Here is a 72,089-nt window from a genome sequence, read left to right as displayed (position 1 = left end):
TCACAGCCAAACTGTGAGAAAAAATGGTGTACTCTTCTTGCCCTGCTTTGCCTCCCACTCATGTCTCATCTCCTTACAATCTGGCTTCCAGACTTACCACATGACTAAAACTGTTCTCTCCCAGGATACCAATAATCTCTTCACTGTTGGATCTGATGGTCTTTTCTAGTTCTCATTCTTCTTGACCGATCTGAAGTTTGGGGAATTGTTGTCCATCTAGATACTTCTTTCTCTTCCTTCAGCTCCTGTGATGCTGCTCTTGTGTGGTCCTTCCTTTGCTTGTCGGACAGCTTTTTCTCAGTCTCTTCTGCTAGATCATCATTTTTCACCTTCCCCTAACTGTGAGTGTCTCCCCAGAACTCTATCCTGGTATATCTTTTCCCCCTTCTCTCTACACTGTGTGCTCCCATCAGAATGTGCCTTAGACATCTCAAACTCAACATTTCCAAAAGAGAACTCATTATTTTCTTCCTTAAACTCATCTCTCCTCCAAACTTTTCTATTTCTAATGAGATTGTCTTTCTTTCCCTGATTCTTCCAGATTTATACATGGTAGTTTTGTGGAAAGACCCTGTGGAGACAAAGAACCCTGTGTCACATCTTACCTCTGACTTGTGTACCTGTATTATCTTGGGCAATTTGCTAACTCTCCCTGGGCCTCATTTTTTTTCATCTGTAAAACTGGGAAGTAATTCTTTTACTAATTCACAGGGCTTTTAACAAAGAGCTTTTAACAACTTCTAGAAATGAAAGTGATGATTATTATAGACACTTTAATTTCAGTATTTATTTTGGGGAATATTTTATCTCCACTGGGATAAAATTCAGTGTTATACAAATTCATAATTTAAGGCTTTCATCACTATGATTGTTATTATTGTTACTCCTTTATTGCCATACCTGATGCTGCCTTGTAAAATGTTCCTGTTGTGTCAGTGAGGACATTACCCTGATATGAATGGGTCTCCTTAAGAGACAGGGATAAAATAAGCTCAAGGTAGAATAGATTTGAACCTAAAAGTAGTGTTTCCTAATTAGGTGGCAGTCTTTAGTGACTCTGTATGCACAATCTTATAATTACAAAACTAACTTGTATCCATCAGAGATGCTCCCACTGACTTTGTTCCTGTTGAGTTGTTTCAGTCATGTCTGACTCTTTGTGACCCATTTGGGGTTTTCTTGGCAAAGATAACTAGAGTAGTTTTCCATTTCCTTCTCCAGTTCATTCTATAGATGAAGAAACTGAGGCAAACAGGGTTAAGTGAATTGCCCAGGGTCACACAGCTAGAAAGTGTCTGAGGCCAGATTTGAATTCATAAAGATGAGTCTTCCTGATTTTAGGCCCAGTTTTCCATCCACCTTGCCAGTTAGCTATCTGACCAATTTTCACACTGGCTAATGACTGCTAATAGTACCACAAGGCTGTTTGGGAAAGAAATAAGGATCAATAAAGATAAGAACTGAAGTTAAGAAGAACTGGACCCATATCTAGCAAGTTCTAAGGAAGCAGCTACTCCATACTTAGACAGGGATGGGTCAGTAAGAGAACACTCTATGACATAACAGAAAGAGTATTGAATAGAGGGTCAACAGACCTGCATTTTTAATCTCACTTTTACTGTTTCCTGGCAGTGTTATCATGGGCAAATTGCTCAAACTCTCCAGACCTCAGTCTTCTCATCTGTAATGAAACTTGTAATATCCTCCCTAATTCTAAATCCCATGATCCTTATTTGTGGGATTCAGAAAAGGGTGAGAAAATATGTAGATTCTAGAACTGCAGAAAAAAACAAAACCAAAGCATCTAATTGGGAGATTATAACTCATAATTAGTATGAACAAAGTATGAAAGAACCTAGCTTCCCATGAGGGGGTCCTTGAAGGGGCACCTGGTCCCAATAAACAACTTCCTGGAGTAAAACTATTGAATGTGATTGCTATAGATCACTATTAGCCATCTTTGCAAGATAATGAGGAGGGCAACTAGGTGGCACAAGCCCTTGATTCAGAAGGACCTGAGTTTAAATCCAGCCTCAGACACTTGACACTTACTAGCTGTGTGAACCACGACCCTGGGTAAGTCACTTAACGCTCATTGCACTGAAAAAAAAATGGAGAATAAATGTGGTACCAAAGGATAACATGGTAGAAAGAGTGCTAAAATTCAAATCAGAAGACCTGGGTTTGAATCCTGGCTCTGCCACTTGCTGCCTGTGTGAACCTGGATAAGTTATTTAGCTTTGCCAAGCTCTAGTTTCTTCATCTGTCACAATAAGGACATTAGATTGGCTGGCCTTTCAAGTTTCTTCTAGTTTTCCATCTATGACTAGAGAAAGAAAATATCAGCTAGGTGGCATAGTGGATAAAGCACTGGCCCTGGATTCAGGAGGACCTGAGTTCAAATCCAGCCTCAGACACTTGACACTTACTAGCTGTGTGACCCTGGGAAAGTCACTTAACCCCCATAGCCCTGCCAATAAAAAAAGGGGAAAGATAAAGGAATCTTGAGAGAGGTCTCCCCCAAATCTCTCCAAATCCCTTCAAATAATGCCATAAGACATTCCTGAAGCATCAGAACACATAAAAGGATGGGGTGAGATCATTTTCCAGCAAAAAATGGCTTAGAAGGTCAGCAGGAAAGGTCTATTATACAAGGGTGAGTGTGGAGTGTAGATCCAGGCCACACCATACAGATCCATCCCCATCCCCAGAGAATCAGGCCTTCAAAGCCTTGGAATCAGCTGAGGCAGCTATTACTTCTGGAACTCAACTAATGGAGCCAGTGAAGGGGTTGAGTGGTTGGCCAGGGGGGAGATTGAAGGGGTCTCTGCTGGTGTTGAGGTGGAACTCTGTTGTGTTGTCCATGCGCAGAAACAGGAGGAAGTCTTGAGTAGAAGCCCAGGTGGAGGAGGGGTGCAGGCATGCCCAAGCTTGTAACCACAGTAAAACAGAATTCTGTTCCTGGTAAAAAAAAAAGAGCAAGCAGGCCTTTGGTTACTTACAGACCAGAGCATAGGCCAGGGGAATGTAGAACGTGCCTCTCCTTAAATCATACCACTTGGGACCCCCTGAAGCTTGGGACAGTGTGCCCTGGAAGTAGTGCCCCACTTTAAGAAGGAGTTAAAAGTCAAGAAATAGGCTGGCAAAATGAGCAGACAGAAAAACATCCAGACCCTAGAAAATTTCTTTGGTGACAAGGAAGATCAAAATACACACTCAGAAGGAGATAACAAAGTCAAAGCTCCTACATCCAAAGCTTCTAAGAAAAATATGAATTGGTCTCAGGCCATGGAAGCTCCAAAAAAGGACTTTGAAGATAAGGTGAGAGAGGTAGAGGAAAAAATGGAAAGAGAAATGAGAGTAATTCTGGAAAGTCATGAAAAATGGTCAAAAGCTTGAAAAGCTGAATGGAAAAGGAGATACAAAAGCTCTCTGAAGAAAATAATTGCTCAAGAATTAGGATTGAGCAAATGGAAGCTAATGACTTTATGAGAAATCAAGAGGCAATAAAGCAAAACCAAAAGAATTAAAAAATAGAGGGCAATGTGAAATATTTCCTTGGAAAAACAGCTGACCTGGAAAATAGATCCAGGAGAGATAATTTGAAAATTATTGGACTAACTAAAAGCCACAATGAAAAAAAGAGCTTAAACATCATCTTCCAAGATTTTTTTTTGCAGGGCAATGGGGGTTAAGTGACTTGCCCAGGGTCACACAGCTAGTGTCAAGTGTCTGAGACCAGATTTGAACTCAGGTCTTCCTGAATCCAGGGCTAGTGCTTTATCCACTGTGCCACCTAGCTGCCCCCCAAGAAATTGTTAGGGAAAATTGCCCTGATATTCTAGAAGTGGAAGGTAAAACAGAAATTGAAAGAATCCACTGATCACCTCCTGAAAGAGATCACAAAATGAAAACCTTCAGGAATATTATAGCCAAATTCCAGAACCCCCAGGTCAAGGAGAAAATATTTGAAGCAGCCAGAAAGAAACAATTCCAAGGGGGAAGCTAGGTGGCACAGTGGATAAAGCACCAGCCCTGGATTCAGGAGGACCTGAGTTCAAATCTGGCCTTAGACACTTGACACTTACTAGCTGTGTGACCCTGGGCAAGTCACTTAACCCTCGTTGCCCTGCAAAAAGAAAGAAAGAAAGACAGAAAGAAAGAAAGAAAGACAGACAGACAGAAAGAAAGAAAGAAAGAAAGAAAGAAAGAAAGAAAGAAAGAAAGAAAGAAAGAAAGAAAGAAAGAAAGAAAGAAAGAAAGGGATGGGGGTAGGGACAATTTCATAATTAGGTGAATTCAGATCTATTTGTCCCCCAAACAAAGAAATTGTTAATCTTTCAGTCAAACTGAAAGATATTTTCATTGGAGAATGCTGAGCATCTCCATTCAATCCCATGGTGTTCAATAGTCTTATCAATTACTTATGTAAAGACATAGATGACTTACTAGTCAAAATTACAGATGACATGAAGGTATCATGACCACCAGGCCAGGCCCAACCTAATGCTTTTTGTTGGCTGGAGACCCTGCTCACAAGAACCTTCTGTCCTATCAACACACAGAGGGAAGAAACTAGATTGAATAAAGCCCTGCACCCCTGGCTCATGTCCCACAGTAATACCCAGGGGAGACTGTGAGCTTTATTTTTCTTCTACCACCCACAACTACTTTTGTGGCTAATAATTTTCCACCATCTGTTTCTCTCTCAATCTTTTTATTAATCAATCACTGGCCACATAAAAAAGAAAAAAAAAACTATATACAACCCCTCATCTTGTTATCTTCTCTTTAACTCTATCACACCACCTGCTTTGTCCCACTAAATCTCTGTTGACATCTTCCACTATGCCCTCTGGAATCCTGCACTTCTCTTATTACCCAACTCCAATCCTAGTTGCAGGCTACTGGAGGAAGTCCTACAGCCAGGCTGATGGATTATATTATAAATTCATGTTATCCAGCTTCAACTGGGTCATTACTGCTGCAAGGTAATCCTTTTATTCTTCCCTAATTTAGTCTTTATCTCACTCCTCCACAAAAGCTTTTCCAAAACCTTTTTTCAAGCCTCCCACACTTCCTCCTCCCCATTCTCTCTCAGCTGAGGATCTCACCTATTACTTTATTGAGAAAATTGAGGCCATTCACTCTGAATTCTTTCTTCTCCCCTTTCTTCATCTCCAAAACCTTCAGATTGCCCCTCCCCCTTCTTCCTTTGCTCTGTTTTTGTTTAGCCATTTCAGTCATGTCCGAATTTTTGTGATTCTATTTGTGGGTTTGGTGCTTTTGTTGTTGTTGTTGTTTTGCAAAGATATTGGAGTAGTTTTCCATTTCCTTCTCCAGCTCATTTTATAGATGAGGAAAGTGAGGCAAACACAGTGTCACACAGCTAATAAGTGTTTGAGGCTGAATTTGAACTCAGGTCTTCCTGAATCCAGGCCCAGAACTTTATGCACAATGGCACCACCTAGTTTCTGACTATGAGTTGCCCCTTCTCCTTGCCAAGCTCAACCCTGACAAAGGTCTCAGCACAGATCTGATCATATCACTCCCCTACTCAGTAAAATTCAGTGGTTCCCTATTACTTGTAGGATCAACTATAAACTCCACTATTTATTTTTAAAGCCCCTCATAATATTATCCTTATCTATGTTTCCACATTCATTGTACATCACTCCCCTTTCTATACTCTGTGATCTACCCAAATTGGCAATATATCAGTTCCTCACACATGACATTCTATCTTCATGCTCTTGGCCAAGATGTTCCTCATAGTCGGCACTTAACACATACTTGTTGATTGATAGGAGCCATAGCTCAAATATTTCATGATAGAATTGGGATCCAAAGACTTATTTTTGTCATTGGTCAGTCGTTTCAGTCATGTCTGACTCTTTCTGACTATATTTGGGGTTTTCTTAGTAAAGATACTGGAGCAGTTTGCTATTTCTTCTCCAGCTCATTTTACAGGTGAAGAAACTGAGGCAAAGAGGGTTAAGTGACTTGTCCAGATTTCTGCAGCTAGTAAGTATCTGAGACCAAATTTAAACTCAGATCTTCCTGACTCCAGGCCCGTATGTCACCTAGCTGCCCAAAAGAGATCTTAATAACCTAGAATTTGGGGGCAGATATAAAAAGATGAAATTTAATAGGGATAAATGTAATACTCTATATTTCTGTTCAATATTTTTTTACAAGTACAAGTCAGCAGTTCATCAAAAATGGATCTGAGTGTCTAAATGGACTGCAGACTCACTATTTGGCCCCACTGTGATTTATTGGTCCACAAAAATTCATTCATTCAGACTGCATGGAGAGAGGCATGGCATCCATGACTGGAGAGGGAAGTACCCCACTGTACTCTACCCTGGGCAAACCTGACCTGGAATATTCTGTTCCATTCTTGGCACCACATTTCAGGAAGGGCATTGGCAGAATGGAAGATTCCCCAAGGACAGGATTGTAAAGGGCCTAGATGATATTCCATATGAGGAAGAACTGAAAACTACTTGGAAGTATATGATAATCACTTTCAATTACGTAAAGGGTTGTCCTGTGAAAATGGGATTTGTTTTGTTCCAGAGGGCAGAACCAGGGGCAGTAGATTGTTGCAAGGGGGCAAATTTAGGTTTGATAGGAGGAAAAACTCTCCAATCATTAAGGCAGTCCCCAAAGTGGATTGGTCTGCCTAGAAAGGAAGTGGGTTTTCCCTTTTAGTTTTCATCTAAAGGCTGGATGGATGGGAAGTGTGTCATAGTAAAGATTCATGTATAGATTTAACTAGATGGTCTCCCATGTGACTCTGAGGTTCTGTGAAGGTCAAAGTTTAGAAAATTTCTAAATAATTGACCAGTAAAAATTAAGTTAAAGCAGTCTCCTTTGCTGTCAGACTTCTAGCTTCTTATTTCTTTCTTGTTTTTTTAGTGAGGCAATTAGGATTAAGTGACTTTCTCAGGGTCACACAGCTAGTAAGTGTCAAGTGTCTGAGGCCAGATTTGAACTCAGGTCCTCCTGAATCCAGGGCCGGTGCTCTATCCACTGCACCACCTAGCTGCCCTGAGACTCCTAGCTTCTTAAAGCAGAACTCCTGTGTGTGGTAAACAGAATAATGGCTTTGACTAAGAAAGGCTTGCTTCAGGTCATAATTGAATTTAACAGACCTTTATGGAGCATTCTCTATGTACAAGACACGGGAGATATCTTCATAATCACAATAACTCACATTTATGTTTGGGTGATACGGGTCATGTTGTACTGATTGTCTCCTTTGGGTCAAAACAACCCTGTGACGAGACCTTATTATCCCCATTGAACAGAGGAGAAAAACAAGACCTAAAATGCACTTTCCTAAGGTCATGTAGCTAATAAATGGTAGAAACAGAACTCAAAACCAGACACCTCATGGTAACTCTGGAATCAGGAAAGGATCTGAATGTGGCCTCTGATACTGGTTGCATGAACTAGGTAAGTTCTCCTCCCTCCCTTTTTTGTTTTTTGTTTTTAACCTGTGGTTTTATTGGTGTAGGAAATCCCTTGTGTGGAGATTTCCTCTACCAATGCAGACTGATAACTGTCTGGCAATGTATTATCTTAGAAAGTTGCCTTGGGCAGTGAGAATGTCAATGACTAGCCCAGGGTCACACAACCAATATGCATTAAGACTTTAACTCAGCATTTCTTGACTTGGAAGCTGCCTCTCTGTCTATTATCTTTTCTGGGACACGCCTGACAACCCCCTAGGACTATGCCTAAAGGAGCCTATTGAGACATCCGTTTTTGGTCTCCCAGAAAGGGCATGATCCTGGAGGTCTTAGAGAGTAGGACCCTGCAGAAGGGGGCCAGAAAGAGAAGGCAGGGGTCCACAATGACCCGAGGCAGCAAAGCTCTACCCTTTTGTGCAGCTGATCACCCACCAAGCCCTCCCCAGTCCCAAGCAGGGGAAAAAACTGAGCAAACAATTCAGGAAAATTCCTGAGGGTGGAAGATTTTTGTCAACTTTAGTTAAATATAGATTTTAAATTGCCAAAATGTACTCAGCAGCCTGGAGACAGGCTCGCAGTTTGAGAAGTCAGCCAGTCAATAAACACAGTACATCAGAGTTTACCCTTTAATGGGGCTATATCAGCTCCCCTTGCAAAGGTTACTCCAAGGGAAAAAGAATATATAGCTCTTTGGCAAATGGGTGGGCAGCTACCCTTAAAGCCCAGCAGTGGCTTAATTGCTTTTGAAAAGTGACTCTGTGTATTGTTATTTGCAATGATGTAGAAAGTATGGTTTAAAGAGCCAGAAGAACAGTCCCCAGCCTGTTGGGTGGATCTTCTAGTATTCTCAAACTGTGCTTTGGCCCGAAAGTCAGAAAAACAGGGTTGGAAGTTCTGTGTCCTCTTTGACCTTGGGCAAATCACTTGTCATCTTGAAGGTTTAGCCGCCTCCCCACAAACAAGTGGGTTGGGCTAAATGCTCTCAGAGATCCCAGCCCAATTCTAAGGTCTTTGAGCTGACTTTTAGAAAGCTATTTTCTGGGGCAGCTAGATGGCGAAGTGGATAGAACACCAGTCCTGGATTCAGGAGGACCTGAGTTCTAATCCAGCCTCAGACGCTTAACACTTACTAGCTGTGTGACCCTGGGCAAGTCACTTAACCCCAATTGCCTCACTAAAAAACAAAAAAAAATGCCAACAAAAAAAAAAAGAAAGCTATTTTCTGTCAGCTCTATAGGATCAGAGCTGGAAGGGACCTTAGGAACAGTTGAATCCAAATACTTTTTTTGAAGTTGAGGAAATTGAAGCCCAGAGTAGTTAAATGATTCCCCAGGGTTATACAGCCACTAAGGAAGGAGGGATTTGATCTGTGGTTTTCTAACTCCAAGTCTGATGCCCCATTCAATATGCCATGTAGCCTTTCCAATTCTATCTGCACAGAATCTCTTGTATTCTCCTCTCCGGTCACATTTTTCTCACCTTGGTTCAGGTCCTCATCAGTTTTCTTCTGGATCTTTGTAAAAACTGTCCAATTGGTCTGCTTGCCTCTCCTTCAATCTATTCTTCCTTTTGTCCTTACCACAGCTGCCAAAATGATATACAAGTGAGACTATGTTACTCTCCTTATTAAAAAAAAATAATAATAACTTTCAATGGCTCCCTATTGCCCATACAAACTCCTTTGCCTGACATTTAAGGTTTTCTGATATCTGGCTCCAAGCTTTCCTTCTAGTCTTATGTCACTATCAACCAATCAGACTAATGGCTTTCCCCTAATCTCGACATATCTGCAGCCTTTGAGCATTTATTTGCACATACCATCCCATAGGCCTGGATCGTAATCCTTATTTCTGCCTATCAAAATTCTTCTTTTCCTTCAAGGTTCAGCCAATAAACTCTTTCCAAAAGGGACACAAATAATTGTGTGACCATGTGAAGAATGATATGAGGAAAGGAGAGATCCAGGCAAGGTACCTTAAAAGCCCAAGGGGCTGAAATAGTTTTCTCTCTTTTCTCATAGGGCATGATTTCTGGAGGTCTTGAAGGAAAGGTGTCACGCACACTCACCAGGAAGATGCCCAGGATAAGCATAATTCCTCTGTGCCTAGTGACTAGAGCTCATTGAGAATATCTAGATGATTCTTGTCCAGATGGAGTATTTGTCATATTTGAGGAACAGAAAGTAGACCTGGAAAACTGGAGAGAAAGGTAATTGAAGAGGCATAAAGTATAAGAAGACTGGAAAAGTAGGAAGAGGCCAGGTTGTGATGGGCTTTAAACTCCAAAAAAGTATTTTATATTTGATGCTGGAGATAACTGGGAGTGATTAGATTTTATTCAGTGATAATGGGTGATATAGTCAGACCTGCATATAAGCCTTTAAGTGCTGTATTGGATAAAAGTGCCAGACCTGGAGTCAGAAAGACCTGAGTTCAAAACTGACCCGAGACATTTCCTAGCTCATGGAACCCTTGGCAAGTCACTTAATCGGTTTGCCTCAGTTACCTCAACTGTAAAATGGGGAGAGGAGATGTTAAGATGGCAGGGTACAAGTTGGGACCCAACTGAACTCTTGAACATCCCCTCTAAATTTTGGAGTGGCAGAGCCAACAAAAGGTCAGAGGGAGACATTTTTCCTATCTTACATCTTAGGAAACCTGCAGGAGAGGGTGGGTACAGGACCAGATTGTGACAGGATTACTAGCTGTGGGGCTTAGCAGTGACAGCAACAGCAGATTTGTGTGCTCTCAGTACAGAGATGGTCAAAAAGAGATTACAAGGAACTCTTTACTGGCTCTGGGTGCAGCTGGCACTGATTGACAACTCTATTGCCCACAAGCAGTTCTGGGTCACAGTTCCAGGATGGATAAGAGAACTTGCTATCCGTCATAATGGAACAGGCTCCCTGGTCACAGTTCCAGGGTTAAGAGGAGCACTAACAAGTCAACTGCAGGGGACCAGGGGCCCTCCTGAGTAAAGACCAAAGCACAGACCAGGTGAGCAGTGATCATACCTCTCTCAGGACATAATAATCCTTCAAGGGAAAAATTAGGCATTTAATTAAAATAGAGGACTTCTAAACATTCTTGATGAAAAGACCAGAGCTCAATAGAAAATTTGACATTTAAACACAAAACTCAAGAGAAACATAAAAAGATAAGTATGAAAAAGTAATCATAAGGGACTCAATGGAATTTAACTGTTTATATTCCTATATGGGAAGATGACACATATAACTTGTAAGAACTTTATCATTATTATGGCAGTTAGGAGTCTGCATAGACATAGGGCATGAGTGTGAATTGATCATATTGAGATGATCTCAAAAAATGAAGGGATGAGGGGGCAGCTAGGTGGTGCAGTGAATAAAGCACCACCCCTGGATCCAGGAGGACCTGAGTTCAAATCCAGTCTTAAACACTTGACACTTACTAGCTGGGTGACCCTGGGCAGGTCACTTAACCCTCATTGCCCTGCAAAGAATTTTTTAAAAAATGAAGGGGTGAGTAAGATATGCATTAGGAAAAGAGGGAAAAGAGAAGTAGAATGGGGGAAAATATCTCACATAAAAGAGGTATGCAAGGAAGGGCTTTTAGAGTGTGGGGGAAATGTGTGGGGCTATTCAATATTTGAAACTCATTCTCAGTGGGTCAAAGAGAACAGACCACACACACACACACACACACACACACACACACACACACACACACACACACACTTAGATGGGGATAGAAATCTATCTTACCCAATGTGCAGATAGAGAAAGGAAAGGGATAAGAGATATAGGGGGGGGGAGGATTATGAGGACAATGGCAGGTTGGGGAGGCAGTGGTTGGAAGCAAGACAGACTTTTGAAGAGAGACAGGATAAGAAGAGCTAGAGAAGGATAAACAAAGGAAAATGGAATGGAGCGAAAGGCACAGTTAGTGATCATAACTACAAATGCGAATGGGATAAACTAACCCATAGAACAGAAGGAGATAGAATATATTAGAAACCAGAATCCGACAATATGTTATATACAAGAAACACACTTGGGACAGAAAGGCACGCAGCTGAAATGATGGACTGCAATGGAATCTATCATGCTTCAGCTAGAGTAAAGAAGGCAGGGGTAGCAATTCATCTCAGACAAAACAAAAGCAAAATTACACCTAATTGAAAGAGACAATTAGGGTAACTACGTTTTGCTAAAAAATGCCATAGACAATGAAGTAATATTTTAAAAAAATATAAATTTCCCTGATAAAAGTCTCATTTCTCAAATAAATAGGAAACCAAGTCAAATTTATAAAAATAAGAGCCATATCCCAATTGATAAATGGTCAAAGGATATGAACAGGCAATTTTCAGAAGAAGAAATCCAAGCTATCTATAGTCTTATGAAAATGTTCTCAATCACTATTGATTAGAGAAATGCAACTCTGAGGTACCACCTCTCATGTATCATAAATGACAAATTCTGGACAGGATGAGGGAAAAATAGATACATTAGTGAACTGTTGGTGGAACTATTCTGGAGAGCAATCTAGAACACAGTTCTATCCATGGAACTGTTCTTATCCTTTGACTCCTCAGTACTACTGCTAGTTCTATACTTGAAAGAGATAAAAGATAAATAAAATGGACCTATATGCACAAAAATATTTATAGCAGCTCTTTTTGTTGTGGCAAAGAATTATGAATTGAGGGGATGATTATCAACTGGGGAATGGCCGAGTAAATTGTGGCATATGATTGTGGAGTACTCCTGTTCTATAAGAAATGATGAGGGGGGTGCTTTCAGAAAAAAACATAGAAACACCTATATGAACTGGTGCAAAATGAAGAAAGATGAACCAGAAAAAACACTGTGCTCACTAATAACAATGTTGTAATGATGATTAACTGTGAAAGACTTGGCTATTCTTATCAATACAATGATCCAAAACAATTCCAAAGGACTTATAATGAAAAAATGTTATCCACCTCCAGAGAGAGAACTGATGAACTCTGAGTACAAAATGAAGTATGATTTTTTTCCTTCCTTCCTTCCTTCCTTCCTTCCTTCCTTCCTTCCTTCCTTCCTTCCTTCCTTCCTTCCTTCCTTCCTTCCTTCCTTCCTTCCCTTTTTATTTTATTGCTGCTTTTGTGATTTGGCTAATATGGAAATACATTTTACATTATTTCACATGCATAACTGAAATCATATTATTTGCCTTCTCAGTGGGTGTGAGGACAATGGGAAGGAGAGAATCTAGAACTCAAAATTTAAAAAGAAAAGAATGTAAAAAATAAATAAATAATAAATTTTTAAAAAGACAAAAACAAACCCTGTAATGGAGATAATACTATCTCCTGTAAAATGGAGATGATAATAAAACCTACTTTCCAGGGCTATTGTTAAGATAAAAATGAGATAATATTTGTGAATACTTAGCACAGTGCCTGGGACATAGTATTGTTATATATTTGTTGCTACTATTATTATGATCTGCACTTTAGGTAGATCACTTTCACAGATGAGTGTAGGATAGATTTAAGTGTGAAGAGACTTGAAAGAGGAAGACCAACCAGAAAACTATTGGAAAATGGTTCAGCTGTAGGGTTATAAGAGCCTGCACCAAGGTAGTGGTGTATGTAGAGAGAAGGGGATGACAAGACTTGGCAACATATTGGATATTGGGAATGAAAGAGGGTGAAGAGTTGAGGGTGAAGTAAAGGTTTTGAGCCTGGGTTACTATGAGGATAGTGGTACTCTTGACAGTAATAGGAAAGTTGGGAAGAAGGGATGGTTTAGGAAGAAAGACAATGAGTTCTATAGAAATAGGGATTATTATTAGGATGTCTCTCTTTTGTCCAGGTATTTCTGGTAATTAATTATGGAGTGCCCCTTATCTAGCAGTTTCAGTTTCTCTTCAGAGGCAGGATAGCTAATGGCATAGCTGTCAGCTCTTTGGATTTTTCCTTCCTTCTCCCTTAATGGATCAATAAGGAAAAAAAACAGCAAGGAAATAAACATTGAAGAAGACACAGTAGGCTACTTATAATCACCCCCGTTGCTGTCTCCCTAATGAGGAGAGAGTTTATAGGCTACCATGGCAACCAATATCCCCCAGCACTCCACTGTATTTGAACATTCATTATAGAATGATCTAGAATTATAGGATTTAGGGCTCAACGGGACCTTCAAAATAGCACCATAAGATGCTTGATTTAGACCTGGAAGTATCTTTAGAGTGCACTTAGTCCAATTCTGTCAGAGACTGAAGACATACAATGACTTGTCCAAGGTCACATAACATAATTATCAGAGTTATGATTTGACCCCAGATCTAGTCTAGTCTTTCATTCATTATACTGTGCTGTTTCTCTTTTATCTCATATCTAATCTAATCTAGTATCTAATACTCTTTGTGGGTATTACTGGGGAAACTGAGGCAGTATGGCTTGGAGGATTTGGAGTCAAGAGGACCTGGGTTGTAATCTTATGTGGCATTGGACAAATATATTAATTTCTTTGACCATCAGTTTCCTTATCTTTAAAATGAGGGGATTGACTTCAAAGATCTCCAAGGCTCTGTGTAGTTCCAAAAGGCATGATGCTATGATCTCTCTGAAGCTTCAGTTCCTTCATCTATAAAATAAAGATATTAACACTTATGCTACCTACCTCACACTGTTGTTGTAAGGAAAGTGATTCATGCACTTTTAAGAGCTACAGGAATGAAACTGATGTTCATGACATTTTGAACATAAAAGTTTTAAAACAGCTTCAAAGAGAGGAAAGTTCTTAATGATGAGCTTCTGAAGATAGTGGATTCTCCATCATTAGATATTTTTAAGTGGCGGCAGGATGATGACTTTTGGGGGATGCTGTAGGGAGATTCCTCTTCAGAAAGGGCTTGGAATAATCATAATGAAAACAAGAAGTATTTATATAGTGCTTCAAGTTAACATTGGCAAAGCATTTTACCAATGTTATCTTATTTGTTCTTCTCAATAACCCTGTGAGGTAGTAATTATTATTCTTATTCCCATTTTATGTATGAGGAAACTGAGGCTGACAGAGGTTATATGACTTGCCCACGGTCACAGAGTTAGTGAGTATCTGAGGGACAGGTTGAAGTTTGGTCTTCTTGACTCAATGTGAAGCACTCTATGCTGCCTCGGTGATGTCTACTCCTTCCATCTCTGGGATTTTGTGACTCTGTGAAGTGTTGTGGACTCTTGGGACAATCCTTGAGGGCTTGTCATTCCTACTGGGGTTCAAGGCCAAGGCTAAGGCCAAGGATCAAGGGTTGCTGTGGTTAGGACTCCGCTGGAGAGCTAGCTCCTTCACACTGAAGGAAAGTATAACTGCTCAGCTCATCCCACTCTCTTTAAAATATTCATGTAAGCATAGCCTAAGGCTATAGAATAACATAATAAGATTAGACTTTCTGTAAGTTTCTTGATCTCTGGAGACAGAGAAAGTCAGGAATATCAGTATCTCAGCTCCTTCCTAGCTACGCCCTTTATCTGTGGGCTCTGGGGCCTTTGTCAACCATAAAAAGCTGGTATGAAAGAAATATTAATTATTCAGATGAACACTAACCTTCAAACAGCATAATTATAATCTTGGTACCCAGAGGAAAGAGGAGGGGTAAAGGACAGGACTTTTGGAGAGAAGAATGGGGAGTGGGAGGCTGCTCTGTGACTCAGTCACACATAGTTGCTCTTCTTGAGTCTTCATAATATACCCTCTCAGTAGCACAGTTGATGATACCTTGTAGGTGGTGGGTCTTCGCGTGTGGGCCACAAAGCCTTTTATGTATTTGATATGGTGGTCTAGATGAGTGTGTGTGTGTGTGTGTGTGTGTGTGTGTGAGTATATGTAGAGGGTGGTGTTTTCTTTATCCTGCAGAAGCTAGTGTTGACATTCATCTGCTTATGGGTCAGTTTCATGAATTATTGACTCAAGAACTTTTTTATTATAGAAGGACCTTTAAGACAGAGGTTAGTAGCCTAGGAACTGCTTCTTACTATTTGTATGACCTTGGATAAGTCACTTCATAGATCTTGGCCTCAGTTTCTTCATATGCAAATTGAGGAGAGGTAAACTAGATCAGTGGTTCTTAAAGAGAATCTAGGGACTCCTGGAGTTCCCTGAGACCATTTCAGGAGGTTAGTGAATTCATAACTATTTTAATAATAGTAATAAGATTCTTTGATCTCTAATACAGTAAATATTGGTAGGTATGACTCAAAAAACAAAAATTTTTTTTTTGGGGGGGAGGTGTCCTCTATAATTTTTATAGGAGCAAAGGGGTCCTAAGATCAAAAAGTTAGAGAAAAACTAGGATAGATTTTCTCTATAAGGTCCCTCCCACTATTAAATCCTGTGTTCCAGTGTTTTCTAAGGAGTTAAGTTATGCCAGAATAACTGTATTTCTACTTGTGATAAGGTTTCTAAACAATACCAGGAGATGTTTGTATATATAATATACCTGGATTTTGGCCAGGTACTTGATATAACTTCTCATGACATCCTAAATGGTGGATAGAAGTAGGTTGTATGATAATACAGTGAGGTGGATTTAGAACAAATTGATTGTCAAGATCCAAAAAGTACTGATTAATGAATAGAAGTTAGCCATTAGGGAGGTCTCTAGCAGGGCGCTCAAGAGTCTTTTCCTATTACCTTTGACACTTTAATCAATGACTTACATGAATATGTATTAATTAGGATCATCAAATTGCATCTAAAACAGTTTCAAGGACTACATAGTACTTTTTGTGACCAAATTAAAATAAATATTATTACATAAGATACTTGAACAGTGGGCAGAAGTTTAAAAAAAATGAAATTTCAAACAGCAATGTACTTGTAATTTCATTGATATGGGTTTATCCTAGGTAGCTCTTCTTCACTTCCATAAATCTGCCAAGGGGAACCATCCAATGACTTTTCTTACATTCTTGACAATGAATGGATACCAATGGGGCACACAGTCTGTCCATTGGTTATCCTTAGATTTTACTGGGGAACTGGTTCCTACTCTCTACCACCCCCCATTATACAAATTTTTGATAATATCCTTTAATTGAATGCCCTGCATAAATCCTCTTCTATAATATATTTCAGCCTATTCATGACCCACATGGCAGGGGTCCCCCTTCCCTGACACATCTATTGCCCTTTGTATAATCCTCTAATCCATTTCTTTGGACTCTATCTTTCTATGATTTGCATCTAGACAGCATTATCTGATGAATCCCATGGTATAAAGATGGACTTTGGTTTCAGAAAGAAAGTTACTAAAAAAAAAAAAGTTACTAAAAGAACTGCACAATTTCCGCAAAGGCACTCTAACCCATTCTCCTCTCCTCCCCTTTCAGTTCTAGGCTCAGTTCATTATTCATTTGCAATGTCTAGTCAAGAAAGATGCAATGATGAATGAACTTTATGGTTTGCTAATCCAGCTTCATTTCATAGTTTGTGCAAAAGGTATTTTTCATCCACTTGGTATTATCTATGTGCATGGTTAGGCTAGACTTTTGGACAATAATGGATATTATTTCAGAAGTTCTCCACTGTTCTGGGGCTTAATAAAATTTAGAACAAAAATGGGAACATATACAATCAGGAACATACATTCCTAATCCTATCTATTGGGACACCTTCTTCCCTTTGGAATCTATGGTAAACATCTCATGCTAGTAGTGAATATACACCCATTCCCTATGGTATTAATAACCAGAGGATGCTTAAAGTTATAACTATTACATCATTTCTCAGGGAATCTTGCATGATTTTGATATTTCATTGTAGAAAAAACTTTAAGACAGTGGTTCTTAACTCAGGATATGCGACCATATATATATATATATATATGTATGTATATGTATATATAATTTCAATGTAATTGCTTTCTTTTATAATCTCAATGTATTTTACTTTAAGAATTTAAAAACATTCTGAGAAGGAAGAAAGGGAACACACATTTATTAAGTGCCTACTATGTGTCAGGGATCATACTAATCCCTTTACAAATATTATTTCACTTTATCCTCACAACAGCCCTGGGAAGTAGGTATAATTATTCTTCCTATTTTACAGTTAAGTAAGCTGAGGCAGGCAGAAGTTAAGTGACTTGCCCTGAGTCATATAGCTAGTATGTATCTAAGGGTGGATTTGAACTTAAAAGTCTTTCTGACTCCAGGTCCATCCTTTCATCCACTGCACCACCTAGCTGCCTGAAAAGGGGTCTGTGGGCTTCATCAGATTGCCAAAAGGGTTCATTACACACAAAACCACATACACACACATGGTTAAGAACTCCAACCTTAAGTTAACAATTTGTTTTACTGAATCAATATTTTTTTAAAAATAGCCAACAAACAATAAACATAGTTGGGTCTTAAATTCTCTCCATCTTTCAGTGAATTATGAGCTTGTAAAAATGTGATCTGCTATAGAATATTATTTGTGAAAATCAAGCTTGCTCCTTTCTAATATTTTCATCAAGATGAAATTTAATGGAGATAAATGTAAAAATTTATATTTGAGTTTAAAAAAATCAACTCTATGAGAATATGATAGATTAGGAAAAAGAGGATCAGGAAAAGAAAGCAGTCCATTTCTGAGAGACACACACACACACACAAAGAGACAGAGAGACAGACAGAGAGAGAGAGGGCCATCCCACCGTATATACATAAAATATCACAAATAGCTAGTACATTGCTTTATTAAAATAAATTTAATCGTAAACAGGGCAATTGTGTAGATTAGAATAAAGCAAAAGTAAAGCACTTCTGGCTGGGAACCAAATAAGATCTCAATTGCAGAGAGAGGGAGAGAGAGAGACTGAGGACTGAAACCTGTTAGAACTGGAAGGGACAGAGCATCACAGACACAGGGCTAGAAAGGCATTTAGAAATCACATGGTTCGGTTTCCTGGTTTCACAGATGAGGACACACACACACACACATGACTTACCTGTGAGGTAGGATTTGAACCCAGGTCCTGTGACTTCAGAGCCAGAACACCTTCCATTGTATCACCTGACGACCCCTAGTGTTCTGGCAGTGTGTGGTACAGCAGAGGGGTTTGAGCACACTACTCCCTCTTTAAGATGTAGTTTCTTCCTTTGTAAAGAAGGGTGTTTAATCCTTTCACAACATGCCCTCCTTAGTGCAGTGCTGGCAAGGACCGTGCTTGGTATAACTTAAAGCTATAGAAATTGGGGCCTTTATTAGAGCCTGAGATCACACCGAGCCAGAACTTGCCCTTAGGTCTCCTGACTCCCAGTCCCATGCCTTTTCCACTGTGCCCCATCACCTGCCCTGGATAATAGCAGTAAACCTATGCCCTTCCAATGTCATGTCCGACCTCTCCAGTTTGAAGCAGAATTACTTGTATCACTTTGATCAAAATCTCTTTCCTTTTGGGTGTTGGAGCTTTTGGGATCATCTCCCCCGGGTACTCACTCCCTTCCCTGGTCCAGGAGACAGAAGACACTTGCTTCTTAGGGGGATGGGGTCCTTTAGGGTGAGGGGAAGACTGGGAAATGGGCCTGAGATCCGTATCTGGTCACACAAGAGCCGAGCAAATATCTTAACCATTTGTTTCTCCTTAAGTAATTCCATTTGCTCCAACATCTGCTTATTTAACCTTTCTGCTGTCCAGAAGAAACATCTCAGCTATTCTCTGGCAGCAGGACTGCCTGAGATGAAATTGAAATGTCAAGTGAACCCAGCATTGGTCACTCCCCCTTCCTCAACCGCAACACACACATATTTTGGTGGTTGTTTGAATTCCCTTCACATTAGAAAATCTGAGAAACACTGGCTGTCCTTCCACACAAATCTGTTCAACCACAGCAGAGAACATAGAATGTTAGAGAGGGAACAGGTTTTCGGAGAGAGGAAGTCACAGAAAGAAAGGACCTTAAACTCTAGAATGTTAGAGGTGTCAGGACCTTAGAACATGAAATGTCAGAGCTGGAAGGAGACTTAGGACACAGAGTGTTGGAGCTGGATGGACCTTTAGAACACAAACTATCAATGCTGGAAGAAAACCTTAGAACATACAATGTCGTTGTTTGTCCTTTGTTTTTGAAGAGGACTGTGACATTGGGGTGGTGTCATAACTTGCAGTTAATTGGATTTAAGTGAGGGAGGGCTGTGCAAGGTCACCAGCATCACTATCTCCTCCAGAGCCACCTGGGTCCAGTGGTGAGATATAGATCAGGATGACGGGAGATAGCCCCAGATGTTCAGGGCAATTGGGGTTAAATGACTTGCCCAGTTTCCCACAGCTAGTAAGTGTCTGAGGTGAAATTTGAACTCAGGTTCTTCTGACTTCAGGAACAGTGTTCTATCCACTGTGCAACCTCACTGCCCCTCATAGAATGTTAAAACGTCAAGGAACGTTAGAATAGAGGATGTCAGAGTTGGAAGGAAACATAATGTCAGAGCTGGATGGCCCTTAGAACACAAGATGTCAGTGCTAGAAGGGACATTAGGACATAGAATAATGGAACTGGATGGACCTTTGGAACATAGAATGATAAGAGACCTTCGAACACAGAAGTCAGTCACAGCTAGCCTTAAGACATTTAATGTTAATGCTCAGAGGGATCTTAGAAGATAGAACATTGGATCTGCATGGACACATGGACTATTAGTGCTCAAAGGGATCCTAGAATATCCACTATTTGTTGTTCTTCAGTTGTTTCAGTCATGTCTGACTCTTTGTGATACCATTGGGGTGTTCAATGCAAAGATACTGGAGTGCTTTGTCATTTTCTTCTCCAGCTCATTTTACAGATGAGGAAATTGAGGCAAAAAGGGTAAACTGACTTACCCAGGGTCACACAGCTAATAGGTGCCCAAAGACATATTTGAACTCAGAAAGATGAGTCTTCCTGACTCTATGGCACCTAGCTGTCCTCTTACAGTGACTGTTGACTATGACAAATAAATATATCACCTTTCAAGACAGAATGTTAGAGTGAGAATCGACATTAGAGGATAAAATGTAACAGCTGGGGACAGAGGTTGTTTCTGTTCTTGACAGTGTCTTTGATGACACTCTTGTGCAGAAGCTGCTGTCGGTAACATGTGATGGTCTTCTTATACCTACCAAGTGTCTCTCCATAGCCCTTTGGGTCAAATGCAGTTGGGACCCTTTGGAGAGTCTGATGTTCTATGATTTGAAGTGAGGCAGGATCAAGTTCTCCAAAGAGATAGGTTTGGGTGGTTGAAAACAGTTTGGGGTCATTGGAGATGCTGCGTCATTTCCCAAATGGGATCCAGCTGGATCTTTTTCTCCTGTTTAATGCTGGTTCCAGCTCACTATCCTTTTGTGACCCTTTGTAATCAATCATTAACTGATCATTCAACAAGTGTTTATTGAGCACCTGTTTAATGCACCCCATCTGTGCTCTCAAGGAGCTTATATTTTGCAGAATCCTAGTGATTAGAGTATCTTGAACAAAACAAACCTCTTAGCTTGGCATTCAAAGCCCTTTGCCATCTTATTCCATCCTACTTTTCCAGCTTTGTCGTATGTCAGTTCTTTCCACGTAGGTTCGGCTCTAGCTGATCTAATACATGTTTATTGATGCAGGACGTACCCTGGGCTTATCAGTAACACATTTATATGCCAGACTTAGGGTGGGTTACTCCTGAAAATGGCTAATCTTACCCTCTGAAGTTGAAGGTAATAATAACCATCAACCACAGAATGGGTGAATGTTTTTTGGACTTACCTTGAAACTCTAGGAGTTCCTCCTGCTGAAACTGTACAGCTTCCCATACACTGTCTGGAAGGGGGAACCACTAAAAGGTTTGGCAGGGGACTGGAGGTGGGAAAATGTCACTAATGTGTATTGGAGAGGGGAAAGACGGGAGGAAAGGGGGGCTCTTATGTCAGTAAATCACCCCCCCTCCAAATTAAGAGGATATTATGATTACATAGGTGAGAAGAGATAAGGGTCTAGATTAGAGTTATGGTAGTGGGAATTAGAAAGGAGGACATGGTGGGAGAGTCATTGTAGCATGAGAATTGAAAAGACTTGACAAATGACTGTAAGGGGTGGTGGTGGTGACAGAATGGGAAAATCCAAGATGACTCCAACATTTCCAATCCTGGTTTTTGGGGAGGACAAGGGTGCTCTCCGTCATTTATTATTGTTGTATTTTGGGACTTTGTGTTGCAGGAGAAAGAGCCTTCCATGAAAAGTTGGAAAACCTTAGTTTGAATGCCTGGGTGTGACCTTGGGCTATTTTAATTTAAGCTCTCTGATCCTTAGGTTCTTCCCCAAGAAAGTGGATATAGGATCTCTGCATTATCTGTTCATAGGGTCATTGTAAGGAAATGTCTTTTGGACATGAGGAGTCTAAAGAAAGGGGAGATTTTCTAATTCTCAACAGTGAGCCTGGAATCCTAGCTCCAAGTTCATAATTCTTCAAACTCCAGGTACTTTTCAGTTCTAGACACAGGCAGTGGAGAACTGAAAAGTATAACGAAACAGATCCCAAACCCAAGATCCTAAGGGATTGTGTGTGGGGGAAGGTGGGCTTTCTCCCCATACCCACTGTAGTGCAAGGTGTCCATACTTCAGGTGAACAAAGCTGGAAAAGAGAGTGAGATGGTCTCAGTAGGGTGGCTTTATTTTATTTTATTTTTCCAAAACATAGTATAATAAAAAGATGGCTGCTCATGACACTGCAAATCTATTATGTATAACTTGCTATTCCTTTTAAATATATAGTAAGGTTATGTAAATTTCTTTTTTTCTTCCCTCCCCTCTCCCAGTTGGCTACCATTAGACACAAACATATGCAAAAAATATATGTAAAAAGAACTGGAAATTGCAGTGATCTCACCCATGTAATGGCTAAACAAGCTGTGGTATCTGATTGTAATGGAATATTATTGTGCCATTAAAAGTGATGAGCAGTATGATTTCAGAAAAACCTGGAAAGACTTACATGAACTGATACATAGTGAACATTTTACACAGTAAGAGCAATATAATTTGATGAAGAACTGTGAAAGATTTAGCTATTTTCAGCAGTACAAATGATCCAAGACAATCCCCAAAGACTAATAATGAAGCATACCATAAGGCTGCAGAGAAAGAACTGATATTGATTGAATACAGACTGAAGCATGCTATTTCTCACTTTCTTTCATTTTTTTCTTTTATTCCAGTCTTCTTGTACAAAATGACTACTATGGAAACGTTTTACATAATTGCACATGTATAACCTATATTTGATTGCTTTTCAACTCAGGGAGGGGGGAGAGGAGAGAGGAATAGGATTTGGGACTCAAAACTTTAAATACAAATGTTAAAAATTTTGAAAAAATAAATTAAAACATAAAATATTTAGCTATTTATTTATTTAAACTATTTATTATTTTTAAACAACATTAAAAACCCATTACATGGGGGCAGCTAGGTGGCGCAGTGGATAGAGCACCGGCCCTGGAGTCAGGAGTACCTGAGTTCAAATCCGGCCTCAGACATTTAACACTTACTAGCTGTGTGACCCTGGGCAAGTCACTTAACCCCAATTGCCTCACTAAAAATTAAAAACAAACAAACAAACAAACAAAAAACATTACATGTTAACATCAATGGCATTTTTATGGAAAACTAACTACATTTTAGTGAGAAAAGTGGCATTGTTTTACATAATTTTGTAAATCTCTTTAATGTCTCACTTAATGGAAAATAGCTGCATTCTCATATCTATTTTTACATTCAATAGTTTGTGACATGTTTTGTTTGAAGAATAAAAAGAAAATCTTGTCACATATGTATGTAGCTAGAAAAGGGAGGAATATTTTAATATGAATATAAAATCTTAGTATTATTATAAAAATAGTTTTGATCTTGAGAACATCCTAAAAGGGTCTCAGGGACCTCCAAGAGTCCTTTGGTCATACTTTAAGAAGCACTGCTATAGTAGAATAATTCATGGAATTGTAGGGTACTTGGTTCTCAGATCTAAGGCTCTGGGCTATGAACAAGTCCTATTTATCACGCTGAACCTCGGTTTTCTCATCTGTAAAATTGGGATGATGATATTTATTTTGCTTAACTCATTGGGGCAGAGAGGGGAGGGAAGTACCTTGTAATCCTTAAAGAGCTATAAAATGTTACCATTTGTTATTAAAGTGCTAAAGAAATGTGATTTCTTATTATCAATAGAAAAGGAAGACTTTTTTTTTTTTTTGGTGGCAGGACAATGAGGGTGACTTGCCCAGGGTTACACAGCTAGTAAGTGTCAAGTGTCTGAGGTCAAATTTGAATTCAGGTCCTCCTGAATCCAGGGCTTTATCCACTGTGCCACCTAGCTGCCCCCAAAAAGGAAGTCCATTTATTGAAGTTGACTAAATAAATGAGTATTAGAGTATAAACATATACATGGTTTTTCTTTGCTTGCCAAAGAAGAGTTGAAACTCCTATTACATAATCTTCCTATATTGTAGTGTCATTAGTACTGCTTCTGGAGTCAGAGGAGTTGGGTTCAGACCCTACCTCTGACACTACCTGTGTGATCCTAGGTAAATTACTTAACCTTGTTGTGCCTCAGTTTCTTTATGTGTAAAACAAAAGGGTTGAATTAGATGGCATATGTATATGTATGTATATGTATATGTCTATCTTCCCAAATAGACCATCCCAACATGGGGTGAGGAATTGGTCTTATTCCTCTTTGAAAATCAGTTTAGAGGGGCAGCTAGGTGGCAGAGTGGATAAAGTACCGGCCCTGGATTCAGGAGGACCTGAGTTCAAATCTGACCAAAGACACTTGACACTTACTAGTTGTGTGACCCTGGGCAAGTCACTTAACCTTCATTGCCCTGCAAAAAAAAAAAAAAAAAAGAAAAGAAGTTTAGAAAAATGCTACATGCTATAGAGGGCACACTCAGCCAAAAATTTAACCTCTTTTTCAAAGTTGTTTGGGGGATTTTCCCATTCGTTCATTCATTCATCCCAGATCTGGTGCTTTCTAGTTATATAACCTTAGAGAAGTCAGTTCCCTTCATGTGATGACTGAGTGTAATGGAAAGCGTGCTAGATTTGGGGGCCTTCGGTCATAGGTTCCAAACTTGCCTCTGCTACTTACTAATTATGTGATCTTGGGTCAATAACTACCAATAACTACAGCCCTGGTGGGGTCACAGAAGCCAGAAATTATATCGTGCTTAATGGGAAGGAATGTTAGAAGAGCCTAGAAAGGTAGACTGGAGTCTGACCACAGAGGCCTTCAATTCTAAGCTAAGGATTTTGCATTTTATTTTATAGTTACTAAGGAGTCACTAAAGTTTTTGTTGTGGTTGTTTTTAGCAGGGGAATGACACGCTTATGTGTGTGCTTTAGGATGATTATTCTAGAAACGATGTGGAGGATGCACTGGAGAAAGGAAGGGATTGGAGTTAAGGTGACCTTGAGCAAGTCATGTAACTTCTCTGGTCTTAGTCCTGTCCTCTATCTAATGAGGGGATGGAAGCAGATGATCTCTAAGGTCCTATTGAGACCTAAATAAAATCTATAAAGTGGAGAAAAATCCAATGTAAGAATACCCTAGCAATTTTTTTGTAGAAAAAGGAGAAATGTCTGATGATTTTGTGCGTGTGTGTGTGTGTGTGTGTGTGTGTGTGTGTGTGTGTGTGTGTGTGTGTGAGAGAGAGAGAGAGAGAGAGAGAGAGAGAGAGAGAGAGAGAGAGAGAGAGAGAGAGAGAGAAGAAATATAAGGATGTAAGGGGAGAGGTAAAGAAAGAGAACAGAAAGTGTGACAGAATAAAAGGAGAAAGAAGGAATGTGAGAGGAAATAAAGGAAAGGATGGAGGCAGAGAGAAAGGAAAAAGAAAGTATGAGAGGGAAAGAGAGAAAAAGGAAATATGAAAAGGAAAGAAAGAGGGAATGTGGGAAGGAAGAAAAAGTGAGGGAAGGGAGGGAGGGAAAAAGAAAGAGAGATTATGGAGGGAGGGAGGGTGGGCAGGGAGAGAAAGAGACAGAGAGGGAAAGAGAAAGAGAGAGAGAGAGAGAGAGAGAGAGAGAGAGAGAGAGAGAGAGAGAGAGAGAGAGAGAGAGAGAGTGTGTGTGTGTGTGTGTATTGAGCTAAGCTCTTGAAGGATATGGGAGAGTTTTATAGCAAGGACACAATGATCTTCCTTAGCAAGGAGCAGGCTGCTCTCATCCTCTGAGTCCAGAAGAAAGTAGAAGAGGATAGTTTCCATATCTTCTAGCATTGCCCATCCTGTGTCTGAAGATCGAAGGCCCCTTGGGATGCTGGAAGGTTGTGACTCAGACTCTCCACACGAACAAAAGTCCTGCAAGTGTGGGGCCACTCAGCATCAGGCTATTGATGAGGGCAGGTAGAGGTGGGAACGAGAAGGCAGGGCCAAGAAATGATGGCCCTGGTCCACAGTATTTTGGCTGATGTGGTTGTTTTTTTCTTTTCGCTTTCCTTTGAAGCCTGCATTTCCCTCTCCTCTCTGCGCTGCACAGATCAAACTTGCCACTCTCCCTAGAGTCTCTTGGCTTTAATCTTCTTAAGTTTCTTTCCCAGCCTGTCTGTACAAAGCTTTATCTCTGGCTCCCCAGCCAGAGAACCTTGGGAAGCTGCTAATGTGTCCTCTGAGGCCATCATGGTGGATTGATGGAAAGGAACGTGGGCTCCAAAGGTGCTAATGGTTTTGCTTTTTAAAAAATTATTTTTCTTTTATTGACTCCAAGGCTGAAAGGGGATTTACTGGCTAATACCCAATTTATGTGCAGATACATCATCTGGCAGATACAAGTTCCATGGGGAAAAGAGGACAGGAGAAGCCTGGGATATCGGCCTCTATCTGAATACAAGTGCCCCTTTGTGTAGAGCGAGGGTTCTTAAACTGGGACCTTTGAACCCCTCTTTTTTCAGAGCAGTATTTCAATAGAATTGGCTTCTTTGTAATCGTGTATATTTTCTTTTTTGCATGTAAAATATTATTTTCAAAGGGCCCCTTGAGCTTTTTCAGACTGCCAAAATGCTCTGTGGCACAAAAATGTGAAGAACTCTTTGGGTAGCATGATGTATAGTGGCACATCTCCTAGATTGAGAGGCAGGGGGCCTGGGTTCAAATCACAGCTCTGCTATTGATTAGCTGTGTGGCCTTGGGCAAGTGCCTTCCCTGATCCTCAGTTTCCTAAGCTCTATGAGGAGGGGCTTGGACTAGATGATCTCTAAAGTCTATTTGGTTCATGCCATTCTGCTTTACAAGGTCATATCCAGCTTCAGATCCTATGATCCCACCATCCTGTTGTGTAGCAGAGGGAGATGTTGGGGTGTTGGGCAGGGAGCAGACACTCAACAGAGCAAGAAGGTAGTGGAGGATTCATGGAGCTGCCTGATGCTTGGCACCTATTTCCCAGGGATAGGAAGCTGGGAATCAGCCCTATTAGTACCATTCACATAGGGGCTCTAGGCTAGGCTGGCTGTGGCCTTTTCTTTTCACAATTTTCCTTATTATTCACTTTCCTATTCCTGGTACGAATGGTGTGTGGGGTGCTGGAACAGAGCAATCTGTAACACCAACCCAACAAAGATGCTGGTGAATACTCCTTCCTGCCACCGCAATGAAAAGAGAAAGACTCTACATTGTAGGCACTGCAGCAACAGCAGTTGTTGTTGTTATTATTATACATGGAGGAAAAATGAAATACCCAGAGGTTAGGTTACTTCCTGAAATAATACAGGGAAAAAGTTGCAGAACCAGGATATAATCCCATGTCCTCTAACTTCAAACTCTGTTGTTGTTTGTCCTTGTGTGTGTGTGTGTGTGTGAGGCAATTAGGGTTAAGTGACTTGCCCAGGGTCGTCACACAACTAATAAGTGTCAAGTGTCTGAGTCTGGATCTGAACTCAAGCCCTCCTGATTCCAGGGCTGGTGCTCTATCCACTGCACCACCTAGCTGCCCCTGTCCTTCATTCTTTTTCTTTTCTTTTTTTTTTTGTGGGGCAATGGGGGTTAAGTGACTTTCCCAGGGTCACACAGCTAGTAAGTGTCAAATGTCTGAGGCCAGATTTGAACTCAGGTCCTCCTGAATCCAGGGCTGGTGCTCTATCCACTGTGCCACCTAGCTGCCCCCCTGTACTTTATTCTTGAAGAGGACCATGACATAGAGAGGTGATGCCATGATTTGTGCTGAATTGGATTTAAGTGAGGGAAGGCTGTGCAAGGTCACCAACCTCAAGTTCTCTCCTCCAGAGTCAGCTGGGTCCAGTGGCAAGCTATACATCAGGACAACTGGAGACAGCCCTTGGTGTTTGAAGCAATAGGGGTTAAGTGACTTACCCAGGTTCACACAGTTAGTGTATAAAGTGAGATTTAAACTCAGGTCTTCCTGACTTCAGGGTCAGTGCTCTATCCACTGTGCCACCTAACATCAAACCTTTAGTGCTTTCAAAGATACTGCAGAGGGGCAGCTAGGTGGCGCAGTGGATAAAGCACCAGCCCTGGATTCAGAAGGACCTGAGTTCAAATCTGACCTCAGATACCTGACACTTACTAGCTATGTGACCTTGGGCAAGTCACTTAACCCTCATTTCCCTGAAAAAAAAAGGAAGATACCACAGCGCTTCAGAGGAGATGTTTTGTATGTTTGGTCAGTGTATGGATGGAAAAAGGAATCAATGACTCAATGAATGAATGTAGTCCTTTGCTTTCCACATGGAGCTGTAGATTATACAGAAGAATTAAGAATGTTCTGCCCTTACCATATTGGCCTGAATCACTTTATCTGCTAACCATGACCACCCATCCAGGCCCTGAGGGCCAGACCAGACAGGCGTACCAGACCCTAGAAGTCTTTCAGAAGCCTGCAATGAAGGCAACATGGGTTTGTGCATTCAAGCCACAACAAAACTTCTGCTGAGAGGCCTGTTCTCCTTCCTGACTCCTTATGAGTCTGGGTGCCAATCCAATCCTTGGAAGCAAGGCTTCCGGAGCAAACAATGTAGGAAGATAAGCCTGGCATGCTGGGCACTTCTTGGGCCTCCCTGGCCCTAGCTTTTTGTCCCAGCAGCAGAGTGAACAGAAATTCTGTCAGCACCACCCTTCCTCACAGACATTTTATGGGGATACAGAGAAGGACGTAGGGACTTTAACAGAGAAGGATGTAGGGACTTCAACTGACAGTGGATCTGGAGTTAGAGAACCTAGGATTATGTTCTGGGATGCTGGTAAACACAGCAACACTTGGTCTTTGGATGCTGCAGGGTGGGCGTGAAGGGCTAGTCGGCCAAGATGATGGGAAAGAAAAAGAGGTTAAGTAATAGTCCCTTACACATGTACACACACACACACACACACACACACACACACACACAGAGAACTATTAGGACTCTGTTAAAGGAAAAAAGAGGGAAAAGGCAGTTTGGTGGGGGCATAAACAACACTATCTGGGATGGTGGGATTACTGCACTTCGAACAGGAAGACCTTCTAATTCCAAGATCAGTATTCTTTCCACTCCACTGATGTGAGTTGGAAGACCTGGGCATGAATCCTAACCCTGCTAAGTACAAGTTCTGGAGCATTTTATTTCTCTGACCCTCCGTTTCCTCATCTATAAAATGGGATTGGGCTAGATGATTTCCAGGGTTCCTTAAAATTCTAAACCCTAGCTATGATTATGCTACAGACTTATGACTTATTCTGCAAGGTCCTAGAGGGCAGAACTAGGAGCAGTGTGAAAGTGATAGGGTCCATGAGGTGGCATCTCCTCTCTCCTCAGCCTATCAAAATCCCATCCAACTGCCAAGCTGTGGCTAAGTCCCACCTCTTTCAGGGACACTTCCTTGGCTAACCCCAGCCCCATGGTGATCCCTTCCCATCTGAGCACCTATTACTCTTATTATTGGGATCCTTCCCCCCACCCCAGACAAATATGGTATTCTGCCTTGGACTTTTAGGTCCCCCCTTTATTTTGTGGGGCAATGGGGTTAAGTGACTTGCCCAGGGTCACACAGCTATTAAGTGTCAAGTGCCTGAGGCCGGATTTGAACTCAGGTCCTCCTGAATCCAGGGCTGGTGCTTTATCCACTGCACCACCCAGCTGCCCCCCTTTAGGTCCCTTTTATGTCTCTATCCTGTGTACCTGAGGATCACTGCTCACAGGTCCCAGAGGTTATAGAAATAACCTTAGAAGTCATCAAGGTTACTTCCTCCCCATTTCACATATGAAGGAAGAGGCCCAAAGAAGCAAATTAATTTAAGGTCCTAGATCTAGAGCTGGAAGAGAACTCAGAGGCTGCCTGGTTCAACCCCCTCATTTTACAGATAAACTGAGGACCAAGGAGGTTGTGACTTGCCTAAGGTCACATAGCTAGAGCCAGGATTTGATCCCAAGTCCTATTTGTCTAGAACCACTATTTATGGTACCTCTCCAGTGCTATAAGTAGACTATACAGGCCTTAAGGATGAGGGTTCTGTCTTAAAATTAAACTAGTATTTCTGCTGCAAATAGACATCACCAAATAAAGTCATACTTCATTTTTCTTGTTCATATGTTGCTTTCTGATAATTCCATGGATGTGAGGCTACTTTCTCTACTTTGGATAGAGAACTATCCAAAGACAAGAACTGGGTCTCCTTTACTTGTCTCCCCTGGGGCAGCTAGCTAGGTGGCACAGTAGATGGAGCATTGGCCTTGATGTTGGGAGGATCTGAGTTCCAATCTCACCTCTGACACTTACTAGCTATGTGTCCCTGGGCAAGTCACTTAACCCCAATTGTCTTACATCTCCAGTCATCCTGATGTATATCTTATCACTGGGTCCAGATGGATCTGGAGGAGAAAGTGAGGTTGGTGACTTTGCCCAGCCCTCCCTCACAAATCCAATTCACTGCAAGTCATTATATCTGTCAGGGTGCTCTTCGAGAATGAAGGACAAACAACTTGTCTTCCCCCAGAGTATAGTTAAACCATCAAAATGGGCATATAGTAGGAGCTTAATAAATACTTTATCAGTAGTGGATCTCAGAGTGAAAGCACTAATATGGGGAGGGGGAACAAAGCATAATTACTTCACAATTTTTCTTTTTAATGAATGAAGGAAAAAGCACTTTTATTAAGCACTTACCATGTGCATTATGCCTTAAAAATCTTATTCATATTGTGGGATGTTTTCTTTTACTCTTCCATCATTCCCCATTGAACCTAATAAGTAAAGTAGATCAACTAAAGGCTTTGCCCCTAGATGCCAACATTTACCAGGCACTGACGGCATTTGTGGTTTTACAGCATTATAGAAATAACCAACTTTTAACACCTTATTAGAAAAGATTATTAAAATAGGAAATTACCATAAGATTCTGCCTTGGGTTCCCTGCTGAAGGATGTCCCAGAATCTGTCTCTCCTCCCCAACTCATGGGTTCATGTCCCAGGATCTTTCAGTGTCTCCCACTCCTTACCTTCGCAGAGTGAATTTATCTTAAAAAGTTATTTGAGGAAGCATCTTGTGCCATTTGTCTTAGAATTAAATAATGATCACTCATGGTTCTGTTTAAAGGAACCTAAAATACAGAATAGTTGAATATAGAATATAGAATGTCCAAGCCCAATAGTCCTCACTACAGTAAATCTGATACAGGTGCTGAATAACCAGCATGTATTGTATCCTTATTCAATTATTTGCATTATTACAGAGCTGAAAGGCTGGGCCAACAGGGCTTTGCCTTGGCATCCAGCGGAGCACACTTAAGTTCTGGGGGTGGTGAGGACTTCTTTCTCTTACTGTCTCTTTTGTAGATGACCCTTTAATCCAGTTCCATTCCCAAGGTTCCTATTGCCTGGTGAAACCTTCCTCCATCTTTGACCTCTACCCCTGGGGACCTATATTCTTCCTCTACCCAACGATCATGGGCAGATCTCTTAGGGGATGAGTTTTCTCCTTTCCTAGAATAATTTAATAATTTGATCATGTGCTTGGGCTGTTGTCTGTATCACCACTGATAATTTCCAGCTGCCCCCAACTCTCTCTCTCTCTCTCTCTCTCTCTCTCTCTCTCTCTCTCTCTCTCTCTCTCTCTCTCTCTCTCTCTCTCTCTCTCTCCTGCCAGTCCTCCTGCCCAGGAGAAAGAAATGTCTAAATATCTGGTCACAGCTCTCTGTTTCTATTTCTCATTTCAGTTGTATTAGATTGGAATCACCAAGTTGCCTATGAGATTCCTGACTGCAGGAACTGTACCTTATCTTTGTTACTCCACATAGTTCTGAGAACATGGCCCTATATACAGGAGGAGTTTAATCAATGTTTCAAATCTGAATGAGTAAAAAGAGTAGTGTTTGACACCTAAAATGAGCAGAGGTAGAAACAGAATATCTCTCTTGTGCCTGGTATATTCCTTTATCAGACTGTGAGCAGGGACTTTGTTCTTATCTAAACTTGGTATCTCTTTCAGCATTGACCTCCATGTTTTCCATCCAGTAAGTACTCAGTAATTTTTTTTGAAGGAAGTATCCAGGTGGCTTAGTGGATAGAGCACTGTTTCTGTAGTTAGGAAGACCTGAGTTAAAATCTGGCCTCTCATACTAGCTGTGTGACCCTGGGCAAGTCACAACCTCTGCCTTAATCCACTGGAGAAGGAACTGGCAAACTGTTCCACTATCTTTGTCAAGAAAAACCCATGGATGGGGGCAGCTAGGTGGCGCAGTGGATAAAGCACCAGCCTTGGATTCAGGAATACCTTAGTTCAAATCTGGCCTCAGACACTTGACACTTACTAGCTGTGTGACCCTGGGCAAGTCACTTAACCCCCATTGCCCTGAAAAAAAAAAAAAGAAAACCCCATGGAAAGTATGGTCCACAGGGTTATAAAGAGGCAGATATGATTGAACAACAACAAATGTTTATTTAACTTAAGTTGTTTAATTGAGGAGAAGACCAATAGAAAACTGGAAACCAGGCTGAAATTTGGTATACGTGTTCAATGTTCAGTTGTTTTTTAGTCATGTCCAACTCTTCATGACCCTATTTATCCATCCATCCATCCATCCATCCATCCTTACATCCATCTATTTATTTATCTATCTATTCCTTCATTATTTATTTATTTGTTTGTTGAGGCAATTGGAGTTAAGTGACTTGCCCAAGGTCACACAGCTAGTACGTGTCTGAGGCTGAATTTGAATTCAGGTCCTCCTGACTCCAGGGCCAGTGTTCTATCTACTCACTACTCCAATTAGCTGCCCCATTTGGAGTTATCTTGGCAAAGATACTGAAATGGTTTGCCATTTCCTTCTCCAGTTCATTTTACAAATGAGGAAACGGAGGCAGACAGGGTTAAGTGACTTGCTCAGGGTCATACAGCTAGTAAGTGTCTGAGGTTAGATTTGAACTCAGGAAAGGACCCTTCCTGACTCCAGGACCTGCACTCTATATACTATGGAACCACTTAGCTGCTCTCAGAGAGGTCCCTCCTCCAGTCTGGCCTATATCATCTCTACTTAGTGCCACCACATGTTGTTTCCTTATAACCCCTTTGTCACAGAGGATGAAATTAGGAAGGTAAAGGGAAGCAGATTTTTGGCTAAATTAAAGGAGGTCTTCTAATGAACAGATTTACCCAATAAAGGAATGAGAGGTCCCTCCTGAGAGAGGGAACTCCCTATCATTGGATATGTGCAAACCAAAGCTGGACAACCACTTGTTGTTTGTTTTTTTTTTTTTAGTGAGGCAATTGGGGTTAAGTGACTTGCCCAGGGTCACACAGCTAGTAAGTGTTAAGGGTCCGAGGCCGGATTTAAACTCAGGTCCTCCTGAATCCAGGGCTAGTGCTCTATCCACTGCGCCACCTAGCTGCCCCTGGACAAGCACTTGTTAAATATATTGTCCTGCTCTGGACAGGAGGACCCTAGTTCAAGTCAGCATTACCACAATCTAAGAGATGAAGGAAATGAGGCCCAAAGAGAGTTACTTTCTCAGTCCCATAGTGTGTAATTATCTCTCTGTGGTCCTCATTTCCTTTATCTCTAAAGTTAGGATGCTGGACGAAATGATTGTTAAGGCACCATCTCTGGGATTCTATGATACCCAATCACTTCTGAAGTCACACAGTAATAAAGAAGCAGAACCAGGCTCCAAACTCACACTCCTGTTCTCCAGCGTCAGTGTTCCCCATCTACCACACCACACTTCCCTCCCTACCAAGGAATGAACTTTTATGACTCTATGAAAGATGGGTTTCTTCATCTGCAAAATGGCAGAAGATCATTATTGTCCTATTTTGCAGGGTTTTTACAAGGAATGTACTTTCTAAGCCTTTAAGTGCTACAGAAATAGGGGTTATTATGTTGTTATCACCTATCAGATGAGGGGGTTGTACACATCATCTGAGGCCTCTCTCTGCTTGGAGATTCCGTAACCTCCACATCAGTTCTGAGCTGACTATCAGCTGAATGACCAGCAAGCAAGGGCAGTGCCCATGTGTCTGTGTCCAGAATCTTTACATGGGAAAAAGAAAGACAGCCTTCCCTGATCTCTTCTGCACCTGGATGTCACATTAAGAATGACAGAAGATGTTTTCACTGACAGTAAAGCGAGGAAAGTCTCGATGTGGTCCTATATCTCTCTGTTTTACAGGCCATCAATTCTGTACCAGCCTAATCCAGATGCCATGCACTGTAACTCCAGTCAAGCCTATAAATGTGAACATTCACACTGTCAAGCCGAAGACATGGGGAATTGGACACCATGACTCATTTTTTCTCCTTAGGCAATGCCTTGGCCTCCTCTCCCGCATTTTGGGTACTTGTTTGTCTCATTCCTGTTCCTGATTTCTTATTTATTTGGTTTGCTTTGGCTATGGCTCCATTTATGGTGTGGTTTTTTTTTTATTATGTGTGAATCAAAAGAAATATGTTCCCAGAAGCACGAATCAAACTCTTACATCCAAACAGGGACAAGTCTTTAGAGTTTTATTTTCTCTGGGTATACATATGGTCCCCACTCTTTGTTTAACTTAGTGCAACCAGGATTTTGTTCCCTTTAGCTATGGCAAATCTTCATTTATCTATCTTTCTATCTATCTATCTATCTATCTATCTATCTATCTATCTATCTATCTATCTATCTATCTATCTATCTATTTCCCATAGTCTCCTCCTGTAGGACCTAGCCTTTGGAATAATTGTGAAGTATGGACATTTGTCATTGGGGTCCCTGGCATTTCCTTCCTCAATCTGGCTGTCTTCCTTGGAAGCAGTGTGGTACAGTGAAAAGAGTAGTGGACTTGGAATTATAAGATCTTGGGTTCAAATTCTGATTCTCATACTTGTTAGCTGTATGACCTTAGAAAGTCACTTAACCTCTCTATGCCTCAGTTTTCTGGATTGTAAAATGGGGATAATGATCCTTGAGCTACTTCCCACACAGGGTTGTTGTGTTTACTTTGTAAATGTGAAAAGGATACTTCTAGGCCCAAATCCCTGGTCCTATATAAATGCAAATGAATGACAAATTAATTTGTCAATCCCCTTTCCTCCTCTGTTAAGGTCACATATCTACTCTGCTCCTTTTTCTCAACTCTGCTCTCTAGAAATGCTCTGGGCTCTGTTTCCTCTCTGTGAATGCATGTCAACTCCTACCTCCTCTTTCCCAGAAGCTCTTCATTTTTCAATCTGAGTTTTTCCTGAAAGGAGGAGAGGTTTTGTTCCCCAGGGAAGAAACTGTAGTCAATATTTCAGAGGATGAATGGGGAAGGAGGGGGAAGACAAGAACAAGAAGTCTCCCCAAGCCCCTGAAATAAAAATCATTGGATATGTGCTTGTAGACTCTCACAACTTGAAGGAACCCATGGTGATATGAACCAACTTGGTTATTCAGACAAGGAGGTTATGGTGATTTTGTTCTATATAGCTTTCATTTGTAGAGGGTCACAACAACATAGCTTATCACATCTATCCTCAAATGAAGCTGGCATTCAACAACCCAAGGTGATAAAGATGCTAGACTCTTGGCTCAAGATAATGAAATACAGGCATTTTCCATTGGCATCTTTATCAGTTTGGCTTGGCCAATAATGGATGAGTAACTCAAGGTATAGAAAGTATGACGGTAAAGTTCCAGAGAAGCCTGGCATGGACTCAAAGTGCAGTCGAGCCACAGTCTCACAATCTATGGCTTTGGGTCACTCAAGTAACCTCTCTGAACCTCATATTTCCTCATCTATAATACAAGAAGGTTGGATTTGATCATCTCTAATGGTCCCTCCCAAGCCTAACCAGTACTCCATGAAGACATTGGCCCATGCTGCATAGGTGAAAGACCTGCTTGACCTTGGGGAAAAGAATCAAGCCAGGAGGGTTAAAATGACTTGAGTGGCCTAAAAAGAGATGATGGGATGGACAGGCAACTACCATTTTAGTGACTTGCAAATAAGATATGGTAGCCAAGGGAACTGTTACAATAATAGTTTCCATGAAGAGAGGAATAGTATTCAGGATCAAGGAGATGATAATTCCACTATGTTCTTCTCTGATCAGATCCTGGATCTGGGATATTGCATTCATATCTAGTCCTCATTCTTTAAGAAAGACATTGACAGAGTATCCAAAGGAAGGCAACTAGGATGGAAGGCTAGAAAAAAGTACCCTATTGAGGTTTCTCCACCTTTTGAAGGATGAAACTATCATGAAGTTAAGACAGTTATTGACTGTTCTGCTTTGGACAGATATAGTTCTGGCAGATGTCTAAATAATTGAAGTTCCCTCTCATTATTATATTATGTCTCTGTCTCTGGCTTGTGATCTGTTCCTGAATTCTTTATCTTTTTTCCCCTTCATTCCAGGTGGTCTGAAGTATACTCTGATGATAAAATAATTTCTGTTTATGCTCCCTTGAGCTGTACCCAAATGTTCTTGACTATAATTTCCCTCTGTCATGCTGAATTTTCTCATATGAGTATATTTCCTCAATATACAATGCCCACTCAAACTCTTGTTTATTCAATAACTATACCCTTTCAGATATATACACATCCATCTCTCTCTTCTCTCTCTCATCTACCTATCTATATCTATCTATCTATCTATCTATCTATCTATCTATCTATCTATCTATCTATCTATCTATCTATCTATCTGTATGTATGTATGTATCTATACACACATATACCATCCATGATACCATCCAGTCTAAATGATATTTCTGAGTATTATGGTATCATGCAGGGTCACCATTCCTTTTGACATCAGGATTGACAAAAGTATGGAAGTGGGAAGGAGGAGAAAGTGATGATTTCATCTTAGAAGAATAAAGCCTGAAAGTTATAGGCTAGTAATTCCTAGAAAAATTCTAAAATATGTTATTAAAGGTGGGTTAATGAATAGCTAGAAAAATAAGCCATGATCACAGAGATCCATCATGGCGTGATCAAAAACAGGTCATGCCAGACTAACCTCATTTTCTTTTTTGGCAAGTGTATTGGATAGATAAATCATGGAAATGCTGTGTACACACACACATATATACATATATATGTATATATGTATGTATATTCATATATACATACACACACATCTATGTGTATGTGTCTGCCTGTATATATATAGTGTGTGTGTATACACACCCACATATATATATATATATATATATATATATCAGTAAAGCATATGACAAAGCCTCTGATGTTTTTTTGAACAACATGGAAAGATGTGTGATAGATAATGCTACAATTAAGTGGATTTGGAACTGATTGAATGTCTGAACTCAACAAATTGTCATTAATGGTTTAATATCACCTTGGAAAATAGCTTCTGGGTGAATAGGCCAGGGATAGATTCTTGGTTTTCTGCTTTTTTTCCCATTCTAGTTTTGTCTCTCACTTGGATAAAGGCAGAGATTTTATGTTTATCATATTTTCAGATTACTGAATACCATGATGGATAGCTATTATATGGAATGACAGATTCAGGGTAAAAAAATGTCTTGATAGTCTAGAATATTAGGCTGAATCAAATAAGATGGAATTTAATAAGAAAAAAAGGTAAAGTTCTATATTTGAATTAAAAATTAGTTTCACAAGTATAAAATAATTGGAGTGTAAATAGATAAAAGTTCATTTGAAAAGTAATCTGGGCTTCAAACTCAATATAAGTCAACAATTTGTCAGGAGGCTCCCACTACTGGCATCCTTGACTTGGAGGGATAGTGTTCAAAGTAAAGGCAGTGATATTTCCATTGTATTTTACCCTGCCTGTTCTGCCCACATCCACAGGGTTGTGTTGAATTCTTTGTGCCACGTTTTAGGAATTACACATAAGATCTGGAGCATCAGAGAGTGACAACTAAAATGGCAAAGGCTTTGAGATCATGCCACAGGAGGATCAGTTGAAGTAATTAGAGATCTTTAGCTTAGAGAAGATGTAACCCTCTTCAAATTTTTTTTTTAAAACAAAACAAAACAAAAAAACTTCCATGAGAAAGTCCACTGGACACATGGTTACTATAGTTAATAAATTAAGCATCAAAGAGAGATAAGAGAGAGCTAGAAGAGATGTCAAGCTCATCTAAAACCCTCATTTTACAGTGGAGGAAGATGAAGCCCACTGAGGGGAAGGAACCTGTCTAAAATGGCAAACAAAATTATAAGTTGGTATTGGAGTCAGGACTCATCTATATGAATAGAAGAATTTCTCAGTCTGGGTTCTCTTGTATTTTACTCTGATGGATGAAACTTACCAAGTTCACATGCTGGGAGATCAAAGTGTACAGAATCAGGCAGGATCACAGATTTAGAACCAGAAAGGTCCTTTGGGATCATTGAGTTCCCTCACTCTCCTCTCATTTTACAGACGAGGAAATTGAATCTGAGAGATGTTGAGTGATTTAACTCAGACTCAGACCCAATTCTGGTATTCTTTGGCAGAGATAAGGAGACCTAATCTTAGACACAGACACACACACACACACAAACACACATTCACAGTGTGACAGAGGAGCCTGGACCAGAAATGCGTTTCTTTGACTCCTTGCTCAGGGATTTCTCCACCATGCTATGATGTGTAATGGTGGAGGGTCAGGAGAGGCTGAGGAGGGCACTGACAGAGAGAGTTAGAGCACCAAAAAATGAGAGATAAGGGATCCTATTTAAACTTCTCCTTCCTCATAGATCTGCCCAGGGTTGGGCCTACTGCCCTCTCTATCTTGTTTGGCCTCAGTTTGGGCTCAGTTTGGGTTCCTATAGTAGGGCCAGATAAGGGAGAGCCCACGCCCAGGCTGAACCACATCCAACACCTTTGCAGGGCCTGAATCCTCTGGAGGAAGCTGAGCATGAATAGGAGGAAGCCCCACCTCCACCCCACCCTTCTGCCAAACCTGTTTTTTACCCTCATCGTGACCTTCAGGCCCTTGACCCTACTGCCTCTTTTCTCAACCCATCCATCAGGCCCCATCTGGCTTTACATACCTCCCTGCCTCACCTCAATACAGGAGCAGTTATTTGTGGCAGAAAGAACACTGAAGTGGGTGCTTAAAGACTTGGGTTCCCATCCCAACTCATCTACTTCACTTACTGTGTAACCTTGGGCAAGTCGTCCCCATAGCTGAGCCTTGGTTTCCTTCACCGTAAAAATGATGGTGTTAACTAGATGTTGTCTAGGGTCTCTTTCAACTCTGATATTCTATATTCTAAGTTTCTTCCCATTCTAACACTCTATGTTCTATGTCTTCTTTGTCCTAACTTAACCTGTCATTAAGCATTTATTAAATACCTACTATGTGCCAATAACTGTATCGAACTCTGAGGATAGAAAGAAATGCAAAAGACAGTCCCCTGCTGTCAAGGAGCTCATAGTCTAATTTCTCAGGACTAATTTAGTTCTGAGAGTCTATCTCCTTTGTTCTAAGGCCCCTTTCAACTCAAACATTTTGTTTTCTAAGGGGTGTACCATTCAAAAGAGGCAGTGTTGTCATAGTGCATAGGGAGCTGGTCTCAGAAACAGGAAGACCTTGGGTCGAGGTTCATCTCAGACATAAACTGACTATATGACTTCATCTCTCAGTACTGCAAGAAACTGGCCTGGAGGAGCTTAAAGAGACCTTCTGAATCATTATAGGTGATCAAACCAGAGGTCAGAAAAGTTAAGAAATGTACCCTAGGTCACATAATAGATGACATAATAAATGTCAGATCTGGGATTTGAACCCAAGACTTTTGACTCCAATTCTAATTACCTTTCCTTTGCACCTAAATCTATCTCCCCAATGTTGACTAGCACTGGAAGAAGGAGTTGACTTATTTGCATGTCTTAGACCAGTGGAATCATAAGTCCAGATCTTATTACTATCTCTTAGACATGCAAATCCTGTTCTTGTCACCCCCTGGCACCCACAAATACTTCTGTAGCTTCCTGTGTGCCAAGCTCCAGCACAGAACAACCTTTATCCTTATTTTCCCTATTTCTGTTCCTATGCTGCTGAGCCCTGCCAGAGAAATCAGAAATAGAGGCTAACACCAGGGAGAGGGTTTTTGTTTGTTTTGTTTGTTTTTGTTGTTTTGTGGGGCAATGAGGGTTAAGTAATTTGCCCAGGGTCACGTAGCTAGTAAGTATCAAGTGTCTGAGGCTGGATTTGAACTCAGGTCCTCCTGAATCCAGGGCTGGTGCTTTATCCATTGCACCACCTAGCTGCCCTCCAGAGTTTTACTATTTCATAGTCATCCATTTGTTTGCTTCTGCTTGAGTCCTGATTATATTCCTTGTGGAGGATCCTCCAAAGCTGTTTCTTTCTCCTGAACCCCCTAAATTTCACTCCTGCCCTTCTTCAATCTTAGAAGGTGAGCTTTCTTCTTACTTTACATCATCAAGCATCAGTTTGCCCAACTCTCTACCTAAAAACGCTCCATGTTTTCACCCATCCTCTCCTTTATCCTTCAGGTCTTACAAGATGAGGTAGACCATTTCCTTGCCTTGTTTTCTATGCTCTAGTCAAAAAGGACTCTCTCTTTTCTGTCTCTCTGTCTCTGTTTCCTTCCCTCCCTCCCTCCCTCCCTCCCTCCCTCCCTTCCTTCCTTCCTTCCTTCCTTCCTTCCTTCCTTCCTTCCTTCCTTCCTTCCTTCCTTCCTTCCTTCCTTCCTTCCTTCCTTCCTTCCTTCCTCCCTCCCTCCCTCCCTCCCTCCCTCCCTCCCTCCCTCCCTCCCTCCCTTCCTTCCTTCCTTCCTTCCTTCCTTCCTTCCTTCCTTCCTTCCTTCCTTCCTTCCTTCCTTCCTTCCTTCCTTCCTTCCTTCCTCTTTTTCTCTTTCTCTCCCAGGTTGAAAGAGTATTGGCCAACTCATAGACCTGATCCCACTGCTAATTGGTAGAGGAGCTTTGACTTGTTTAGTCTGACCTTTCTTAGTCAATCTAGCAGTTTCCACTCCCAAAGCCTTACCACATTGGTGCCTGACCTAGTGCAGGCAACTGATCTGCTTTAGCTTTGCTCTAGCTCAGACCTCCTGAGCGCAAGAGATTCACCAGCCTTGGCCTCCTAAGTAATTGATGCTATGGGTATGCACAATCACAATAGGTTCTCATTTTTCTCATGAGGAAATTAGACAAAATGCTTCTCTGATTTGCTTTTTTGAGTCTATAACTAGGCCACTATTCTATTTCCTGAAGTTTCATTGAAAGGTGCTGTGCTGGGGCAAGAAAGAGAAGGAATGAGAATTTATTAAGTACCACCTATGTGCTGGGCACTGTATGAAATGCATTACGAATATTTCATTTCATCCTCACAATAACCTTGGAATGTAGGTACTATTTTACACTTGAGGAAACTGAGGAAGAGAGAGATTAAATGGCTTACCTAAGGTCACATATCTAGCAAGTGCCTGCTGCCAGATTTGAACTTAGGTCTTCCTGACTACAGGGGTGATACTCTATCCACTGCACCACTCCCTCCCTTCTAGGGCTCCTCTATTTGTTGTCTACTTCTATGAAATTATAACTTCCTTGAGGGCTCAAATTGTGATGTTTGCTTTTATATGTATCCCCAGGTTTTAGTGTAGTGCCTGGCACATAGGAAACACTTTAAAAATGTTTTAACTATCTACCTATTTCTCTGGGCCTCAATTTACTTATGTTCAGAGCAGGAAAGGTCATATCTGTGATTCTTAACTTATAGGACTGTTGGGAAGAAAGCACTTTGTTGACCTTAAAGGTAACAATGAAAAGTCATTTATTAAGTGCCAGGTGCTATGCTAAGTGTTACAGAAATGAGAGTTATAGTCACTATTATTATTCCTTTGCTCTCATTCTTTTCTAGCATCTAACTATGGTGTGGAGGTGACTGTGTTCTCAAAGATGATACACAAACTATGACAGGCTCATAGATCATACCTATGTAGCTGGGAGGAACCATAGTCCAACTATATCATTTTAGAGATGAGGAAACTGAGGCTTAGGATAGTTCAATAAACTTCTCATAGTCACACAGGTAGTAACATCAAAGGTGGGGTTTGAGGTCGTATGACTTTAGAAACAGTGCTTTCCCCACCTTCCCCACACTACCGCCTAGGCTTTATTTATCACTCCTACTTGGAGTCAACCCCAAATTGATTTCCAGTTCCACATTCCCCAGTAACTAACTATTGGTTATCTTCACCTGAAATATATATAATGGCAGAGCTGGAAGAGTCTTTTCAACATAGACCATGGAATTTTCTAGCTGGAACATCCTATTTTAGAACATAGAATTTTTCAGTTCTGACATCTTATGAGTTTATAATCATTTACTCACTGGTATGAATGTCTTCAATTTAAACTAAATAAGCAAATAATTAGCCTTGACAATGGAAGTATATACAGAACCCTAATTACTGACTTTGCCACTCACTGCATTTAACTGACCCATGGAAGTCTGGGAATGCTAAGAAACCCATAGAAAAGAGGTCCAGCTGTTTACAACAAAATCCTAGAAGAAAGGCCTTGTAATCACCCCCTATTAAGGATAAATTTATAAATTGCTCTTGACAAATTGTGCAATCCAACTTTTCTGTGGATTATAAAAGGAAGAAATAAGGGAAACATGTAAAATGCTGGTCTTTGTGCTAATTTCATTCCTAGATTCCTGAATGTCAGACTCTTCTGTAATTCAAGTTCTTAAAGAACAAATACTTTGGAAATAAAATACAGATGCAGTTGGATATTTTTAGCTGTCTGTCTCATGTTGTTCCCCAACTGCCCCCACTCCCCCACCCAATTCAGTTATTGCAGTGTGTTCAGTGAGGCATAACCAGCCTTGGGCTCAAAATCAGAGATCTATGTTCAAGTCCTAGTTCCAAAGAGTATTTACTATGTGACCCTGCACAAGTCCCTTGGCCTCTCTGAGCTTCAGTTTCTTTTCTTTAGAATGATAATAATAAGGTGTGAGATTTTAGGTTCTATATAAGTTGTTCTGTATAAGTGGAGACAGTTTCCACATTGGGAATTTTCCATATCAGTGGTTGAAGATGCCAGGCAGAACCTTGATTGGCCCAGGGAGAATTTAGCTTGATATTTGGAGGTTTGCTTGTTCTTTGTGGCAACTTCATGCCACTACTATCCCTCCATCTCATATTCTGGTTCTCCAAGATTATCTATTATCCTCCACTCCCTCCTGTGGCCATGGTAGCCCGTTCCCAAGGTTCTCCCAGTGTGAACTGCTTTCTGGGTGGCTAGGCACTCCTCCCACACCAAACAAATCACTCCACCCATAATTTTGGTAGTTATAGCTCTGAGACCTGTTCATAATCTCTCTCAGGGTTGTTGTGAGAATCAAATGTATACATAGAGAGATTTTCAAGCATAAAGGAATACCTATATGTCACCTATCAGTGGCATCCATCATCATTAGCCTTTGTCTCTCATAGAATCATAGATTCATAGAACCTGAGATCAGTAAGAAAGCTCAGAACACATTTATTCCAACCCATACCTGATTCATGAATCATTTCTCCATAACAAGCATCCTCATCAAGTTGTCATCCAGGATCTGATTAAATACATCTAGTGACAGAAAACTGATTGCCTACTGAGGTGGCTCATTCCATTGTTGAGTGCAAGTTCTTTTGTTGGCTTAGCAAAGATCTGTTTCCTTATTTCTTCATCCTTCTTCATGAAATTTTTCAGGAAATCTCCACAAAGTAGTTTTCTATTTCCTAGAAAGATTTGACCTCAGGTATAGTATTTCATTTTTGCTTTGTTGTGTTTTTACAAATGGAAGTAATTATCAATATGGTTTTGTCTCTTTCCATGGTGAGGTAGTTATCCCAGGACCCAGTGGGTTGTAATATTTGGGAGACCAAGGCCTACCTGATAAAGGGTCCTCTTTGGAACAGAAGACCTAACACATTGATGTCTCAGTTGAATGTGGGCAAATGCTTCTTGCCACTGACTCGTTAACTCATTAGATATCTCCTCTCCATCCAGGTGTAGTGTCAAGAAGAACAGAACCTACCTTGAGGAAAAATAATGTAGGGGTAGAAAAAGAAGATAGAGTCTCTGACATTTACTGACTGTGTGATCCTGGACAAGTCATTTAGCTTCTCCCAAACTCAATACTCTCATCTATAAAATGAATTACAGACTTGATGGATTCTAAGATTCCTTCTAAAGCTCTAAATCTAGGATACTTTTTCAAAGAATCCTGAAATATTATACCTAAAAGGAACCTCTGAACCTAGTATGTTAGCAAAGGGAGAAATCTTTGAACATAGAACATTGAATTGGAATGGGGTTTACAATCTAGAATGTTAGAGCAAGAAAGGTCTAGTACATAAGTAATACATGAAAGGGAAAATGTTAAAACTGAAAGGGTCATCAGAATATAAAACAGGGTATCAGACCTGAAATAGTCTTCGAACACAGAATTGCAAGCAATTTTCTACATAGTACATAAAACATTAGAGACACTGCACTATAGAACATGGCAAATGGGGATTGTGTAGGACTTCAGAATGCATAATGTTAAGAGTTGGGAGGGGGGTGGCTAGGTGGTGCAGTGGATAGATCACTGGCCCTGAATTCAGGAGGACCTGAGTTAAAATTCGACCTCAGACACTTAACACTTACTAGCTATGTGACCTTGGGCAAGCCACTTAACCCCAATTGCCTCACCAAAAAAAAAAAAAAAAAAAAAAAAGAGAGTTGGAAGGAACTTTGGAACATAAAACAGTATAGAAAAGTATAGAAAGAGTATAGAGTAGAGAAAAAGGAATGTTAAAGCTTAAAAGGGTTTAAAGCATAAACTATTAGAACTGGAATGGACTTTAAAAAATCAACTTAATGATGTTTTTTGTTTTTATATCGCCTACATTTGACAGGGCTTCCAGAGAATCATTCCTTGTAACAAAGAATAAAAAGTTCAGCAAAACTTACCACATTTAAAAAGACTTTCCATACTTATAGTCACCCACTTCTACAAAAAAGTTGGGGGAGATACCTCCTTAAGTCTTTTCTTTGGGGTCAAGCTTCATCTTTTAAAATTGAAGTATTCAGTTTTGATTGCTTTCCTGCTGTCCGCTGCTGCCCGGCCTCCCCCTCCCCCCGCTTTTCCACAACTACATTGTTGTGGTCATTGTGTATATTTTTTCTTGGTTCTATTTATTCCACTTTGAATCGTTTCTTGTAAATCTTCCCATTCTTCTCTTTATTTAAAATTCACCACCCACAACTACAGGCTATCTCAAGCATGGTTAAGAGTGAGCAAACCTTAGGTACCCCACCTCCACACTTATTCAACTGAATTTGCCCCCAGTACTGTACTTTCTGGTTATAAGGTAAGGTAGGTATCACAAGTATTATCACCTCCATTCTACAGATAAATACAGACACACAGAGGAACAAAGTGGCTCATCCATGGTCACAAAACTGAAAAGATCTGGAACTGGCCTTTCCTGGATCTAATTCTCATGATTTCTTCACCAAGCCCCACTACCTATATAAGATTGAAGGCATCAAAGGAGAACTAACTCCATGTTAAATCATGGCTTTCACAAGCCTGAAATTCCTTTGTTCCTAGGGCCCCTCACACATCTTGGTATGTGAAAGGAATAGCAAGGCAAAAACTAAACTTTTTAAGCAATGGTGTAGTTGACATGAATAACTCCTCAGCCTCCGCTAAATTGCAAGGTTGCTAAGAGCTCATCCTCCAACATAATTAAAGTGGGCTTAGAATAACTAAGACTTTATATTTCTAGCAAATAAAGATTTTTGCCTAATCAAACTGCTACTAAGTGTCTGCTGTCACTTATTATCCTGAAAGATAACATGGCCAAACTAAATCAATAGCCGACCTACCATTCTGCATGGTCCAAATGGAACTATCTATCTAATTCCTTTATTTATTCACTCATAGTTTATAAATTCCTCAAAGGAGGGACTTTGTCTTATCTTAACTTTCTACCAGTGCTCAGCACAATGCTTTATATACTGAAAATACTTAGTCAATATTTGTTTAATAATATTACTTATATAGTTATTAATTGTTGAACATATTTGCCATTAATTTATCTACTCCATTCATTGATTCATACTTCCAAAACTTTTTCATTGATTATCCCTTCTTTTATTCACTTATTTGTCCATGCATCCATCCATTCATTGTTCTAACTAGCCATCATCCATTGATCCATTCATCTCATGTACCATCTGCTCCAAACGTTCTTTTTTTTCCATTGTGGGGACCAATTTTTAATTGGAGAGTGCTAGCTAAGCGGCTCGCCGAAATATTGGGGCAAGGAAGGAGACCGGCTGCCTCCCTCAAAACAGAACAAGATTTATTTTAACAAGAACGAACTTCAAAACAAAACAAAACAAAACACAAACAGGATCAGTAGGATCAAGGGAAAGGAAATAAAATGGGGAAAAGGAAATTATAATACCTGAAAATATACCACCGCCCAGGAATCAGCTGAAAATATGCAGCAGAACACCTGTCGCTTTCCAGACTCCACCTAGAATGTCCAATTCTCCTTCCCCAAACCTAGAAACACCCCACACAACCCCAGCCAATGAGATGGCCACTCTGACAGTCATATGACTGCCCTCACTAGGCTTCCAATCATTATAATTTTGCAAGACCCATGTAGGCGTCAGCGAGTGGTGATGACTTAAGGTGCCAGAGCCCTGGCTACAACCAGTGGGTGGAGCACCGTACCAGTGCGCTGAGGCATAAAAACCTCAAATAACAATTAATTCTTTACACCATTCACTACTAAACTCCCCCTCATCTATACTTATCACAGATGACCTACCTCCTACTTCCCTGAAGAAATTGAGTCCATCTTATATGAGCTCTTTCCTTTATTCTTCAGAATTTCTCAGCATCATCACCAGCTATATTTCTTTTTTTTCTTTGGTCACAGAAGAAATATCCCTATTCCTCACTCAGACAAATTCCTCTACTTGTGCCCTTAATCCCATTTCTTTCTGAGAAATAATTTGCTCAAGCTGTCACCCCCTCTCTCTTATTCACCTTCAACCACTAGCCATTGTTGTCCTCCCATAGACCCATAGGTATAGATGCTATTGTTACCCATAATTATGCTCCCTATGTGATCTCTGTAATTTAAATAGAGATCATAATCCCCTAGCCTTCCATGTTTCCTCAGAATCATTCCTCCTATACCCATTCTTTATCACTGAAACCTCCAGTCACTGAAACTTCCAGTATCTTTCTCTTCATATTTTCTCAGGCCACCAGCCCTATTCTACCTTCACTGCCTCAAAGTCTCAAGACTTAGAAAGTCAATCAACTATACATCATTATTTAGCCTAGATGACTTTTCCCACCTTGTCCTATTGCTATCCATACCCTGCCATATTACCCTAAATCACCTCCACCTTCCACTCCTGTCCTGCTGCAAAATGGTGTCAGCAGAGGCCATGAAACTATGTAGACTAGCTCTACTTCAAGTTTATGTTATTTAAATTCAACTAGGCCTCCACTCCTAGATAACTATCTTCTTATTCTTCCCTGTTTGATTCCCGATTATTGTCTCTTTTTGCCCATAACCTTCTCTTTTCTCCTGTATCACTCCCACCCTCACTTTGATCTCTCAGCACATGACCTTATCTTCTACTTTTTTGAGAAAATTGAGATTGTCTATTGAGAATGCCTTCATTTTACCTATTCCACACTTGACAAAATTTTTGTACAATTTTAGCCACTTTCTCATACTTTACTACAGTTTCTAAGGAAGCAGTCTCCCTTCTTTTCAAGGCCAACCTCTCTATGCCTACTCATCTTTATGCCTCATCTAAGTCCTAAATCCTCTCATCATCTCTGGGAACTTTTCCCATGATTCCTTTTGTCTGTCTGCCTTTCCTTCTTTCCTATCTATTAGTCACTTTCCTGATGCCTAAAATTATATATTGTTCATGCTCTGAGGCTGTGACCTTAGAGATCAGCTGCTCCTTAGTCTGTCAGGGTTCGGGGGGCAGCCCTGAGGGGATGGGGGCATTGTCTTTCTAATGCCATAGCTCAGAAGCCCCAACAGTTTTCTTCAGTTGATTATCAGGGGATATCAATTTATCAACTAGACTTAATTAGCTTTTAGAAAGGAGTATTTACTTAGATGCTATAGTAAGAATAGTTGGCCCAAACATGTCTGCTCCACATGTCTCCCCTCCCCCTCACAAAAAAAAAGAAAAAGAAAAAGAAAAGTTGTGATACAGTTTACCACCAGTAAATATAGAGTCCAGGAGAAAGTAAGGCTTGAGTTTAAAACATTTGCAGCAAAGAAGGGGTGTCCAGCTTCTGAGGGGGGAATATCGCTTCTAGAAGATCTTTTGATGGAATCCTCAAGATGCCCTTAAGATGTAGAGCAGCTAGGTGGCACAGTGGATCAAACACCTGACCTGAAGTCAGGAAGACCTGAGTTCAAATCTGGCCTCAGACACTTACTAGCTGTGTAACCCTGCATATGTCACTTTACCCCATTTGTCTCAGTTCCTCATCTGTAAAAAGAGCTGGAGAAGGAAATGACAGACCACTCCGATATCTTTGTCAAGAAAACCCCAAAAAAGGTTGGACATGACTGAAAAATGATTAAACAACAATGCCCTAACCTTATACATATTTAGGTCTATGCCATCATTTAAGAGCTTTCATCTGAGTGCCACTTATCATGACTTTTGTCTTGCCACTGGACTCCAATGACTCTGGAGGAGATGGTGAGGCTGAAGACTCTGCAAAGCTCTGCCTGACTTAAATCCAATTCACATGGATGTCAAGACATTATCCTGATGATGCCATTCGTTCTCTTTGAGAATGAAGCATGAACAACAATTTTATCCTCCGATCCTTCACTCTACCATCTGATGTCACCTTCATTTTACTGATAAACTCTCAGGAAAAAAAAAATAGTCTATACTTATTGCCTCTACTTCCTTATCACTCACCCATTTCTCAATTTGGGTTGTAATTTGAGTTCTCAAACCTGAGGGTATGTCTGAGAACTTGGTCTTCAGCCCCCTGCCTTCTTTCTCCACATTCTCCTCCTTGGTGATCTCATCCTGTCCTGGTGTGTTCAAGGATCATCTCTATATGAATGACTCCAAATCTCCATATTTCAGCCCTAATGGTTTTCCCGAACTCGAACCCTGCATCATCACCTGAATCACAGAAATAACCTGGATTTTTCATCAGCATCTCAAACTCAGTATGTCCTAATAAAAGCTGATTATCTTTCTTCAAAACCTACTCCCTTTCCAAATTTCCTTATTTCTATTGAAATATTAACTTCTATAGTGAAGAGGAGGCACAGATCCCAAATAGGAGGAACTGCAATTGATTTCTGGCTCATTCCTGACTAGATGGGAAGTAGTAGACAGTGTTTAGCAGGCATGTACAGCTATCTTGCTCTCTTTTCTCCCTTCTTTTTGCCCCTCCCTTCCAAGTGTGGCAGATTACTGCCAGCAATGTTTCTCTTGTGAAGAGGGGAGGACCTCCTCTTTCTCTTCTTCCTATTCTTCTCCTTTTCCTCCTCCTTTTCCTATTCTTCTTCATCCTCATGATCTTCTTCTTCTTCTTCTTCTTCTTCTCCTCCTCCTCCTCCTCCTCTTCCTTCTCTTCATCCTCCTCCTCCTCCTCCTCCTCTTCCTCCTCCTCCTCTTCCTTCTCTTCATCCTCCTTCTCCTCCTCCTCTCCTTCTCCTTCTCCTTCTCCTCCTCTTCCTCCTTCTTCTCTCCTCCTTCTCCTTTTCCTTCTTTTTCTCCTTCTCCTCCTCCTCACCCTCCCTTCCTCTTCCTTTTGTTCCTCCTTTTCCCTCTTCTTCTACTTCTCTCCTCTCTCTTTTTCTCCTTTCTGTTTCCTTCTCTGTCTCTCACTGTAGCTCTGTCTCTCTTTCCCTCCCTCTTTGCCTCCCCCTCACCCCAATACACACACATACTTTCTATTTGTGTTGGAGCTAGAAGACCTGAAGGATCTAGTGCCATGGCAAGCTTAATTGGGACCTGAAGACAAAATCGAATTCCATTCTCTTTGCAGAAATGCCTGTGTGTTACATTATCTTCATGATTCCTGTTACAGATCACACTTTCTAATTACAGAAGTCATATTGGATGGATTTGTATGTTTGTTTTTGAGCTATAAATTTCTCCAGAGGCCCCTGTGCTTGCAAGTCCTAATTAAATCTCACTATTTTTTTAAGTTGTCAGTTTATTTAGTGGGGCTCAGCATGCCAAGAGTCTTATTGTCCATTGTTTTAAGAGAAGAGGTCAGAGCAGTGCATAGAATGTTTCTGGTAAAGAATATGGAGTGTTGTCAGAAATTATAAGAATTATTTTCCTTATGTATAGATCTGGTCATAAAACTAAAAAAATCCTCACTGGTTCCCGATTGCCTCTGGAATGAAGTTATGATTTCTTGACTCCAAATTCAAGACTCTGTGTGTTTTGCACTACAATCGTTTTCCAGTCTTATGTGTCACTCCCCTAGAGACACATATAACACATACACAGACACATACAGACTCTGTCTCTGCCTCTGTCTCTCTGTCTCTGTCTCTCTGTCTCTGTCTGTCTGTCTCTCTTTCTGTCTCTCTCTCTCTCTCACACACACCCACACCCACATACACCCCCACACACCCACCCTTACAATTCAGCTAAATTGGACTTTTTGTCTCATAATCTCCCAACCCATTACCTCATGCCTATTTTTTTATATCCCCATACACAGTGATCCCCAAACATGGAATGACCTTGCTCCCTCTTTTCACCTACTGAATTTCTACTCACCCTTTGGAGTTCAGCTAAAATATATTATCCTTTAAAGTTTCCTATATTCTCCCAGGTAGTAAGCACCTCTGCCCTTGAAACTCATATAGTTCATTCTTTAGACCTCTTTAATGACATATCAGTCATTTGTGTTTGCGACTATAAGAGAGTGAACTCTATGAGGTCAGGGCATGTGTCTCATCTAAATTTTGTATCTATTCCAGCACCAATCACAGAGATATGACCACAGGGAACAATTAGACTCGCTTTCATATGAATCTAATAATTTACTTTTGCATTTAACCACTCATTCATTCATCCATCCATTCCTCCCAATCCAACAAATGTTAATTAAATTGTTTTGTTTTGTTATGAGAGGCAATATGGTTCTTTTTTTGGGGGGTGGAGCAATGAGGCTTAAATGACTTGCCCAGGGTCACACAGCTAGTGTCAAGTGTATGAGGCCAGATTTAAGCTCAGGTCCTCCTGAATCCAGGAATGGTACTTTATCCACCGTGCCACCTAGCTGCCCCCAACAATATGTTTCAATGATTGGAAAACCGACTTGGAAACCCAAGAAGACCTGAATTCAAATTCTGCCTCTGATACATTCTGGCTGTATGATGCTCTATTTGTTATTTATATTTCCAGTACTCTAGGCTAGTGGTTTCCAATATTTTTTGTCTCAGGATTTCTTTATACTCTTAAAAATTATTGAAGATGACCCTCCCCCAAATAACTTTTCTTTTTGTGGATTGCTATGTGTGTCAGTTTCCCCTATATTAGAAATGAAAACTTCTTAATATTGGTATGGAAAAATGTTGGACTTGAAGTTTCTCTGAAATGGTCTTGAGGACCCCCAGGGATGCCTGGACCACACTGTGAGAACTACTACTTTAGGCAAATCTCAGAGCTTTATCTGGATCATAAGGTTTTTGTTCCTTTTTTCTTATGTTACCTTCATTCCCAAACTATGTCTCCCTTTCTCCCACCTAGTAAACCAGCCTTGTAATAGAAAATAAACAAGGAAAAAAGAAGGCATTTGGTAAAACTAGCCAATCCATGAGCAGAGCCTGACAATATATGCACCATACTGCACTCATGGTTCTCCACCATTGCAAAGAAGGGAAGGAGGGACATTGTCTAATCTTTTTCAGAGACAAATTATTACCCATAGTTCAGCTTTAGGTTTGTCTTTGTTCTTTCCACTTACATCATTGGAGTCATACTTTGAATACTTCTGCTTATTTTATGTAAGATTTCCTGTTCTCTCAATTCTTTATATTCATCATATCTTATAATGTGACAATATTCCACTACATTCATGTACCCAGTAAACATTTATTAAGTACATGCTATTTTAATACTATATTATGCATTGGTTATCCAAAGGGAAACAAAGGAAAAGCAAACCATCCCCTCAGGGAACTCATATTTTGCTCAGGAGATATAGCCTGAAAATAAATAATATGTGTAAGAGGGCAGCTAGGTGGCGCAGTGGATAAAGCACTGGCCCTGGATTCAGGAGGACCCGAGTTCAAATTTGACCTCAGACACTTGACACTTACTAGCTGTGTGACCCTGGGCAAATCAGTTAACCCTTATTGCCCTGCAAAAAAAAAATAATAATATGTGTAAGATAATTTGGGGTGAGAAAGCACTGATGATTAATGAACATGTTCATATTCAGTTGCTTCAGTCATGTCTGACTCTTTGTAACCCCATTTGGGGTTTCCTTGCAAACATACTTGAGCAGTTTGCCATTTCCTTCTCCAGCTCATTTGACAGATGAGGAAACTGAGGCAAAAAGGGTTAAGTGACTTGCCCAGGTTCACCCAGCTAGCAAGTGTTTGAGGACACATTTAAACCCATGAAGACAAGTCTTCCTGACGTCAAGTCCAGCACTCTATCCACTATGCCACCTAGCTGCCCAACTATAATAATAGCTAGCACTTAAGGTTTGCAGAGAGTTTTATTTATTATCTCTGTAATGGGGGACTGACTCTTCTTCACTCTGAGCCAGAATGAAGCTGAGTGCATATGGTAAGTGTTACAAGGGACTTGGCTGTTGAACCCAGTCCTTAAGCACATGTGCAGAGTATCTCTAATGCAGTCTCTCTTGTGAAAGAGACTGGGGAGCCTGTTTTTAAGAGAGTCAAGTTGCCATGTAATGGAAATATCTTGGAGGGATGTTGGAGCATGTGTAAACATTCTGTAACTAGTTGAAAGCTGTTTATAATGTGATCAGGAGTCCCTGAGGAGCAAGGTACGACCTTCTAGATTCAACCCAGTGGTAGCTGAAACAAGATCCCATCTGAGTTTGAATGTGAACTTGGTGAGGCCAATGTGATGCAGATACCGTGTAAAAACCTCTCCCCAGAGAGCAAAGTGGTACAGGAGGGAAGCCCATGTTCCTGGGGTTTAGAAGGGAAATGAATATATTTCTCTTTTGCAATATCTTTGAAGTAAATATCCCTTTGTAAAAGCTAATTGACATTTATTGGTTAAATGGATCAAGGGGCCAGTCACTAGTAGCTAATAGTGGGGAAACTACACCAGAATGAGGGCTTGAGCTGGTGACATTGGAAAAAAGAGGCACCAATCCCTTGGGGGGGGGGAGGTAGGTCTCTTAGTACCTGAGGGGGAAGTGTAGTTAGCTTTGTTCTGAAAGAGTGAAGCCAGAGTATTCCACATTTCACTAGATGCTCAAAAAGCCCTGTGAAATAACTGTTATTATTATCCACATTTTATATATTGGGGAAACTAAAGCTTAGAAAGGTTAAATGACTTGCCTAGGGTCATACAGCTAGGATCCTAATCCTAGACTTAGGTCTTCTGGAGTCTAAGGCCAACATCTTACCCAGCGAGCCACTTCAATTAAAAGGATCCAAAAAAAAAAAAAGGTTCCTGTAGGTTGTGTACAAGTTGAACATTGAATGAAATGAGAGATACTAAGAGGCAGAAACAAGTGAGACATACATCCTAGGCATGGAGACAGCCCTTGCAAAGTCACAAAGGTGGGGGATGAAATGCTGAGTTGCCAAAACAGCAAGTAAGTCATTTTGGCTGGAATGTAGACTGTGTAAAGAGTAGTATGAAGTGATCCAAGAAGGCCAAGATGGAGGCTGATTGTGAAGGGCTTTGAAATGAGGAGCTTATATTTAACTTAGAGGAAATGGAGACACACTGAAGGATGTCTGGCAGAGGGGTGACATGGTCAGGCTGGTGGGCAAGAAAGAGGCATAAGGCAATGATTTGGGAGATGGATTGGAGGTGTGAAACCAGAGACTAAGGGCCCAATAGAGAGACTGATTGCAGTAGTCTAGATAAGAGGTGAATGAGAGTGTGCATTTCAGTTGCAGTTGCATGACTTAAGAGAAGATGACAGTTATGAGATATTCTGGAGATAGAAATTTAAAAAAGAGTTGGCAAACGATTTCATATGGACAGTGTGAGAATGGGAACAGGCAAAGATGACTTGGAGTTGTCAATCTGAATGACTGGAAGAATGATAATTCCCTCAGTAGGAAGAGAAAAGCTTGGTGGGAAAGATGAAGAGTTCTATTTTGGATATGTTGAGTATGAGATGCCCAATGGGACACCCAAACTTCAGATGACAATACATGAGTCAACAACACAGAACTGAAGCTCAGGAGAGATACTAGGACTGGCTACCTAGATTAGCAGTCATCTGCCTAGAGGTGATAACTAAGGCTGTGGGAGTTGATAAAATCACCAAGAAATAGGGTAGAGAGAGAAAGAAAAGACAGCTGTGGATAGGGACCTTACAGTTAGGGCATGGGACATAGATACTGATCCATGAGGGATGCCTGTTGAAAGTTGCAGAGGAAGCAATTTCCAGTTCAGCTTTACATGGTCCTTTGCAGCCAGTATCATTGAGCTGACACTGCCCCCATCTTCCTACCACATACAATTCTCTGACCCTCAGGAGGTGGGAAGGATCCATCTTCCTTTGCTCAGCTCAGCTCAGCATCTGATGAAAGGTAATATAAGGAGCACTGAGAAATGAGAGTGCTCATGGCAAAGTGTGCTAATGAGAAAATTCACTAGGGAGTAATGCATTCCACCTCCTGGCCCCAGCTCTTCAATGACCCATAAAGCAATCAGAGTCACAGTAGGAGCCTCCAAGGTCTCCAAGAATGGCAACCCCACTGTGTTGCCACATAGCCCATCCCATTGTTAAGATCTGGGGAGAGGAGGATGGAGAGAAGGCAGAAGAGATGGAAAGCACAGACTTATCTCATCTGAATTTTTGAATCCCAGCCTTCCTCAGCATTGTAGATGACATGGGTTTTCACAGAAAGTGAGGAATCATTGACTGAGTATACTAATAATGGCTCCCATATGAGGTTGTGAAGGGGCACTGTGGATAAAATGCTGGGCTTGATGTCAAAAACAATTGAGTTGAAAGCCTGTTTCAAGCACTTACTATCTGTGTGACTCTGAGCAACTCACTTCACCCCTCCCAGGATCACTTTCCTCATGAGTTGTGAGGGTTAAATGAGACATTATAAGTTAAATGCTTTATAAGTTTGTTATTATATTATATATTATTGTTTTATTAGAAGATATTTTATAACATTGTTACAAGGTATTTTATAACATTTATAATAATCAGTATAATAATTGTTATTAATAATTTCTCTAGTAGTCTAAGCTTCAAAACAACCCTGGGAGGTCAGGTTATTTCATCTGGACCTCAATTTCTTCATCCATAAAAGGAGAAGCTTTGCCTAAATGATTTCTAATATCCTTTCTCACTCTAAATCTTTTAATCTCTCAATCATATAGGTAGTGCAAGTATCATGATCTCTATTTTACAGAAGAGGAAATGAAAGTTCAGAGAAATTAAATGACTTGCTCAAGGTCATACAACTAGCAAGTGTAAGAGTTAGGATTTGAACTCATAGCATGTGACTTTAGTGCTCATTCCACCACAATATGCTACCTTAAAAAATAAATGAAAAAACAAAACCAAAACAACACTGCCTTTTAACTAAACTCATTTGGAAGGGACATTAGAAATTATTATATTCAAGTCCTTGCCTAGGGCAGGAATCCACCTGCCTTTTCTTAAAATACCTTCAATGATGGTAACTTCACTGGAATAAATCATTGGTAAAGAATTAGTTCGACCTTTGTTACTACTGAGGACAGATGGACCAAGAACTAAGAATGGCCAGTTGGAAGTTAGAGAGAAGCAGATTTCAGCAATAAAGAAGATCAACAAACTTGCCCAACAACCATGAAATGAGTTGCCTTGGTAGGTAGTGTGATCCCCAGGACTGGAAACATTCAACTAATGGCTGGATGGTGACTTCTTGGGCACTTATTGTGGAGGGAATCCAGCATTTGGCTAGAGGGGTGGATTAGGGGACATTTGAGGTAATTTTTAGGAGTTTTGGAGCCTCTGATTCCAGGACATGTAGTGTTTCAAACCTGAGACATTTTTTGAGCATCTCATTCAGTGTCACTGTGTTCAAACAGCACCTCAGGGCTTCTCCTCCAGTTATGGCCATGGAGGAATTGGCATCTTGGTTCAATGACTCCCAGGACCCACTGCTGTGGATTTCAATTTCTGTCTATAGCTCTCACAGTTAGGGGTTTGTATCTTCATATTCTTCTTAGGAAAAGGGATAGAGACAGAGAGAGACAGAAAGACAGAGACAGAGAGATAGAAGCAGAAAGACAGAGAGAGAAACAAAGACAGAGAGAAAGTAGGGAAGGAAGTGAGGGAGGGAAAGAAAAAAAAGGTAAGAAAGAGAGAGAGATTAATGAACACTGTGGAAAGGGGTGAGAAGTGTTGAGGGCAAGTGAGAGAAGGCAATAGTAATTAGAGGAATAGTGAGAATATAGAGGAAGGTCTGTGTGTGTGTGTTTAATTTCTTAACTTCTCAGGGTCCTATGCTGGAAACATCTTGAGTTCCCTGTGTAAAAATAAATGTTAAAACCATTAGATAACAACTTCATGCAAGTTCAGATCTCCTAAATAACATCAAAGCTCCCTAAAGTCATTGGAGAGTCAAGGATGGAATCATTCACGTAGGAAGCCAATCCATCAATCTAAATAGCAGCTTTTGAACTCAGACAACTGAAAATCTCCTCTATCCTCCTTCTGTGCCTCTCCTTTTCCATTCTGTCCCCTCCCCTCCCCTCTCCTCATTTCTCTCTATCTTTCTGTCTCTGACTCCCTTTCCTCCCCCTTTATCATCTTTTTTGTTGGTTTGTTTCACTTTTGCTCTCTTGGCCAATCATGTAAAGAGACTAATTCTAGAAGAAATATTTCATAGGTTATATGATGACAGGATGTGGGGGCTGCTCCAGACCTTAGAAGTGACCTACACCCTCATTGTTTGGATTTTTTTTTTTTTTTTGGTGGGACAATGAGGGTTAAGTAACTTGCCCAGGGTTTCACACAGCTAGTAAGTATCAAGTGTCTGAGGCCCGATTTGAACTCAGGTCCTCCTGAATCCAGGGCTGGTGTTTTATCCGCTGTGCCACCGAGTTGCCCCTACACCCTCATTTTTAAAGAAAAGGAAACTGAGTCACAGAGAGACAAACCAGTTCCCTGGGGTCCTACAGGGGGCAGACAGCATGGTTGGACTTCAAGCTCCCATATTCTGATATTAGATTTAATGTTATTTCCACTATAGCAAGGAAACAAGCAGTGATTGAGCTCCTACTTTGGTTGACACTGTGCTAAGTGCTTTAAAAAGAGGAACTCGTTTGATCCTCACAATAAATCTGATGGTGGTGGGTACTATAATTATCCCCATTTTATAGTTGAAGAAATGGAGTCAGATAGAGGATAAGTCACTTGCCTAGGGTCACACAGCTAGTAAGTAAGAGTCTGAGGCTGGATTTGAATTAAAGACTTCCTGACTCCAGGCCCAGGATTTATTCTATCTATCCACTGAGCCACCTAGATGCTTATAGTCTAGACCCTTCCTCACTCTATTTGTCTCTGTTTCTGTCTCCTCTCTCTCTCTCTCTCTCTCTCTCTCTCTCTCTCTCTCTCTCTCTCTCTCTCTCTCTCTCTCTCTCTCTCCTTGTCTTGTTCAGTGTTTTTTTTATTCTTCCTGACCTCATTATTTTGGCAAAGATTCTGGAGTGGTTTGCCATTTCCTTCTCTGGTTCATTATACAGGTGAGAAAACTGAAGCAAACAGTAAGGTTGTGACTTACTCAGGGTCACACGTCTATTAAATATTTGAAGGCAGATTTGGATTCAGGTTTTCCTGACTCCAATTCTAGCACTCTATCCACTGTACCACCTAGCTGCCTGTAGTCTAGAGTCTCCATCACTTCCTTATTCCCTCTCTTCCTACCTCCCTTCCCTCCTTCCTTTTTCCTTTCCTTCCCTCCTTTTTTCCTTAGTTTTCTCTTTTCCTCCTTCCTTTCTTCCTTGCATCCTTTCTTCTTTTTTTCTGTTCCCTTCCTTCTTTTCTTTCCTCCCTCCCTCCCTCCTTCCTTCCTTCCTATGGATCTACAATCTCATCAATGTAGGCATTCCCTTTGATGAAGCATATTGTAACCCATCCTAAGTGCTGGGGGCTGTCAGCTCTCAAGAAGGTCCATGAAGTGGTTCAGCCAGGGTCAGGGAGACAAGCCTCTGTCCCACTACCATCTTTCCCTTCCCACTCTTTAAACTCTGAGGCTCAGAATTCATATGCTCGACCCATATACCTCCCTTTTAAACCCTCTTTACAACATTGTAAGGGATTTGGCCTTTCTTTAAGCAGCTCAGTCATACAGTGGTTAAAGTGCTAGGGATGGAGTCAGGAATATTTAAATTCAATTTCTATCTCAGAGATTTACTAGCTCAGAATTAGTGTTAGGATTAGGGCATGATCTTAGGCTAGTCACTTAACTTCTGATTATCTTGGTTTCCTCAATTATAAAATGGGGATGATAATAGTAACTTCCTTACAGTAAATTCAAATTACATAATATTTATAAAATGCTTAGCACAATGCTTAGTACATAGTAAGCATTTAATAAATGCTTATTCCTTTCCCTTCCTCTTTTCCCCAAATTTTCAAAAGAAAAAAGAAGGTAGTTGGGAGGAATGTAAGAGGAAGGTTAGGTAGAGGGTCCTACATAGGGAGTGCTTAACCATTTTCCCTTTTATTTTTCATTAAGGCCTATAAGTAGTGTGGCCACGATATGTTGATTACCTCAGTCAGGTGAATATATGGCAATATTCTCAACAGAGGTAGGTTAAAGAGGAACCATATTTTTGTTTTGTTTTTGTCTATTAAAAAGGATGAACAACATTTGATCATACCCTAGTTCAGAACATTGCTTGTATGGCTTTTAACTTCCCAGCTGCCCCAAATCACGCCTCTTGTGAATGTGGGAAGTCATGTGCACATAGGCCAGATTGATTCTGATCATACTATTTGGCTCATGATTTAAGTAGAATGGCTCCAGATGGACCACTGAGATGCCTCACCTTGTAATGAGAGACTACCTTTAGGATAGTTTATGAGTCTATATGGGCTGCTACTGCAGTACCCTGTGTCATCTAGTGAGCCCAGCAAATGTACACTCAATTCATCGGTGTCAAATATTATATACACATGGCCCTCTTCTTCCTCTTCTTCCACTTTACACATATATGCATGCATAGACACACAATGTATACATGCATACAAACAGTTCTAGACAGTCTATATTTATATGTACCTATATGTATATATATATATATATATACACATGTGTGTGCCTATGGTAGATACATATATCTATATATAGATACATATAGATGAATGGATATATGTAGATTCTTGGGAGAGAGAGAGACAGAGAGACAGAGAGAGAGGGAGATTAGGAAAGATACCAGGAATGGGGGGGGGGTGAGGAGAATGGGCAGGATTTTGTCAGAAAAAGAGAAGAGAGAAATCTCAGACAAATGGGACAAAGAGAAGAAAGAAAATGTATGGGGACATTGTCACATGGACTGAGGGGAAAGGGTCATGAGCAAAATAAGAGGGTAGAATCTGTTGGAGAGCAATATGAAATAAAACTACAAAGGCAGCATGATGCCAAATCATGGAAGGCTTTGATTGGCAGGCATAGAATTTTGACCTTGACTTGATAGGTAATAGGGGGCCATTGCAGATTCTGAACAGAGGACTGGCTTGATCTTTCCATTGTTCATTCTTCCATATTGACTGGAAGCTCCGTCTTCGTGGGGTTCAATCTTGATCTTGACTCTTTTAGACACTTTGGATAAGTCACTTTTCTCTGGACCTCAGTTCCCTGCTCTGTAATATGGAGTCAGATTTAGATGACCTTAGATGACCTCTATTTCCCCTTTCAGCTCTAAAGCCTCTGAAATTGTGATGTGTTCCATTTAGAATCTTGTCCTATTTCAACCCAGCTCATGCCTTGGCTTCTCCCAACTATTGCCGTAGTCTTAAAATTTCTCAGCTCCCTGGTCACTCCTTCTACAACCCAATCTCTCTTTCCTAGGTATGGTGGCCAGTTATCTCTTAACTCTTTCTATCCTTAAGTAACACAGAGACATGATGACACTTGGGGCTCATGGATTTCTTCTAATAAAGGGCTAAAAAGAAGTTCGAACTCAAGATAGCAGTGAGTTTGTCACTTTGTAGGAGGAATTCACAGGGTAAGCCTCTAACTGTGTGTTGGTGAACCAGTCTGTCAACAACCCTACTATGTGGCAGGCACTGTGCTAAACAGCAGGAATACAAAGAAAGGCAAAAATCAAAACAAAACAAACAAACAAAACCCCTCAAGCTCTGCTCTCATCATCATAATCTGATGGAGAAGATGACATGCAAACAGCTATGGACAAACTAGAAATATACCCAGAAAAACTGCAGATAATCTGAGTGGAGGCAGTAGTATTACAAAGGACTGGGAAGGGCTTTTTGCAGAAGGTGGGGCTTTAACTGAGAAAGGAAGGAAGTCAGGAAAGTCAAGGGGTGATGCTGAAGAGGGAAGGTGTTTCATGCATAGGGGACAGCCCATGAATATGCTTGGAGTTGAGGGATGGAGAGTAGAGGATGAGGAACAGCAAGGAGACCAATGACACTGTGAGGAAGTGAGGTACAAGAAGATTTGAAAGGTGGAAAGGGGACAGGTTATGAAGGACTTTGAAAGCCAAACAGAGGATTTTATCTTTGATCCTGGAGGTGATAGGCAGTCACTGGCATCTGTATATATGTATGTGTGTATGTATGTGTCTCTGTGTGTTCATCTCATCCTTAAATTTATGAACTCTTCAGGAGAAAGCTCTAACCATATCTAGAACAGTTAAGGAATTCCTCACTGGAATTCAAGAATCCTCACTGGAATTCAGGCCATCCATTTGAGAAGCTGATATTAGGTAAAGAAATCTGGCTTCAGAATCAGGGGGCCTGGGTTTGAATCTTGACTCTAATGGGGCAGCTAGGTGGTGCAGTGGATAGAGCACCAGCCCTGGAGTCAGGAGTACCTGAGTTCAAATCTGGCCTCAGACATTTAACACTTACTAGCTGTGTGGCCCTCGGCAAGTCACTTAACCCCAATTGCCTCACTAAAAAAAAATAAAAATAAAAATGAATCTTGACTCTACAAGTTATTAGATTCATGATTATGGACAAATAATTTTTCCTCTGTGGACCTCCATTGTCTCAGCTGTAAAAGGAGCCTATTGGACTAAATGATTTCTACTGACCGTTCCATTCCAAGATCTTATAAGTCCTGTGTATAGTGGGCATGTCCACTAGAAAATAATTCCTGTTCCCATAATACCATTGGCTTGAGCACTGATTGGAAGAGTGTGGTTTCTAGAAGGAAGAAAGGGGTAGCCACACGTGGAGGCGGCAGGGTTATCCAGGAGTCACAGCCCCAATCAAGAATCCATCAACAGCTGGGGCATAGTGTGTTGGGCTAGAGATTAAGAGTGTCTGAGCCAAGGAGAATATAGGAGTTTTGATCATCTGGATGTTCTGTGCAGATGTTCAGGGTACTCAGGGCCAGAGCTGAGATGGATTGAGCTATTGTTTCCACTAAAGTCCCAAATCCACCCATGTCACTGGTACTGCCATGATTGATGTTTGTTTGAGTTTTTGTTTATGGGAGAGCAGGTGCTGACCCCTGTAGGTGGAGGGAAAGGAGGCAGCCTTATTCTCTTGTTAACTTTCTTTGAAAATTAAATCCATTTTTGCCTTCATGTGCTTTGCACCAAACATATTTTATATTTGAATGCTTGATGTTGGGCTGGGTTGCTTGCAGCTAAACTCTCTAAGAGAGAATAAGAAATAAGTTAAATTCACATGTTCTCAGAAAGCCTCAGAAAGGGGAAGTAACTTTCTGAAAGTCACAGAGTGACTTTGTGAGAAATCTAGGCTAGAACCTAGGATCCCTGAGTCCCTCTGATAAGCTATAAGGATCCATCTTGGAGAGGGCACATTTTGAAGACTTAGGAACCTCCACCTTGTGTGAACTGGGTGGGATTCATGAGTGCTTCATCTCAGCTGCCAAAATGAATCATAAAGAAGATTTGCAGCATAAATTTGGCAATTTGAAGCTGATAGTTTGAGCTCATCTGCTGTTTCCATCTGACTGAATGTAATAAACGCATGTGGCATCACATGGTCTCCATTTCTCAGCATTAGGAAAATAACAGCTGCAGGTTCCCAGGGAGACATGACTATCTGGGAGCCCAGGATGAAGGTACAATTCCTGCCCTCTGTTAACCTGCCAAGAGGCATCAATGGGCAAAGCAGAAAGAGCCCTGGGTAGAGGGGCAGGAAACTTGCAATGCTCTGACACTCACTCCACTCACTAGCTGCATCACTTTAAGCAACTCATTTTTCACCTCTCTGAGCCTTCATTTCTGATCTGTAAAATGGGTGTCATAAACCCAGTCCTGATTAGCTCACCTAGAAACTGGGAAGCTCAAATGAGAGCATAGGATCTTCCTGTGGCTCAAAGACTGGACTAAGGTGAGGGAGCTAGAACATGTAAAAGCTGGGATTCAAATCCAGGTAACCCTGACTCTAAATATAGTACTCTTTCTTAGGAACATACAACTACCAGTAGGTAGTAGTAGTAATAGTAGTAGTTTAGTAGTTACTACTAAACTACTACTCCTACCACTACTACTACTAGTTACTAAACTACTACTATTGCTACTCCTAGAATACTCCTACTCCTACTCCTACTCCTACTAGTAGTTGAAAAGTATGAATGAGATCAACAAATACTATATAATAAAAGTATGGTGCCACCATCAAATGCTAACAAACAATGCCCCTTTGGTCTTATAGTTACAAGAAAAGCCTTAATAAACAGCTGTTCACATTTCTGCATCAGGTTATAGAAAATACACTGGATTTGGAGTCAGACAACCTGGGTTCAAATCCTTGCTTTTCTACTTTTTACCTTTGTAACCTTGCTCAAGTTGTTTGATCTCTCTGGACCTCAGTTTCATTGTCTATAAAATGAGAGAGAGTAGTTGGCCAAATATCTATTAGTCAGTCTATGTACCAGGTGCTGTGCTAAATACTGCTGATATAAAGAAAGGCAAACAGTGCCTGCCCTGGAAGAACTCACAGTCTGCTGAGAGAAACATGTAAACAACCATGTACAAATAAAATATATAGAGAATCAACTGGAAATAATCAACAGAGGGGAGGAAGTGGAATTAAGAAGGATGAGGAAAGTCTTCCTGTACAAGGAAGGTTTCTAGCTGGGACTTGAAGGAAGCCAGGGAAGTTGGGAGGAGGAACAAGAAGGGAGAATATTCCATGCCTGTGCAAGCTTGAGTTGAACAAAGTTCTTCACTTAAAACAACCTTGTGTTATTATTATTCTCCATTTCACAGATGAGGAAACTGAGGCTTCAAAGGGAGGTCATGTAGGGAGTATAAGATTTCTAATAAATACAATTAATTACCTCCTAAATCCACATGCATTGCTCTCCCCACTGGATCATGCTGCTCCTTCAACAACTGAGTCCTGTTTAGTTGATTGTTGGTTTTCCATTGCTCCTTCATTCTTCCTACTCAGGCTTAGGCCTTTCCATATCACTGCAGATGGTTTCTCCACCAGGGAAAGGGACTGTAGCCAAGATGAGAGAAGCCAGATCCCAGCCACATTTGTTGATTATTGGGATTTCTCCATGCTGTTGAAAGTTTTCAAAAAATAACTGGGTTCTGAGATAGCAGCAATGGTCTAGGGGTTACAAAACTTTAGAACTTCAGGGATGGAAGGGACCTTGAAATGAAAGAGGTAGAATTTGGCAGGTTGGAAGGAACCTCAGATAGCATCTATCCTAACTTGATTTAGTAGGAAAAAGAAGCTTCATGAGCTCTATATATGGACAGTGACTTATCCAAGGTCACAAAATACCTAAGAGGAAAGGTGGGGATGGGGGTGGGGGAAATCAATTGGGCTGGGTCCTGATCTGTGATATCATAGGTAAAGGGATGATCCTTAACCAGGTCTTCCTGACTCTGAGGCTTGTTTTCAATATGCTAAGCTGAGCTGCTTATAAAATGCAAATTCCACTGGGAAAAGTCAGGGCTGCCTGCTCTTTATACTTGAATGTCAATTTATCTCATCAAACTGCTTTCCTGAGGTCCAGCTGTGATTGGTCACCACTGAGTTTTGATTGAATGGAGAATTGTAGAGGAAGGAGGGGTGACTGTGCCCTAGAGCACTGTGAAGGAGAGAGCCCAGTGTGAAGAAACAATAACAACCACAGTAACAACAAAGGATGTAGCACATGGGATCAGGAAGACTTGAATTCAAATCCAGCTTCATACACTGACTAGCTGTGTGAGTACAGGGAAATTGTGAATGCTTTCTTAGCTTCCCTTTGCTCATCTGTAAAATGGGGATGATAGTGATACCTATAGCAGAGGGTTGCTGTGATGATAAAATGAAGCAACGTATTTGAAGTACTTTGTAAACAGTAAAGAATTATACTAGTGTTAATACTACTAATAATATTTCTTATTGTTGAGGAGCAGCAGCAGGCATAAAGGAATTGAAAGAATTGCCCTGAAGCCAGAAAGACCTGGGTTCAAATCTTGAACCTGACCTATATGACGACTGAGTGACCCTGACCAAGGATTACTAATATTAACCACTTAGTATTCTAGGCCCTGTTTAGTTCAAATAACAGATCCATGCAGACACATATTGACTTAGAAACCCACAAATTAACATTATCCATGTTGTATTGTATTTTTATTTTGTTAAAAATTTCTCAATTGCATTTTTAGCTGGTTGGCCCAGATGCTGTACAGGCTTGAATCGAATGCTTTTGCTGTAGGAAGCTCTCTAAAACTTATGTTGTAAAGGATTTTTTTTTCTCACCCAGGAGTTCCCTATACTAATAAAAACCACAGGCACTTTCCCTATCTTTGTCATTATCATGATCCAAGGAGGGGAGTGAAGAAATAAACATTTATTGAGTACCTACTATATGCCAGGCACTATGCTAAACATTTTACAAATATTATCTCTTTTAATCCTTATCACAACCCTGTGAGCCACATGCTATTATTGACCTCATTTTATAGATGGAGAAACTGTGATAGACAGAGGTTAAGTGACTTGCTCATGGTCACATAGTAAGTGTCTGGGGTGAGATTTGAACTCCTGAATCCAGGCCAGGAATTCTTCCTGAATCCATGCCTGGAATGCTATGCATTGTCTAGCAGCCTTTTTTTAAGGACAAGATGGTAAATAGCATTTGACTGAACATCAGACTACTCTGTGATTTTATCTTTTCTCAGCAATCAGCCTGCAATCTCAGAGGCAATCGAATAATCCCTACATTTTCTCTATTTTCTTGAAATCCTGGAAAAGATAGCAAAGAGGTTATGATATCCTTCTCATTGAGGGTGTTTGAGATGTGTGGTATGAGCTGGTGTGATGGTGGCCAAGTCGCTATCTCAAGGCATTTGACAGAAGGGGGATGAAGAAATAAGAAAACATGGAGACACAGAAGGTATAACTTACTGTTATTTTGGAGAAAATGTAATTCATTTTATACAATGTAGAAAACAGAAGTCTGGGAGGGCTGTTATTATTATTGTTGGTGGTGGTGGTCCTTCATTCTCCAAGAGTATCAAATGACATCAATAAGGTGACGTTTTGACTTGCAAAAGAATTGGATTTGAGTGAGGCAGAATTGTGAAAAGTTGTCAGCCTCATTCTTACCTCCAGAGTCATCAAAGTCTACTGGCAAAACAAAAGTCAAGAGGACTTCAGATGGCCTGGGATGCCCACATAATTTAACAATTATATGCTATCTCGAATTCCTTACCAATTGTTTCAAGTGTTTAAATTTCCAGAACAAGATGTGTACCTTTCAAGGTCAGAACCCAATCTAGGTATTATTAGTGGCTCTCTGTTTCCCTTAGGTTAAAATACAAACTCATCAGTTTGTGTTCTGGAAATTAAAGAACTTTAAAATCTGGAGAGATTTCCCCCCCTATCATGCCCTTTGGTACCCTTGGTAATAAATTATCATGTATTCTGATGATGATCACAGATTTAAAGCTAGAAGAAACTACAGGTCATTTAATCCAATATCCTCATTTACAAATGAAAGAAACTAATGCCTAGAGAAATTGACAGGTAATGGATAGAGAAGGGATTTTAACCCAGGTGTAAACAGCAGCTCTCCTAATTCTGAAACCAGAGCTCTTCCTAGTTCATTAAGGTACCTTTCTAGAGGTTGCAGATGGCATGTTCTAGGCTGCAATGTGCAATCGAGAAGAGAGTGAAGCAGAAAGGATATTGGCAAGGTATGTCAAGAAACTGCTCGGCAAAGTTGGACGAATTAGTTGTACTTCCCAGAACTGCCTGGGAAATCTGTACTTCTGCCCTTCCCTTAGAGCGTAGAAATCAGTCTGCTGTGTTGGCCCCTTCTCTCTTAGTCTTGGACCCTCCATCCTAAAATAATGCTAGAGGTCTGACAAGAGCTCATCTTTAAAGATCAGAGATTAAGGGATACAAAGAAATGATCTAGTCCAATCCCTTTATTTCATAGATGAGAAAACAGAACCAATTACTAGTCCAATGTTACACAGTAAGTAACTGAATTAGGATGCACATCCAGGCCCTCTGATGCCAAATTCTAGACTAATGTGACCATACAGAGAACTAATCCAGCAACACCAATTAAGAGAAAGAAAACTAGCACAACAAATAATATATAGAAGATAAAATCAAGGGCAGGACCTGAGAATTAATTCAAAAGAATAGCACAGTCCTTTAAAAATAGGTGCAGTAAAGCTCTAAAGGAGCTGAGCTTGGCAGAATCTATAAAGTCATCATTGTTTCATCTACTGTTATAGTTTTCCTGGGGCATAAGGGTGTGACCACTGCTTAGGGTGCATGAGATGATGACTGCGAATGATTGTGAGAATGATAAATTCATTTCTGCTACTGTTCTCTTCCACAGAGAATAATGCTTGGACTGAGGATAGGAAAAACAAAAACACTTAACAGGGAGTAGAAACTCAACTCTAGTGAGTTCAAGTCATCATGCCCAGATAAACTTATATCCTATGTAATTCATCAGCCTGTCTTGGGAATCTTTGAAAGACCTTTGAGAACTGGACCGGTGACCCAGGACTAGAGGAGGGCAACTGTCCTGATTTTCAACCTTAAGGAGGAGAGGAGAGTCTGAAAACTATAGACCAGTAGTATGGCTTCAATTCCTAGTAAGATTCTAGTACGTATTGGAAGAGAGGCTTTAGGACTATTTGGAAAGAGAAGCATTGACTGTGGGGAGCCAGGATGGTTTTGTCAAGAACTAATCATGATAGTCTAACCCCATTTCCTTCTCCCACTCCTCCATATCTCACCCAGACTGGAATTGCAAGGGCATCTTACTAACGATCAGCCTGTGAACTTTGATATTGCTCTATTTCCAGTATGGGATCCTTTTCTCCTCCTTCGGCAATCAAGTGACCCCTTACTTCTGGGGGCTCATCATGGTGATGTCGCTGTTAGTCACTCAGCTTACAATTCCTGAGCTCAAGAGATCTGCCAGGCTCCGGGACCTCAGTAGTTATGATTATAGGTGTGTGTGTGTGTGTGTGTGTGTGTGTGTGTGTGTGTGTGTGTGACACCTGGTCCCATTTCCTTTTTTTTTTTTTTGAAAGGATTACTGAAAAGAAATAAAAAGGGGGCAGCTGTTGATGTCGAATACCTCAATTTCAGCAAAACATTCATTACGGGATGTCATCACAACCTTGATTTCCTTGGTAATAGTATAAATGATGACTGATGATGATGATGATTGGCTAGCATTTATATAACACTTACTATGGGCCAGGCATTGTTCTGAGTACTTTACAAACATCATCTCATTTGGTCCTCACACCAACCCTGGGATGCTATTATTATCCCTATTTTACAGTTGAGGAAATTGAGGCAGAAAGAGGTTAAGTGACTTGCCAAGCATCACAGAGCTAGGAAGGGTTTTTGGTCCAATCTGCATTCAATTCTTCTTGACTCCAGGTCCAGCACTCTAATGTGCCATTTAGCTGCCTCAATTGATACCTTTGTAATTGATACCTTATATTTGTGCCCCTACTTCCACTTTGCCTCACAATGCCATTGTTAGCTTCTGATAGCTGTCTCAATAAAGAAAATGCAGTAGAAGATTTTTTCCTTTCTCCCATATGATTGTGGAAATTGTCCCCAAATGGGTCACTGAGTAAGGCAATTAACTTCTCTACCATAGTATAGGACTGGAACCACTTAATCCAAAGACAGTATCTTCAGGGTGTCATGAGAATTGGAGTAAGGAAGATGGTTTATTGTTTGTACAAAAGGGTCAAACTACCTCTGACTGTTGTTAGCAGAACGTCCATTTTTTCCAAAGATGTGGAATTAAGGAATTAGCAAGACTGAAAATATGTGACCTAATTTGACTAGAAGTTGGTAGTTAGTGGATTGCATATAGGTCCTGGAGTCAGGAAGACTCATCTTCCTGGATTCAAATTTGCCTTAGACACTTATTAGCTGTGTGACCCATGGCAAGCCACTTAGCCTTGCTTGCCTCAGTTCTCTTATCTGTAAAAAGGTTTGGAGAAGTAAATAGCAAACCATTCCAGGATCTTTGCCAAGGAAACCCCAAAGAGGGTCATGAAGAGTCAGACACAACTGAAAAATGACTCAACAACAACAACACCATTGTTTCTGGAATTTGGCCCTTGGCCTTCCTTCCTGTCTTTCCCTCCCTTGTCAGATAATAATGATGAGGAAGAAGATGATAAAGATCATGGCTATATGGCTAGAACTTAGCTCCTAAAACATTACAAAGCACTTATATATGTTATCTCATATAATCTCCAAAATGGCCCTGTGAGGTAGGTTCTATTATCATCCTCATTTTACACATGAGGAAAGTGAGGCTGAGAATGGCCAAGTAACTTTCCCAGGGTTATGCAGCCAGTAAGTGTTAGAGGCAGGATTCCAATTGACTTCTCCTCAAAATGGTCTTCCTAACTTCAGTCCAGTCACCAAAGAAAGGTTCCAAAGAAGCAGGTGTGGTCCCTCTGCTTTTCTACCTTCTTTAACAAGATATAAAATCTTTGGCTAAGTTCCATCCATCCCCTCCCGCTCTATTTTTTTCCTTCTGGTAGTTCAGGAGATCTCCACTGCTCCTCTCAGCCTTGTTTGTCATTCTGGACCTACATGGACCTGAAGGTAACTGAGTTGCCTAAACTTGACTTTACAAATGCTTTCTTTCCTTTCTCTCTCTTCTTTTCCCTCTCTTTTAAGAGCTGAGAAAGCCATGTGCTCCCTGTTCTGGGCCTGTCCTGCTAGCATAAGCCAGACATCAGTCATAATCCATTATAATCTTCTTTATAGGAATAATCATGGGTTTCATATGTTTTGGATTATTGCTAAGGATACTCTTTTCATTATATGGGTGCCATTTTGGATAGATTGGTAAGGTTGTTACTGAGCTAAAAATTTTCCCATGGTCTATGTTGTAATGATTCCCATTAAATACCTCTTTCTAAAGAAAAATTATGTAAAACCTTCTCTCTCTAAAGCAAAATCCTCTAGTTATTTTTACAGAGATCATATATATTAGCATATAATAATAAGGCAAAAAAACCTCCAGGAAACCTTGTGCCCCACCATATTTGGGGTTACAGCAAATTCAAGAGCTGGTGGAAGTTGGTGGGAAGGGGAAGTCCAAAAGCATAATGTCCTGACTCAAGAGGCAGTGAGGGGGCAGCTAGGTGGTGCAGTGGATTCAGGAGGACCTGAGTTCAAATCCAACCTCAGACACTTGACACTAGCTGTGTGACCATGGGCAAGTTACTTAACCGCCATTGCCCTGCCAAAAAAAGAAAAAGAGTCAGTGAGTTCCCTCTTATTGGAAGTATTCAAGAAGAGGGTTAGTGACTCCTTCTCAGGTATGTTATTAGTGGGGAATCCTTTCATATATGGGGTAGACTAGATGGCCACTAAAGTCCCTTCCAGTGCTACATTCTGTGATCCCATGATTGTGAACAAGAAGATTTGGGTTTAAATACCTATTCTACACCTTGCCAGCTGTGTGACCTTGAACAAGTCATTTTACAAGCCCAGATCTCAATTTCATAACTAATAGTCCAATTTTCAAAGAATTTCAGAGTGGCAAGCTCCAGATAGCCCACCTAGCAGAACTTTTACTTGTACCTGTCCAACATTCCACCGAACATGATTGTCCCATCTTTCTTTGATTATCTCCAGTGAGGGGATATAGGTACTCATTCCCTTCTTGAATATCTTTGGCACATCTCTAACTATGTCCAGATTTCCTCTCATTCTGTACCATCAACTCTAGAGAGTCACCACTTGTCTTTGGTATTTCTTGCCTTGTTGTTGGGGAAGGGGCACAGTGAAGAAGGCACTGGCCACTCAGGGTGGCCATAGGTGGAGAGGAAGTTCATTTCCAACATGGGGGACAAGAAATAGGAGACATATGGTCATATAATGGGAACGAGTTGTTTTGTGTGGTTGGAATGTAGAATAACGTGTGCTGAGCCTAGAAAGCCAGACCGGAAGCAGATTGTGAAGGGTTTTAAAAAATGTCTTGCCATCATTTCTATCACAGAAACTCAGTTTTCCAAGTTGTTGACAATCAGGTCTGATCTAGAATTTCCCCTTGTTGTTTTCTATGCCTTTTGAAGGATAAGATTATCATTATGGAAAGTTAAGAAGTTTTGCTATATACTTCCTTCCTGTCAGGCAAAAAGACCCTTGAAAGCACCCTGTAACCTTGCTCTATCCTCAGCTTACCTGGGTAAAACCACTTTTCTTTTCTGAACTTCACTTTCCTCATCTGTCCACCTTCTTCCCACATCACAATAATATTGTCCTACTTAGCTCAGTTGGAAATTGGGAGGATAAAATGAAAAAAAAAAACAGTTGAAAAACGGTTTTTAAAATGTTCCCTTCAAATGAAAGGTAGGGGTGATATTTACTTCCCATTTTAATCTCCTGGAAGTTTATTACTCTCATTACTCACCCTTTCCCTTTTCTTTTTCCATCCCTTCCTTCCCATGGCTCCTTGGAAGAGGTTTACTATACTATTTGCCAGAAAGCTGCTTGGCAGTCCTGACCAGTGAATGATGTGCCTGCTGCTAAGGTCATTCCCATCAGCACCTGGATCCAATATTCTAATTCCAGTAGTAACATCCAGAAATGGGTCTCATCATGCTCAGTCAGGTAGAATCATAGACTTTTGAGCTAAAGGGACTCACCTTCCTGGGACAGCTAGGTGGTGCAGTGGATAGAGCACGGGCCCTGGAGTCAGGAGGACTTGAGTTCAAATCCGGCCTCAGACACTTGAAACTTACTAGCTGTGTGACCCTGGGAAAGTCACTTAACCCCAATTGCCTCAAAAAAAAAAAAGGGACTCACCTTCCAGGTCTATTTTACCTCAATACTCTTCTTCCCTTCTGTTCTTAAATTGCTGAAGTCAGACTGTTCTCACTGTCCCATCAACTTTTACTGTCTCCATCCCTTCTTCACAATTTCAAGGCTCATCACATCCATTCCATTACAAATGTTATGCCCCCACCTCTGAAGGCCCAAATTAAGTTTTACCTCTTTGAATAAGTCTTTCTGGATCATTCTAAACCTCACTGGGCTCCCTCTCCTTAGAATTCCTGAAACCCTAAAAGTACTTCCAATGTTCTCTTTTGCCCTTTGTCATACTGGTGCAGCAATTATTTCTTCCATTAAAGTCTTGCTCCGCAACCAGACTGGGAGCTACCTGAGGGTAAGGATGATATCTCTTCTTTTTATGTTTCTTATACAGAACCAAACCCAAGACTGGTAACATATCTTCAAGACCCAGTCTCAACCAGAAGGAGACATTTAATGTTTACTA

The sequence above is a fragment of the Dromiciops gliroides genome, chromosome 6 (genome assembly GCF_019393635.1).
Source record: "Dromiciops gliroides isolate mDroGli1 chromosome 6, mDroGli1.pri, whole genome shotgun sequence".
In the NCBI taxonomy this organism is placed as follows: Eukaryota; Metazoa; Chordata; class Mammalia; order Microbiotheria; family Microbiotheriidae; genus Dromiciops; species Dromiciops gliroides.
This window is presented reverse-complemented; position numbering follows the sequence as displayed.